We start from the raw sequence: 72,089 nt of genomic DNA, 5'->3' as shown, positions 1-72,089 counted from the left end.
TTAATAGACTCAAAAAACAACGGAACGTTTCCCAAAATTGGCTTTGTGTTTTGCACAAATGAGTTAGTGGAATCAATACTTATTACTTCATTGTTTAGCGTAATAATTGATGAATTTATTTCAACAATAGCAGATTTTAAATCCATGTTTTGTTTTCTTCAAAAAATATCATAAACTTTACACTAAGTTATCTAAGATAAGTAATGTAAACAACGAAACTTCACTAGAATGTTATCACTGAAACAAAAACACATAGTTTTCGTTTCAGTGACTGATTCTACTACACAAAGTTGAACAAATTATACACAACACAAAATACAATTTAAGAAATAACACGTAGTTTTTGAATCTTTGTCAGACTATTCAAAATCAATCATTAAATCGGCGCTGATGTGAACCCCAAATGTACTGAAACATGATCTCTCGGATGCCTCTCTCCCACTTGACATGCGCGTTACGTGATCATAACGGCAGGAGAGGGGGCACTATTCTAAACGAAGAGGCAGGGTGTAACAGTTTTAACTCACCTTCCACGGTATTATTTTCCTAGTCTGGCCAACAAGATATTAAACCTTATTGGACTGTGAGATATTGTAATAACTCATTGTAATGTTGAAAGGTGATTACAGTTGATATATTGCGTGACTTCGTCCGACTATAATAGTGTGTGCAACAATTTGCAGTCCTCAGGTATGTATCAGTTTCTTTTGTTTCGCTAAATTAATTGTATGAAGCTGTTAATGCATTAGGCGATATGCGTAAATAATGCTTTAAAATAAAAGATCCGCGAAAATTTCCGAATTTCATTGATTATGCAACCTTTGTGAAGTTGTCTATCATGTTACGCCCTCATCGATAATAGTTCCGCATAAGACCCGATGCATTATATATCTAGCGTAATTAGCAAAATAAATGAAATTAGCATATGATTCTGTTAAAAACAACAGGAAATATTATATCATATTGCATATTCCTGATAAAACTATTATGTAATTGTCCACCATTTTGTTCCCTATATTATATGTCCACCATCTTGTAATTACGTCATTACTTATTACAAAAGGAACTAAGCGAATAATAGGCCAGCTGCTAAACAAGTTTATAATCCATTTGAATTGAAATAGCGAATTATTGTTGGTCATTTTGCGATTGATGAAAATAAAGCTTGCCTTGCGAAAGGGGGCCCTTTACAAAAGCCTTTTGTGATTTTTTAATCCGCATGTCATCTCGTACTGTAATCTTTTATAGAGGTCAATCCATTTTAATTGAAAAACTTGTTTCCCATTGATAGCCCAATAATGGTAACTTGGTGAATATATTGCAGACAAAGATTGGACAGCTTCAATGACGAGACTATTCATTGCCCTCAATAACAAAGGAATTGGTACTTGACCAAATGTTTTGTACTGAAATTATCCTGTGGGGTCACCAGTTATTCAAATGAAGGACCTTACAAAATATAACGACAAAGCGCAATGGGGTTCGTATTCTTACATTAAAAAGAATATCAATTAAACATATAATGGCCCACCATTATTAACCAAACCCCCAGGTGTTTAGTTATTTTTATCATTACTCAATTTACAGGGCCGGTGCATGCCTGATTGGGGCAGCAACTGCAATACATAAGCAGAAACTGATCATCATTTCACTCAACTAGCAACAATATATCACCAGTCCTTTTTGGTTAGTATGCACCTACTCTTATGCAACTGTGAAATAATATTTTGTGAGAATTTTGTGATAAAGAACGGACGGTTGGGTCAAAGAAGTTAAATAGTTCAGAATAACAAGAGGAAACGCATACTAATCATTGTTATTATTACAATGATTATAGATATTTATAAAGAAAAATGATTTTAAATTTCTGTTTTTCGATTCCAGATTAAGAGAGAATCATGCAGAAATTGCAGAGAGGAATAGTTGGCAGGTCGTAAAGTGCCGCTGGAGTTTGCAGGTATGTAATGTTTTACCACCATTATACATTATAATTTCCTTCCACAATGGCCTTGTGAACACGACTGCAAAAAAGTATGTTTTGGTTCGATACCGGAATCAGAAAACAGTGGTCACGACTTCATCGAATAAGAAATACTCTGATTAAATCAAGCATCAGAATAAGACCAGACAAAATATATAGGCCACGCCCTTACCATACTTGAGTCTACGATTTGATGAATACCTTAGTTTTTATAAAGTCAGTAAAGTTGTACGAGGTAAATTATAATTAAACCATTATGTAATGTGGAGTTATAAAACAGACCGTTCCAAAAATTGTTTGGACAAAAGTTTATACAAATATGAAATGTTTCTTGCGGCCTTTTTCCTGAAAAGTTTGTAAATCTTTGTTTACATAATATGAAGTATACAATCCAAAACAGCCGGTATAATGCCTAATGTATTAGACAAATAATGGAATAAGGCAGTAAACTAATTTTCGCCTTGGAAGTTTACTTTCTGAATGGAATTACATAACATCTATCAATCCTAATACTGAACTCGGAACGATAGACCCTAAAAACCTTACTTCAGTAATTCATATTTTTATGGAATACCTTATTTCAAATACTAATGGCAAATGAGTAAAAGAATCATCGGATGCTAGATAATAATCGGTGCCGCTCCTACAACACCAAACAACTTACAAGTGCATAGATGGGCTGTTACTCGTAACTGTGTCCACTGATCCGCATCGTACGGACTGCATTATCAGCAATGCCTACATGCGATGCGTACTGTTGACGTCATATGAAACGCAAACGTTGCGTGGGATGCGTACGATGCGGGCCTGTGGACGCTAACCTTTAGAGATATTGGGATTAGTAGATTGAGAATTGCATTTGAAGCAATGTTAAAATTCAGTTGTTTTCATGTTTATACCACTTATACACAGTGACAGAAGAGTAATAGGATAACCATAAAAAAGTTTTTATGTGATGTAGGAAATTCATTTAGTGACACTTCGCAATTATCAAGTGAAAGACTAGGGGGAAGACCTTTGTTTAGCAGTGAACGTGTTCCGGCTGATGATGATGATAAATCTTTGCATCCTGGGTGGAGTGAGAGAGTGAGCCAGACTGTTACTGACTAAAAACCACTCAGTTCCAACTCCTGCCTTATGCCAGGACTACATTATAATGGCTAAATGGCTAGTCTCGTTCGCTACGATCGTGAGGAAATCTGGACTCATAATTTCAAATTAAAGTAATTTTAAATTAAAATTAGCATTTCCTAAATAGGAGTGATGTGTAATGTTTATTCTTTGGAAGGCGTTCGCCCAGTATTGAGGACAATTTCTTTATTGATGACGATAACGACGTGGTAAAAGTCCAAAGCAAAAATAAAAACAAGAACTGGAAGTTACTCACGCATAAAAAAAGTTCATTAAAAATGGAAAGAAAGAAAAGAAGAAAAAATATCAGTTTATTGTTTATTATTTAAGAATAGGAATCGCAGTGTGAAACATGTCAACCGTTGTTACCAAAAATAACTAAAAAAATGTTAATTTGAATATAATAAAGATTATACGACAAATGTATCTGTTTTTTTTTTATTTTACCTTACCTTTTAAAATACCTACCCTTAAATGAATTAATTGATAATTAATATACAAGTAATCTTTTGATTGTCCTGAGGTAGATAAAAGTAATAGTGAATCATCCACTTACAATACTGAATGGGACATCCTTTAGTAATAATATTTAATACTGGACAAGAATCCCTTTTTAAATATAAGATTCCACTAAGTGATCGTGAACTACTTGAGTTCTGAGCAGGTGTTCAATTTAAAAGATTGTCGTAGAGGGTAAAAGGGTTAAAGTAACTTTTTTTGTTCACTTGATATACCTCTCATCCATACTTTTTCAAGGTAAGTAATTAACATTTTAACTAACTGTTCTTCCCGCAGACATCGTAAACGTTGACTAAGAACACAGGCAGCAGCTGATTAACCTGATCCTTTTAAAGTGCGATCTTCAAATTCTCTTGTATAGGAGGCTCGTGGACCATCAACTCTAAGGGGCTGTTGATAATAAACATTTTTTTTTATAAATGAATGAGGAATGAGTCTTATACATATAAATTTAATGGCGAAATTTAAAAATATATATTTTACTTTTTTATTAATAAGCTTGGATAATATTTTACCAAGCAAACCGTTTTTTGTAATGTTTAATGAACTAAATTACCTATCGAGTAGTTTTACGAGTATCCATAAATCAGTTCTGTGAAGCTCGATGTTATATCATATCCTCTACAATTAAATCAAACGTATGTAATCTGTACCTGTTTTTATTGTTTAATTATACATGGCAACAAACTTAAGTCTTTATTTTTTACAGTGAGTAAATTTCGATAACTGCCTTTTCTTAACAGCCAGAAAAAAGCTGTGGCAGCAAATCGTTCGCTGAAGTAGGTCATGGTAAATGAATATTTTAATAAATGCGACGTGAAACTAATAGTGACGATCATTCACCTCGTGCTACATACTTAACCTTCTTTAACCGACTTCCCATAAAAATGGTGTTTCTTATATCCATCTTCCATTCGTACAATTATTAAACGGGTTTTTTGAGCGTGGAAAATCATCCAATAGCTTTTCCCGTCTGGGGTGAGGCGAGAGGGAGTGTCAGACTCTTATTGACTAAAACCAGTTCCTGCTCCTGCTCTACGCTTTTTTTTTTTTTTGAGTGGTAAAATCATCCCATGGTTTCTCCCGCCTTGGGTGAGGCGGGAGGGAGTGTCAGACTCTTACTGACTAAAAACCACCCCGTTCCTTCTCCTGCTTTGAGCCGGAGCCCCGGTAACCTTTTACGTTGTCCGCAGCTCCGGATCGGGCATCAGCCCTACTGGGGCCCATCTGTGGTGGTCTGGCTCTTTGAGGCGCGCGCGGAACGCGATGCGCCGTACGCATGGGTCTGGGTCTGTTCGGGCGGCGAGCTACCCTTGCTCGTCGTCCGCAGACCCGCACTTACGGTGGCCGGAGATCGTCACGCGATCCCCGACGCCCGGAGTGTCTTCTGCGGCGGCTGGGGCGTGAGGAGGATCGTTCCCTCACGCGCTCCGCCTCCTCCTTAGCTAGCATGACTGCTTCGCAGAAGGAGGAGACAGCGTCCCATTCCCCCTCGCTCTGCACCACGGCCTGAACCAGGGCCGGACGCGAGAGGTCACCGTCGCCAATCACATCCATCATAAGGACACGGCGGTGCTCAGCCCGTGCAGGGCACACCGCTACTGTATGCTCCACCGTGTCCTCCGGGTGGTCCTCGCAATGACGTCACCCGGGCGTTTCCTCCCGCCGAATCCGAAACAGGTACCTACCGAAACTTCCGTGCCCGGTAAGCACCTGCGTCAGGCGGTAGGTGAGGACGCCGTGACGCCTCTCTAGCCACTCCTCAAAGACGAGCCTGAGCCCTGGAAATACTTTGCAGTTATGTTGACCTGCTAACAAAAAGTAAATTTCATTAATGTTTAGGTTCTGGCTCTGCGTGGAAAAATTAGATTTAAATCACATACTTAAACAGATCATGCATCACATACTCACTGCTCAAAAAATTTCACTGTTCAAGAATCAAATTGCTATCTCTCTGAAACTTTTATAAATAAAATAAAATAAAGAAAAAAACCATTATGCGCATTTAAAAGAACAATTATGTGATCAACCTGTTAAACAAGAGTATGTTTAAAGTAGGCGGTAGATAGTAGCGATTCTCAGACCTACTGTTAACGCATATAGAATTTGGTAAAAATCGGTAAAGCCGTTTCGAAGGAGTACGATAACTAACATTGTGACAGGGAAATTGTATAGTAGTGTATAATGTACCTATAAGTGATGAACCATGGTATTTTGAGCTATATAAGTTCCGTTAGTAATAAACATTCAAGCAACAGTATATAAGCAACAGTCTATTATCTCTACACATCGGCAGTGATCTGACATTGTCCTAGTAGTTCAATGGTTGTTGTTTACAGATATTTTAAATCTGAACACAGCCCTTGGATTAGTAGGCTGGTGCCACATCGACTACAACATGAAGACACCGAAGTATATAATATATATTAAGTAATATTTTATATTTAAGTATTTATGGTACGCTTTTTTATTATGAAGTAAGATAATATTTTTGTATGTTATAAATTTAAAATCTATTTTTATCTGTATAACCTTTTGGGGAAATTTCCATTAAAATATTATTAGTACATATTGTTCTATATATGTATATTACCTATATTTTTTAATGTGACATTTATCTCTGTGGTTTCTAGCCGCAGTTTCTACGAAAGCTTGGCATTGCCTTTTATTGGTTATCTTTATCCATTGTACATTTATGTCAGTATTATAACCTGGAGGTCTACTCCAATTTGACGAAAAACGAAGTTTGGTCCGAAACTTCGCATGTTTCCTATTACAATTCTATTTTTTTGCGAAACTTCGTGAGAACGAACGAAGTTTGAGGCATTTTCACATAAACCCTCGTAGATGATGTTGAGGTATGAAAATCAAAAATAAAATTAGTCCGTCAGTTAGGTAATGAAAAAATATCAGACACGTATTTTTTTAATTTGTCATATGAAATAAAAAAAAACTGAAATAAAACGATCAAATGTGTGAGTGTGAGCAAATACGTCATTTTTACACTGTATAAAAGGTACCTAGAAGTGACGTCACGCGATATTTCAAATAACAGTGTCCTAGCTCTATACACCGGCAGCGACCTGACACTGTCCTAGTAGGTCAAGTTAGTGTTGTTGTTTCCAGATAGTCTAAATCTGAACACAACCCTTGGACTAGTAGGCTGGTGCTATATCAACTGCGACAGGAAGACTTCGAAGTAAATAATATATATTAAGTACTATTTTATATTTAAGTATTTATGGTACGCTTTTTTATTATGAAGTAACATAATATTTTTGTATGTTATAAATTTAAAATCTATTTTTATCTGTATAACCTTTTGGGGAAATTTCCATTAAAATATTATTAGTACATATTGTTCTATACAATGTGATAGGGTTGAGACTTCTAACCCGTTAAGGCTGAGTACTACATCTAATTTTATCGACAAAAGTCGGGGGTCGAAAGGGTCGAATCCCCTCCCCCTAAAAGTTATGGCTATTTTAATATTTTCTTTACTTTTTTTGATATCAAAGGTTGTATGCGTCGTAGAAACAAAAAAAAAACGACAAACGGTAGGTAATAACCTTGGCTAACTAACTCATTACTTTTTTCATATGTTTGATAATGTTTTGGTGAGAAAAAAAATCATTTGTGAATTATTTTTACCGAAAAAATCACTATTTTTCAATATTTTCAATTAGGGGTTCAACCCCCCATATTATTATTTTTATCGATAAAATTAGATGTAGTACTCAGCCTTAACGGGTTAGAAGTCTCAACCCTATCACATTGTATATGTATATTAGCTATATTTTTAATATGACATTTATCTCTGTGGTTTCTAGCCGCAGTTTCTACGAAAGCTTGGCATTGCCTTTTATTGGTTATCTTTAGTCCGTCAGTTAGGTAATGAAAAAATATCAAACACGTATTTTTTTAATCCATACTAATATTATAAAGCTGAAGAGTTTGTTTGTTTGTTTGTTTGAACGCGCTAATCTCCAGAACTACTGGTCCGATTTGAATAATTATTTTTGTGTTAAATAGTGCATTTATCGTGGAAGGCTATAGGCTATAATACATCACGCTATGACCAATAGGAGCCAAGCAGAGCGGGTGAAACCGCGCGGAAGTAGCTAGTTTGTCATATGAGATAACAAAACTGAAATAAAACGATCAAATTCTTGGAGTGTGAGCAAATACGTCATTTTACACTGTATAAAACGTACCTAGAAGTGACGTCACGCGATATTTCAACTCGAAATATATCTTCGAAAGTATTTGTTTTCGTAAGAACATAATTAAAATAATCTACAAAACGGACATTAGAATAAAAATAAGTCATTTCCCCTATTCTATTAAAAATAAACATTAAAATAACAGTGTACTAGCTCTATACACCGGCAGCGACCTGACACTGTCCTAGTAGGTCAAGTGTTGTTGTTTCCAGATAGTCTAAATCTGAACACAACCCTTGGACTAGTAGGCTAGTGCTATATCGACTACGACAGGAAGACTTCGAAGTATATAATATATATTAAGTACTATTTTATATTTAAGTATTTATGGTACGCTTATGGAGTAACATAATATATTGTGTATGTTATAAATTTAAAATCTATTTTTATCTGTATAACCTTTTGGTAAAATTTCCATTAAAATATTATTAGTACATATTGTTCTATATATGTATATTAGCTATATTTTTTAATGTGACATTTATCTCTGTGATTTCTAGCTGCAGTTTCTACGAAAGCTTGGCATTGCCTTTTATTGGTTATCTTTATCCATTGTACATTTATGTCAGTATTATAACCTGGAGGTCTACTCCAATTTGACGAAAAACGAAGTTTGGTCCGAAACTTCGCATGTTTCCTATTACAATTCTATTTTTTGCGAAACTTCGTCCGAACGAACGAAGTTTGAGGCATTTTCACATAAACCCTCGTAGATGATGTTGAGGTATGAAAATCAAAAATAAAATTAGTCCGTCAGTTAGGTAATGAAAAAATATCAGACACGTATTTTTTTAATTTGTCATATGAGATAAAAAAAAACTGAAATAAAACGATCAAATGTGTGAGTGTGAGCAAATACGTCATTTTTACACTGTATAAAAGGTACCTAGAAGTGACGTCACGCGATATTTCAAATAACAGTGTCCTAGCTCTATACACCGGCAGCGACCTGACACTGTCCTAGTAGGTCAAGTGTTGTTGTTTCCAGATAGTCTAAATCTGAACACAACCCTTGGACTAGTAGGCTGGTGCTATATCAACTGCGACAGGAAGACTTCGAAGTAAATAATATATATTAAGTACTATTTTATATTTAAGTATTTATGGTACGCTTTTTTATTATGAAGTAACATAATATTTTTGTATGTTATAAATTTAAAATCTATTTTATCTGTATAACCTTTTGGGGAAATTTCCATTAAAATATTATTAGTACATATTGTTCTATACAATGTGATAGGGTTGAGACTTCTAACCCGTTAAGGCTGAGTACTACATCTAATTTTATCGACAAAAGTCGGGGGTCGAAAGGGTCGAATCCCCTCCCCCTAAAAGTTATGGCTATTTTAATATTTTCTTTACTTTTTTTGATATCAAAGGTTGTATGCGTCGTAGAAACAAAAAAAAACGACAAACGGTAGGTAATAACCTTGGCTAACTAACTCATTACTTTTTTCATATGTTTGATAATGTTTTGGTGAGAAAAAAATCATTTGTGAATTATTTTTACCGAAAAAATCACTATTTTTCAATATTTTCAATTAGGGGTTCAACCCCCCATATTATTATTTTTATCGATAAAATTAGATGTAGTACTCAGCCTTAACGGGTTAGAAGTCTCAACCCTATCACATTGTATATGTATATTAGCTATATTTTTAATATGACATTTATCTCTGTGGTTTCTAGCCGCAGTTTCTACGAAAGCTTGGCATTGCCTTTTATTGGTTATCTTTAGTCCGTCAGTTAGGTAATGAAAAAATATCAAACACGTATTTTTTTAATCCATACTAATATTATAAAGCTGAAGAGTTTGTTTGTTTGTTTGTTTGAACGCGCTAATCTCCAGAACTACTGGTCCGATTTGAATAATTCTTTTTGTGTTAAATAGTGCATTTATCGTGGAAGGCTATAGGCTATAATACATCACGCTATGACCAATAGGAGCCAAGCAGAGCGGGTGAAACCGCGCGGAAGTAGCTAGTTTGTCATATGAGATAACAAAACTGAAATAAAACGATCAAATTCTTGGAGTGTGAGCAAATACGTCATTTTACACTGTATAAAACGTACCTAGAAGTGACGTCACGCGATATTTCAACTCGAAATATATCTTCGAAAGTATTTGTTTTCGTAAGAACATAATTAAAATAATCTACAAAACGGACATTAGAATAAAAATAAGTCATTTCCCCTATTCTATTAAAAATAAACATTAAAATAACAGTGTACTAGCTCTATACACCGGCAGCGACCTGACACTGTCCTAGTAGGTCAAGTGTTGTTGTTTCCAGATAGTCTAAATCTGAACACAACCCTTGGACTAGTAGGCTAGTGCTATATCGACTACGACAGGAAGACTTCGAAGTATATAATATATATTAAGTACTATTTTATATTTAAGTATTTATGGTACGCTTATGGAGTAACATAATATATTGTGTATGTTATAAATTTAAAATCTATTTTTATCTGTATAACCTTTTGGTAAAATTTCCATTAAAATATTATTAGTACATATTGTTCTATATATGTATATTAGCTATATTTTTTAATGTGACATTTATCTCTGTGATTTCTAGCTGCAGTTTCTACGAAAGCTTGGCATTGCCTTTTATTGGTTATCTTTATCCATTGTACATTTATGTCAGTATTATAACCTGGAGGTCTACTCCAATTTGACGAAAAACGAAGTTTGGTCCGAAACTTCGCATGTTTCCTATTACAATTCTATTTTTTTGCGAAACTTCGTCCGAACGAACGAAGTTTGAGGCATTTTCACATAAACCCTCGTAGATGATGTTGAGGTATGAAAATCAAAAATAAAATTAGTCCGTCAGTTAGGTAATGAAAAAATATTACACATGTATTTTTTTAATATGTCATATGAGATAACAAAACTGAAATAAAACGATCAAAATCTTGGAGTGTGATCAAATACGTCATTTTTACACTGTATAAAACGTACCTAGAAGTGACGTCACGCGATATTTCAACTCGAAATATATCTTCGAAAGTATTTGTTTCTGTAAGAACATAATTAAAATAATCTACAAGACGGACATTAGAATAAAAATTAGTCATTTCCCCTATTCTATTAAAAATAAACATTAAAATAACAGTGTACTAGCTCTATACACCGGCAGCGGCCTGACACTGTCCTAGTAGGTCAAGTGTTGTTGTTTCCAGATAGTCTAAATCTGAACACAACCCTTGGACTAGTAGGCTAGTGCTATATCAACTGCGACAGGAAGACTTCGAAGTAAATAATATATATTAAGTACTATTTTATATTTAAGTATTTATGGTACGCTTATGGAGTAACATAATATATTGTGTATGTTATAAATTTAAAATCTATTTTTATCTGTATAACCTTTTGGTAAAAATTCCATTAAAATATTATTAGTACATATTATTCTATATATGTATATTAGCTATATTTTTTAATGTGACATTTATCTCTGTGGTTTCTAGCCGCAGTTTCTACGAAAGCTTGGCATTGCCTTTTATAGGTTATCTTTAGTCCGTCAGTTAGGTAATGAAAAAATAATAGACACGTATTTTTTTTAATTTGTCATATGAGATAAAAAAACTGAAATAAAACGATCAAAATATTGGAGTTCGAGCAAATACGTCATTTTTACACTGTATAAAACGTAGGTACCTAGAAGTGACGGCACGCGATATTTCAAATCGAAATATATCTTCGAAAGTATTTGTTTCCGTAAGAACATAATTAAAATAATCTACAAGACGGACATTAGAATAAAAATTAGTAATTTCCCCTATTCTATTAAAAATAAACATTAAAATAACAGTGTACTAGCTCTATACACCGGCAGCGACCTGACACTGTCCTAGTAGGTCAAGTGTTGTTGTTTCCAGATAGTCTAAATCTGAACACAGCCCTTGGACTAGTAGGCTGGTGCTATATCAACTGCGACAGGAAGACTTCGAAGTAAATAATATATATTAAGTACTATTTTATATTTAAGTATTTATGGTACGCTTTTTTATTATGGAGTAGCATAATATTTTTGTATGTTATAAATTTAAAATCTATTTTATCTGTATAACCTTTTGGTAAAATTTCCATTAAAATATTATTAGTACATATTGTTCTATATATGTATATTAGCTATATTTTTTAATGTGACATTTATCTCTGTGGTTTCTAGCTGCAGTTTCTACGAAAGCTTGGCATTGCCTTTTATTGGTTATCTTTAGTCCGTCAGTTAGGTAATGAAAAAATAATAGACACGTATTTTTTTTAATTTGTCATATGAGATAAAAAAACTGAAATAAAACGATCAAATTCTTGGAGTGTGAGCAAATACGTCATTTTTACACTGTATAAAACGTACCTAGAAGTGACGTCACACGATATTTCAACTCGAAATATATCTTTCGAAAGTATTTGTTTCCGTAAGAATATAGTTAAAATAATTTATAAGACGGACATTAGAATAAAAATTAGTCATTTCCCCTATTCTATTAACAATAAACATTAAAATAACAGTGTACTAGCTCTATACACCGGCAGCGACCTGACACTGTCCTAGTAGGTCAAGTGTTGTTGTTTCCAGATAGTCTAAATCTGAACACAGCCCTTGGACTAGTAGGCTGGTGCTATATCAACTGCGACAGGAAGACTTCGAAGTAAATAATATATATTAAGTACTATTTTATATTTAAGTATTTATGGTACGCTTTTTTATTATGGAGTAACATAATATTTTTGTATGTTATAAATTTAAAATCTATTTTTATCTGTATAACCTTTTGGTAAAATTTCTATTAAAATTTTATTAGTACATATTGTTCTATATATGTATATTAGCTATATTTTTTAATGTGACATTTATCTCTGTGGTTTCTAGTCGCAGTTTCTACGAAAGCTTGGCATTGCCTTTTATTGGTTATCTTTAGTCCGTCAGTTAGGTAATGAAAAAATATCAGACACGTATTTTTTTAATTTGTCATATGAGATAACAAAACTGAAATAAAACGATCAAATTCTTGGAGTGTGAGCAAATACGTCATTTTTACACTGTATAAAACGTACCTAGAAGTGACGTCACACGATATTTCAACTCGAAATATATCTTTCGAAAGTATTTGTTTCCGTAAGAATATAGTTAAAATAATTTATAAGACGGACATTAGAATAAAAATTAGTCATTTCCCCTATTCTATTAACAATAAACATTAAAATAACAGTGTACTAGCTCTATACACCGGCAGCGACCTGACACTGTCCTAGTAGGTCAAGTGTTGTTGTTTCCAGATAGTCTAAATCTGAACACAGCCCTTGGACTAGTAGGCTGGTGCTATATCAAACGCGACAGGAAGACTTCGAAGAAAATTAATATAAATATTAAATATAATCTTATTTTTAGTTTAAGTATAGGGTGTCCCAAAATTAACGCAAGATTTGAATTAAATAGAAAACGCCGTTTTTAGTCTTTTGATAGTTATATTTTTATTGACTCGTAAAGTACATAGGATAGGGTTATGTATGGGATAACACATCGGACAAATGGCCTCACAGCTTTGCGTGTACATGCGCACTCTTTGTTGAAATTTTCCATGACCATTCTGCATAAATGTGGCTGAATTTCGTTGATGCAGCGTTGAATCTCCTCCTTTAATGCACGGGTGGTTGTGGGCTTATTGACATAGACTTGTGATTTCAAATAACCCCATAAAAAGAAGTCTAATGGTGTTAAATCACTCGATCTAGGAGGCCAATTTTGATCACCGAAACGAGAGAGTACACGACCTGGAAATGTCTTTGAAATATTCTTTAATAATGAAGACACGTTGATCTATCGTGTAACGCTCCATTTTTAATAACCCTATACTATTAGCTATCAAATTGCTTTTTTTCAGGGTTGCCAACACTTCACTGCACAAATGGCGGCAAATTCAAATCTTGCGTTAATTTTGGGACACCCATTATATTTGATACTGTAATAACATAATATTATTGTAGTTTTTAAATAATTACATCATTTATTATTGATATTCGACTTATTGCCTTTTCCAAGGTCCATTATACAAATATCTCAAATGTTATTAGAAATTCTCGTGTATTTAACTATCGTTATTCCGAATTTCACACAAATAAGTGCAGTACCGTAAAACATGGCAACTTTACCATATTTTGGAACAAAAATCGAAATATATTTTTAACCATAAGACGCATAGAAACCAAAACTATATATTTAGAATTGTAGTCTATCTGGCTCACTTTACCGTAATCGTCATTATATACAAACGCTTACTTTAGCCGTAGTAAAGAAAAAACAACATGGGTAAAGATACCAAATTTTTGGCAACTTTACCTACGCGCCGTATTCATCGTGTATTGCATATTAAAGAGTTGTTGAGGTACAGAGGGCTTCATCTAGGACTACTTCGTATTAAAATGCAAACAGTATGAGGAAATCTATAAAGATAACGGCTACACAGACATTAGGTAAAGTTGCCACGGGTTTCATCGTAATTTACATACAAATAATTTTTTACGCTCGGGGTTGTCAAAAAATGAGAATTTTTTTTATGACATGTATATTTAAAAAAAAAAATAAACCTTAAACCTAAAGTAAAAAAAAGCATAAATATCTGACATAAATATTGTTCCCTTTTAAACTAAATTAAGTTCTAAAATTTTAAGTATTTATGTTTAAAATTGTAAAAAAAGGCTACAAAATAATGTTTAATCTTTTGACTTTTTAATTTTTTGACTTCACTATCTCTATAGCTAATTTTAACATTACATTCGTATACTTTTTATATTGTCTAGCTCCGAGTTTTCTGCGGTTTTATTTCATGTGAGCCATTTTGGCTCTAAAACAAAAGGTATTACTAAATACATTATAACTTATCATCCAGGATATTGACTATTATGCTGGGAAATTTAGGTATTCGAAAATGGTTACATACACACAAACAAGAAAAAAACATTTATTGCCAACCCTAACTGTAGGTAAAGTTGCCACAAAGCAGGCCGTGGCAACTTTACCTAACCTGTGTCAACATTACCGAAGCGATTATTTATCAATAAATTAAAGAAAAAGCAATTGCTGACATTACAACAGTAATCCCAACTATACCTATACATACTATACATACAAGATCAAAATTTCACTCATCTGTGACAAATAATAATTAAGACTCTGTGAGCACAATTTAGGAACTACTAACTTTTAGCACATTTTCACGCACACACTGTGACGGCCATTACTGGCATAATAGCAGTCTTGCGTCTACGCAAAATATAGTAAATATTTCCTTTTAATGTCTAAAAAATACTACTATTACAAAACAGAATTCTAGTGGGTAGATTTTTAGATAAATGAGTTTATACCGAATACCTATAGTATGGTAAAGTTGCCAAGGGTCCGGTAAAGTTGTGATAGTTTACCGGTAGTTTAAAAGATGGAGACCTCCAAGGTCTCTTTTCAGTAGAACAAGTCCGCTACAATAAAAACTATGATACGTCCTTTCCCGGGTATCAAACTATCGTTATATATACATACATAACCTCACGCCTGTCTCTCAAGGGGGTTGGCAGAGACAATGGAATGCCAATTACTACGAATTTTACATAGCTCCTTCGCTTTACATATCGTTATACTTCACTCAACTAGGTTTAATGGCTAAAATGATAAAAAGGTGATATCTGGTACCCGTGGAATTTTCGTGATAAAAGCTCTTTTTTTTCTCTTTTTTAAAAAAACGTTGCCCCACTCTAGGATTTTCTCCTGTGTCGTGGGTGCGTTTACAAACATACAAGTTCACATACACATGACACCCAGACCCGAAACAACAATTTGTGGATCACACAAAGAGTTGCTCTGTGCGGGAATCGAACCCGCTACCCGTTGCCCAGCCACCGCACTAACCGTGCAGTCGAAAGCGAAAAGCTATTTTGCGACTTATCTCTGCGGTATACGCGTGAAGAAAAAACAAACAGAGTTACTTTCGTATTTATAATACAAGTATGAATTAGTAAAAATGTTTATGGTATTAAAACTCTAAGTCTTTGAACTGGTATAGTAAGATGTAAAATTTATATAAATATGTTATTTTATCCAATGTATGTGTATGTATGCAGCGTGTGCCTTAACCCTTTGACCGCCACGTCAATAAAGAATAAAAATGTTCCTTGCGCCACGTTACAAATACTATCTTTAATACAAACAACTATAAATCTGTTGTTTTGTATGTTTATTATTTATTGTAAAATAGTTATATTTTTGTCGACATTTGCCGAAGAAAGCGTCGTGAGCACGTTCTGATTTGTCGAGTATAGCCGACCGTGGCGGTCGAAGGGTTTAATTTTAAAATAATATGTTTAATATGCATGTATTGTATGTTTTGATATTACTAATCTATTGCAGAGATAATGAGTATATTACTTTGTATCTGCGATCTGCAATAATTTAGTACGCCTAGTTGTGAAATATGGTCAACAACATCGGCATGAACTTCGCTCAAAGATAAAATGATATTGTGTCATTGACGCTTTAGGTGATAACGTACTTGTTCTTCATCACTAAAACCGTCAACGTTCACAATATTGTTTTTCCTACAACACACATCGTCAAGATGGAATGCAGTTTATACAACCAATATTCTTATTCTACAAATTCAACAGCAAGTCTATATATATACTGTCGCGCAATAAAATGCACATGAAAGTAATACCGCTGAGCAAACCGCAGAATTTTTTGTCACTAAATCTGCGAGATAGTTAAAATGAATTTGTTCAATATTGGCTTTGTTATATAAACAAAAAATCATTCGTTGGAACAAAAGAAGATAACTGTTCAGCATTAGTCTCTGATCGGGTTTGTAACATGTACCAAACCACGTTACAACAATCGATTCGGGACTAAGGCAGTGCAGTACAGTCAACCTGAAGAAAGAAGTTTGCAGCGAAATATAGCAACAACAAATTATTAAATAGGTTTAGGCCAAGCTTGTAGGTGTTAATATTTTTATTTTACCAATCAAGTTTTGAACCATCTGAATACGTGTAATTTGTAGGAGCACTGAGCATAGAACTTAATATCTACATATTTCTTGTCAACGTACAGCGAGCAACGCGGTCGTGTTTTGATATTTTTGTAAGGACAATCATGTATCTGATATATGTATGTATAATACAAAAACATGAATCATATGTCAGTTCTATCAAGTGGTGGTATATACTCACCCACTGTAAATATATATGCAAATATATTTAATTTAATTAGGGTATAAATGGATGAGAGAAGACATAGTATACACCGTTAATCCTTGTTTCAACATTCATGGAATGGCGATGTTATACTAAGTTATCTTTCAGACATCAACCAGGACGATGTTTCTTATATACAATGTGATAGGGGTGGGACTTCTAACCCGTTAAGGCTGAGTACTACATCTAATTTTATCGACAAATAAATAATATGGGGGGTTGAACCCCTAATTGAAAATATTGAAAAATAGTGATTTTTTCGGTACAAATAATTCACAAATGATTTTTTTTCTCACCAAAACATTATCAAACATATGAAAAAAGTAATGAATTAGTTAGCCAAGGTTATTAGCTACCGTTTTTTTTGTTTCTACGACGCATACAACCTTTGATATCAAAAAAAGTAAAAAAAATATTAAAATAGCCATAACTTTTAGGGGGAGGGGATTCGACCACTTCGACTCCCGACTTTTGTCGATAAAATTAGGTGTAGAACTCAGCCTTAACGGGTTAGAAGTCTCGCCCCTATCACATTGTATACTACTTAACCTATAGTTTTAATTTTTGAATTATAAATATTTTGGTCTTTATTTTTATTATTATTTAGTCTATGTATTAAAGTTTATGTTATATATATTATAGTGTGTACAAAGTAAAATAAAAATACGTTTGTTTTTGTCAACAAAAAAATCCAGGGCGATTTAAAACTAAGTCCAAAAATACAAACGAAGAAGAAAAAATGTTATCATTATAAGGTACTTTATTATTATTTTAAATATTGTAAGTGCTGGTTCCAGTAGTTATATCAAAGTTAGATAAAAAAATTGGGTAATGCAAAATCGGATAATAAAATGTAATATGTATTTTATTATGGCAAATCTGGATACATGTATTTATTTTGAGGTTGTGGTCCAACGCCATAACATAAATTTCGGGATTGTACAGTTTAATGTTACAACAGACACACAATTCCATTTTACGTTTTACCTCAAGTGGATCTGACAGTAATCTTTCATTCTTTCGACACCTGATAGATCATGTGAAACATCATGATCAACCAGTACAGACATGAAAAGCAATACTTGTGTCAAATGATTGCTAAAAAAAATGCCCTTCTGTTTACATCTGTGTTCGAGGACGCTGGGTAAGTTTGTTAATTTTTTTTAATTAGTTAATGTATTTATTAATTCTAGACGATTAAAATCCAAGTAAATACTTTTGTCGATATAGTAAGTAGACCCGCTTTGTGTCAGTTAAAAATGGAGTAATTGTAATTGTACATTTTACTTTCAGATAATTACGCCAATTCTTAAATTGAATTTACAGACCCGATACAGCGCACACATTGGAAGAAAGAAGACAAAAGGGGAGACTGAATTATGGCGGACAGAAAACATGTTTTTTCATCCATGTTTTCTCTGTCCACCACATTTCAATCTCACCTAGATTCATCATCAAGTTGTTGCTCTCATAATATCCTGCCTGTAGTAATAACAAGATGGCGGTAAATTGGCGGAGAATGAACATGGTTAACAATGTCAAATCATGTGTGAAGACGATGTTTCGATGTTGTATACCATGTTCATTCTCAACCATAATTGCCCAGCAGCGTGACGAAGAATGAAAAAAAACATTTTTGAAGAATGAAGAAATAATTTTTAATAGTGGCCGCTGTAATATGACGTGTAAAAGTTGTATATAAGCCTGTTGTGTCTGCTTACAGTCCAACACCAATCACAATTTCTGCCAACTTATCCTTTACGTTTACGAAAGAAGTCGTCAAAGTTGAGTATTATTGGGCTAGATAACACACACACACACACACACGGATACACACACCCGTCCTTGTATACTGTTTGGCACAATAACAAAAACTTTAATTTCACTTGACATAATGTTTATATGACATAACGTAACGTAACGTCATGACTTAGGCCGAGGTGCACATTAAGGCACATAAAGCCCGTGTACACCCACATTTCACAATTTTATATTGTAAGTCCCATGTAATAAGTGGTGAGCCTATTGCCATATACCGGGCACATTTCCGGCCTCCGTGCTACCACTGAGAAATTTTCGAAAAACCGAAAAAAGCCCAGTGACACTTCGCCCGACCCGTTAATCGAATCCGAGACCCCTTGCCCGGCAGTCGCACTTACAACCACTCGGCCAACGAGGCAGTTTATAATAATATGACGTAATTTAAAAAAAAACCCTAATTTCGTATGACCTAATGTTTCATATTATATGTATAATGTTCATTTATTAAATAAGATTTAGTGAAACGATCAGTTGATCTAATTTGAACCAGTAAAACGCTGTTAAATAATAAATTAAATAATGGCTTATTATTTCAATTCACAGCTCATGCTAACTGTACGTAATGGTACGGTACATAATGATGTGACTTTGGTTTGGTTGTAACTGTCAATGACTGTCTGACGGGTCAATCTAGCAGCAGCTAACTGCATAGCAATAATAATGACTAAATAATTATTTGCTTTTAAAATTTACAGTTCGTATAAGTATGAGTTGGTGGTCCACGAACTCTGTATGATGATGTGTGAGACTGTCAGCCAATGCAGCACTGAATATCAAGTGGCCAATTGCACGCATGTCATGTTTAATGAAAGTTTCTTTTTCGACAAAATGAAATGCCAATATTATTATTTTCAATATGTGTATGTAGGTTTGCACAAAAAACTATTATAATTATCTTTTACACTTTTTACTATGAACAAGTCTGCCAAGGGATCGGTGGGAGTGAAGTTGGTCCCTGTAACCAAACTATGTTTTAGCATCCATACTTTGGTACCACGGACCAAGTTTAATCTCAGCCATATTCATCTTGTCACCGTTGGATTTCTGCTTACTGTCTGCTTGCCTGGTACTGTATAATGACAGAGTCTGGACATGACAACACAAAAACTGTTAGTTTGAGTTTTAATATTGTTAGTAGTCATTGTCATATATCGATTTCCAACGTACATCCAGAAAACTCGACAGCAACAGAAACAAGTCCCCTTACTGTTTGGCCTTTCTCCTACTTAATAACTGTCTTACGAGTAGCTACAATGTTATGTAACAGATATTCAGTGGAATACAGGCAGAGCAGTGCAGTCAACGGAGAAGAAAGAAGACTTGAGTGGAACATATGTCTTTCGAATACAGTTTTTACATATAATAATAGTTTTTATTTTAGGCATTTATTGAACTATTCATAATACCGTGAGTAACAAACACATATGACTTAATTAAAATCACATATTTATTATTATTTTGGTTGACAATATACGAAAAATGAGCGAAATAAGCTCTGTGATTAAGCCAAAATGTACATTTTTTAATTGAGCTTTTAACTCCTTACATATACTGTAATGCAATAGCCGTGCCGCATGTCCGTAACATTTCTAGACAACCTACAATTACAGCTCATGTCAAGGTACATGGAGCTGTTCACAAAGAATTTAATACTTGATTCCTTATTTTTTTATTATTATTATATATATTTTAAGTTTTCTTGAAAATATTTAGTTGAATGTTTCTGTGGACAAGTACTATTTGTAATTTAAATCGTATCAGTGATCTCCATACCATAAATGTGTTAAATAATGTATTTTTGCTATATGACATTTCTAGGTTATTGTATACACCTACACCAGGTAAACTTGGATGCAAGAGAAACTAGGCGCCATACTATTCGGCCTTTGGCCATTTACGTAACTTTGTCCTACAAGTATAATGTTATGTAAAAGTTATGTATTTGGATATGGCAGGGCAGTACAGTCAACGGAGAAGAATGAAGACTTGAGTGGAATATAAGCATTCCACATCCAGTTTTACATTTATAATAATGATTCTTATTTTAGGCACTTGTGAACTATCCATAATATGTATAAACACTTGACCTAAGCTACATAATATATAAACTTTCAGATTTTTCACCAATGGTAAAATTATACGTAAACGCACTCACGACAGAGCAAAAAAAATCCTAATGTCTTAAAAATAAAAATAAATAAAGAAATTCATGTCTGTGTATTCTATTCTGTAAAAAATATATTATCTGCAATTATCCTTTAGTTAAACAAGTTCATGTATGTAACATAATGTAATTTAAAATTTTAGTTAAGTATCTAAGTTTCGATATCCATGTACATATGAGGTAAACTTTCGCTCGAAACGCTCGCAGATTAATTAAGTCAGACAAAATAATGTCAAGCGAGAAGCAAACTGACGGTAAATTGGAAGAAAGAAGATAAAAGGGGAGGTTGAATAAGGCGGACTGAATCCAATCATGATTTTACTTCCATGCTTGGTTTTCGTCTACCCATCTTAATCTCATTCACATGCATCATCAAGTCTGTCTGTGGAGATTTGTTGTAATTCACCAATGTTGAACGGAAACCTCTAAGGAAGCAAATATTGGCGTCGATGATCACTTTATTTAATCTTATTCTTTAACTCTTATTGTTAAAAAAATCAATGAAACATTTGACATCCACCGGCATGAAACATCGTTTATTCTCATCCTAATATTGAATTGGTATTTATTAATTAAAGTTACATTTTCAGCCATGTTATCCAATATCAACAAACTGGAATGTTATTCACGAAGGAACTCATAATGGTAGATCCATATTGTACTGGATTTCACACAATAACATAATAAAGTGAGTATACCAATAATGTTTTTCTTAAGAATTAAACATGACATTCAAGCAAAATCATTTCGTATTTCAGGTACGGTACAATCCTGCTAGTGTCGCGGGCGCAATATCATGGCTTCAGTATTTAAAGCAAGAATAGGAATGGGTTGGTGTTTAGTCAGCGAGAGGCTCAAACTCTGTCTCAGCCTGTTGTTGTTCAGGGTGGGAAGAGCTATTTGATGATTTTCATTCCTTACAAAAAAGGTAGGTACAACACATTATTATTAATTCGATAATTTGGGGTCTACCTTTATTAGTAGATTTTTTTGGTCATAATTTTATTTTGCATAGCAGAAACTTCATTTCGCAGAAAATCATTTGGTATACCATCATTTGTAATATACTAAAATCGCATAATTTTGTAAGTCAGAATCATCTTTAGGCATAAATTGATACCTATAATAATCGAAAGGTAGAACCATCATATTGCAGAAAGTTCACAGTTAGAATCGTCTTTTGGCATACTTTTCATATCCATAATAATTGAAAGACTCTTCTATCACGCAAGCATGCAGCATGCAAGCAAGCATGCAGCGTGCAGCAAGCACTCAAACAAGCATGCAGCGTGCAAGCAAGCATGCAGCATGCAAGCAAGCATGGTTTCTGTCACGGCTTCGGCGCTGCGAGGCTCCGGCGGTCCCACGCGCGCTAATCGACGCAGACAGCTTTCGAAACCCGATAATTTGGCCTTACTTATGTGAACGGTTTTGGCTGAAAATAATTAATGTAGTCTTAAAAAACTGATTAATATTTTGCCAAAACATTTTTAAATAATAATCTAAAGGGCATGGCTAAACCGAAGTGTGGACGTCTGATCCTGCACAAATAAATAATATGGTACCTAGCAATAAATAATGCTGTAAAATTAAAAATTGATATTTTGTAATTAAGAAGGTTCAGACACTTGTAATATCTGCACAATCCTGAAATAAAGTCGCGTAACTCCTATAACGTTACAAAAACTTCGAACTATGACTAGGCAGTTTATGCATCGCATGTTGCAATTCAAGTCCGTGTCGAGTTGCGAGGAGGCAGTAGGTAGGCGGGCAAACAAAGTCCAGTAAACGAGCGAGGGTCAATAAAAATCTCAAATCCAAAAAAGAAAAGCACAACGAAGATCGAAGTAAACAGCAGACCGTTCAAAAGAAGTGATTTCAAAAAGTACCTTTAAAAAGATTTTACATAGTGTTTGTATGAACGACAAAGTTATATTTGCGTTTTTTGAAAATGTATTATTTCTTATAAACTTTCTCCTACTTCGTAAGTTTCGGGGTACTGATGTATTCGAAATTAACTCCAGTACTTCCACATCAGACTCTGATGAACTGCTGGTATTACTGATGCTAATATATTGTTAAAATATTTAGTTTTCACTGATAGTAGTTTTAAATAATATGTATAAACAAAAAAGTTTATGTAGCTTATGTCACAGAATGAAACGTCAAATAAAGTTATGGAACCGATAAACGGCGCGCATTGGTCAGTTAAGTTAATCGAAGTTTATTCGGAGTTTAACTGACACTACGTTGTTCAGAAACGCAATTTCGTAGGTTATCGAACCAATAGCAGAAACTGGGCATAATATTTCATGAGTGAATATTTAAATGGTACGGGTTAGAGTGAAATTCGTATTCGTGTTAATTATGCCTGGGTCAGCCATTCAGTAATCTCCTTTATAAATATATATATGTTTGTAAATAAATAAAATAATCATATATATCAAAATAATTTGGTTTGAATACGCTAATCACCGAAACTTGTTGTTCAAATTGACCAATTATTTTCATGTCAATAGAAAACGAGCTGTGTAGCAAGTAATATTATATTGGTTTTTTTTTATGATGCAAATACTATAATTATTTACTTTTACTATTTACAGTTGGTGAAAGTATGAGTTTGTGGATCACGAAATCGGTATGACGATGTGTGACTCAGTGAGTGAGACTGTCAGCCAATGTAGCAGTGGCTTACAATGAATGTCACGTGTCTGGCAATAGGCCACGTTTGGACGAGGATTCTTTCTCGACAAGGTAAGATGCCACCAAATTATTTTGATATGTATGGATATGTAGTTTTGTGCATCTCATGAGCTCTTCTAATTATTTTCAAGTACCACCTTTCTTAAATTATAAATGCAAAAGTTTGTGAGTTTGTAAATCTGTGTATGTTTGTTATTTCATCACTGCACGGTTGGCGCGGGTTCGATTCCCGCACGAAGCAACTCTTTGTGTGATCCACAAATTGTTGTTTTGGGTCTAGGTGTCATGTGTTTGTGAACTTGTATGTTTATAAACGCACCCACGACACAGGAGAAAATCCTAATATGGGGTAACGTTTATTTATAAAAAAAATCACGTCAAAACGGCTGAAGGGATTGGGATGAGAGTCTGATTTGGAACAAGCGTATATTATGATCTGGAATAACACAGGCTACGAGCTACGCTATTTTTTTTTCTCACTGGAACGCGGGTAAAGCCGCTGGCACAAGCTAGTAGAAGAATAAAGAAAAGCGAAGTGTATACCATTCTCCATGAACAATTAATCTGCGACGGATCGGTGGGAGTGAAGTTGGTCCCTGCAACCAAACTATGTTTTAGTTTCCATACTTTGGTACCACGGACCAAGTTTAATCTCAGCCATATTCATCTTGTCACCGTTGGATTTCTGCTTACTGTCTGCTTGCATGGTAAAATGGAACTGTAAAATGGAAGAGTCTGAAAATGACAAACAATATCAAAATTGTGTTATTAATACTGTTTGGCTCACGTTTAGTCTCAACCAGAATTATTGGATTGGGGCGAACATCGAATATTATAATTTAATAATAGGATAATAAAGTTATTTCGTTGTTATGTTTTGTTGTTACATTATTTTAAAAATATATATGTTTTTTGTATAAACTAAAGCTTTTTTTTACATTTAATGGGTCGACGTTTGGCCACTATCTCACCTGATAGTAAGTGATGATGCGGCCTACGATGGGGCACGTCTGCCCATAAGCAACCTATTCACTCGAGCTTTGAAGACACCCAGGTTATACCCATCAGGAAACACAGACTCCGGCAAGGAGTTCCACTCCCTAGCAGTTCGCACAAGGAAGCTTGAAGCAATTCGTGCGAGTGGGTGGGATATCTACCATGAAACGGTGACGCCTCGCCGAGTGTCTTGTGGTTTGGTGATGGAAAGGACTAAGGGGAATCAAGTTGTGCAATTCCCCCACACATTCTTCATTTTATATAAATAATTTTACTAGTTTAAGTTTATATTCTTTTTGCCACTTTTATTCTACAATTTCAATGTATGATACAATGTAAATGATGATAGACCTATCGGCCAGTGGCTTAATCCCTAAAAGCATCGACATTCATCTTAGAACGCTGGCGTTAGGAGGATGAATCAAAGGCCTGATATATAAGACACTTCCTAAGAAGTCCGGTTTCAGATAGAAATGAGAGCTTCAGAGCATGGTCCAAGATAATGTAGGAGCCGACCAGTGGCTTGGACCATGCTCATGCTTAGATGTAGTATTTAAACTGTAATTTTATAGGATTTCGACTAGATATATGGAACATCACCCATATTTTTTTATATATACACAAGATAGCTTTTGCCCGCGACTTCGTCCGCGTGGTTGTGTTAGTGGTTGGTGGTCAAAATGCCGTATGTCAAGGAAAATGTGAATTACTAGGGAATATGTTACTGTTAGCATTTTTAAAGATGTGTATACTATACAGACCACGATCACCGATTCATCATTTTATAATTAAAATTAATAAATATTAAAACCCGTCCAACCTTTTTATTCGCTATAAAAAGTAGAATGTTCTTTCGTTCCTCATTAAGTGTCTAAATACAACATTTTACTGTTACAGCTTTACTGAACATTCATCAGGGGATGAATGTTCGTATGCAAAAATTGGGAGAGTGGGTAAATATAGGGATATTTACCCACTCTCCCCTATTTGTTTGCAATAAAAAGTAGCCAATGTTGTTCTCTTAGGGTCTATTCTATCTCTGTAGCAAATTTCATCAAAATCGGTTAACTTAACAGACAGATAGACATAGTTACTTTCGCATTTATAATATTAATAGGGATACTGTGCTCCAATGCACACTGCTTTGATGTTAGGAACACACCTCCATTGTTGACAACAGTGAACTTTATCCAATAGCAATAAAGCTCAAATTGACTCTATGTATTAGTTAGAAAAAGTTTGTACGTATATATGTATATTTGATATTTTCTCACCGTAAAAACCATCCTTGAACTTCGACGAATATTAAAAAAAAAACAATTGGCCAAAGGACATCGGGCGTTTTTTACCCGATTTTTTAAAAGTCGCGAACATAAACCAAAACATTTTTAAATGAAAGTGTTTGCAATCATATTTAATATTGTGTAGTTATTTTGATTCACAATAATGGGAAAATGGAAATAATTAGTAAAATGAAAATGATATTTTAAGTTGACTATTTTTCCTAATTACTAAACGACCGCTCAGTAAGTTAAAATATCACTCCGTGGTATTTTTGTAAACCCAATCAGACTAAATCCGTCAAGTTGATGTGCATGTTTCGTTCTCACTCTCGCCCATAGTCCTAAAACTGGTATACATATGTTGCGCTCGCGCAGGTAGCTAGCTTATCTTACTACATCGCAGTCCTTCGTCATCATCATCGCAGTCCTTCGCCAAAAGTTAAGAGAAAAATATGTTGTTTTAATTATTTTTGATTCCCTTTTTCCTCTTCAATTATTGCCCAAAAACATTTATAAATATTTTTTAAATGTCCAATTTCTCCTTATTGCCACGACCCACAGATATGGGAACTATACCATTGTGAACTAGATTTAATTGCCTATCCACCGTACCTAATTTTATTTTTGTTCGCCGTAGGTAAGTGTCCCATACAAAAATGCCCGATGTTCTTTGTCCAGGCGTTCTTAAGTTATGCGCTTAACAACACATTTAGCGATTCATTTTTATATTATAAGAAGATTTACATCCAAGAAACTTTGCTGCGTCAGAAACAAATCCCCTTACTGTTCGGCTTTTCTCCAACTGCTTAACTGTATCTAGTACAATACTTTGAAACAGTCATCCAGTTCGAGAAAAAGGCAGTGCAGTACAGTCAACTGAGAAGAAAGAAGACTTGAGTGGAATATGAGACATCCAGCTTTAGATTCAACGATAGTTATAATAAAACTGTAGAAGTGCTACTTCTATACATTGAAAATAATATACTTACTTTTCGTGATAAAAAGAACCCAGCGATATGATAAAAACAGGGATTTGGCCAAATCTCTAAGGGATTTGATCAAACCATGGAGGATGTCAAAATAACAACACGATTTTATCATTTCCCTTGGTTCAGGTTAATGAATAAAATAACTTTTCTGTGGTATTTTTTTAAAGGTTTATTTTTCCAAACAAGCATGCAGCATGCAAGCAAGCATGCAACATGCAGCAGGCACGGTTTCTGTCACGTATAGGATAGTGTAACATAATATTTTAGTATGTTTTAAGTAATTAGGAGGCTGTGTCACCCTCGTCCGTAGGAGAGTATCCATAAAAATGCTACCCTACACGTGGCCTCAGGGTGGTGCTAACCAGGTGATACTCTGGTGGTAGGCTTCGGCCGTCGGCATTATGTCGGCATTGTGACCACCCACCGAGCAAAACCGTGTCGCCAAGCAGCCTAGCCGTGTTCCGCCACGATGCTCGGTGACACCGTATGAGAGGATGGGTCGAGATGTTTGTTCCACTATGGGCAGACCGGTCTGGCGCGCGTTGGTTTGGCTTCATCGGATGGCCAGCCGCGGAGGGTAGCGGGATCCGAGGCACGGTGCACCGCTGGCCGACCGCAGATAGTTGGGGGCCCAATAAGCGTGCTAGCCACACGTGAAAGGCTGCCCCGCCATCTAGCGAAAAATCGCATGGATACGCCGTCGTGCCGGTTGGCGACCGGAAGAGAGGGCCCTCTCTCGGTCAACCCCGCACTCTCCAGGCTGGCCTCCCAGGCGGGTCGCCTGTGTGGGGGAACATTTCACTGCCATCCTCTACTCCATCATGAAAACAAGAGCAAAAAAAATGCGTTTCTTTAAAATACATATTATGAAAATGAAAAAACCTGTTTTAGGGTTTATTCATTTTCATAATATAAAGAAACGCATTGGGGTTTTTTAGATTTTTAAATTACCTATTTTTATTTCAATTACCTTTTTTATTTTATTTTCTTTTTTTATATTTTGATATATCTAGTGTCACTCTCACAGTAAATACAAATTAAACGACCCCTATCAAGCTGAAATCCATCGAGTCGTTCAGGCTAGAGAGTGAGGAATATTCGAATTTGGCGCCAAAAACCCGCCATTTTGTTTTTTTATTATTTTGATATATCTAGTGTCACTCTCACAGTGAATACGAATCTAACGACACATCTCAAGCCAAAATCCATCAAGCCGCTTAGGCTGCAGAGTGTGCCAAACAATTATACATACATACATACTCTCGAAAAACATAACCTGGCGCAGTCGGGTAAAAAAGGGTTCAACAGCGGCTGCACTCCCTCTCCCTCAAAGTGCACCTCTCTAACATTCGAGGCTTGTACTCTAATCTCAATGCGGTCCATCATCACCTTGAGATCGAGAACCCTACGCTCTTGTTTTTCTCGGAGACCCAGATCAGATGTCCGTCGGACGTATCATACCTGAACTACCCAGGATTTTCTTTAGAGCACAATTTCGTTCCCCGTGCAGGCATATGGCATGTGGCGCTGTTACCGGCGTCTCCGAGACTTTGAGGACCCTAGTTAATACAGGACCCTAACTGATACCTTGTGGATATAGGTGGACACAGGCATGGAGAAAATTCTCTATGCCTGTGTCTACCGGTCGCACAGCGGAGATTTGGAGACGACCAGATTAGCGCAACACCTGGTGGAGGCGGATACCCTTTGGCCCAGTTGGTGGTACTGGGGGACTTTAACGCACATCACCAGGAGTGACTGTTCCCATACCAGTGCACTGACCATGCTGGAAGGGAGATGCGTAAGCTTGCGCTAACACTTGGCCTGACCTAGCTGGTCCAGGTGGCTGATCTTTCGGCAGAATTGACAGTCAGTGTATACTGGTTTATCATAGCATGATGTGTAGCTACGGGTACATACACTTTAGTGTGTGACATTGACATTGACATTTAAATATTTAATCTAAACCAATATTGATAGCGCAAATTTATTTTAAGTAGTAAAACATTTTTCGTTTTTACAACAAAAAACTTTTATTACGACACAATTAATTATTAAATTTTTCACATATTTCACAGCATATGCCAGTTTGAAATAGTAGTCAGCAGCTTACACTGATCTAATGATATTAAGGATTATTTTCAAAAAGGTAAGATTTCACTATTAGGTATTTAGGAATAGACAAATTACGAGCTGTTATAAAATTTATTTTCAAGAACCACAGAAGAAGAAATAAACGGGAAGCACCTGCGCAGCTCTCTATCAACACATCTGCCAAGATATTGGTGGGAGTGAAGGTGGTCCCTTTTATCAAATTGTGTTTTAACATCCATAGTTTGGTACTATGGACCAACTTTAACCTCAATCGAGTTCATCTTGGTTTGTCATCGGTGGATTTGTGTAAAAATTGAAGATTTCATAATTTTTTACTCACGTATAGCCTCAAGCAGATTTATCGTGACTGAATGAATTTTGAATCAGACTTTGTGCTACATTAATTTTGTTGGTTAAGATTTACCTTTATTCACATAAATAAATTATTTACGTAAAATAAAAAGGTAAAAAAATCACGAGCATTACTGAAAAAACTGTGTTTTTAGAGTTCTGTAGCCAAAAGGCGCAAAAAACTGAACCCTGGTCAGTTTTTTGCCTTTTGGCTACGGTTTAGATTCGTCATGTCTGTCTGTCCGTCCGTCCGTATGTCATAGCCATTTATTTCCAAAACTGTTCGGCCTACAATCCTACATAGTTGAAACTTTGTAGGTTGATGTATTTTGGTAACCGCTATTCGAATAACAATTTAAAAAGACTTCCATTCTGTTTCAAAATGTTGGTACCTGTTATTTTAAAATAAAAGCCACAGTTCGCACTTGTAGTATCCATTAAAAACTATGTTACATTAATATGCGATTTTAGCGATAGTTATATACTTATAAGTGGTATAAGTATATAACTATACTATACTACTATACGTATAACTTAATCCGCAATCAAAATAAAACACTCAATTTATACTGTAACACGCCGCCTTTTTGTAAGTGGCATTGTACCTACACGGTGAGCAGGAGAGCCACCGCTCGCCCGCGGTCCTAGCGCGCATGCGCAGCGCACGCGCAACTGATCACCTAGGGATGCGGATGTGAACGACACGACAGTCCGCCTCCGCTCGCCATCTCGTGATACACAAATGGCTATCTCTCATGACCTTTTTTTTCTGAAGGCGGAAAATCATCCTATGACTTCTCCCGCCTTGGGCGAGGCGAGAGGGAGTGTCAGACTCTTACTGACAAAAACCACCCCGTTCCTTCTCCAGCTTTTCGAGCCGGAGCCCCGGTAAACCCGCTAGGTAGTCCTCAGCTCCGGATCAAGCATCAGCCCTACTGGGCCCCATCTGTGGTGGTCTGTGGCTCAGCCCACGCGGGGCACACCGCCACCGTATGTTCTACCGTGTCCTCCGGGCGGTCCTCAAAGTGATGACACCCGGGCGTTTCCTCCCGCCTAATAAGGAACAGCAACGTACCGAAACTTCCGTAAGTACCTGCGTCAGGCGGTAGGTGAGGACGCCGTGGCGCCTCTCTAGCCACTCCTCAAAGAGGGGACTTACCGCTGCGATGACAGCGAGCTCAATCTCTCATAACCCTGTGTTCTAAATGTTCTAATGTACCTATTGTGTTTAGTGTAACTTTATTATGTATTCATGAATAGACATTTATACTTAAAGACTTGGATTTTATTTAGTTCGCCCCACAACAAACTCGTAACTAAGTGTTTACAATACTAAATTTTCTTTATTTGGAACATATTTAATTCGATGAAAATAAATAAAAAGTATTTTTCAGACAACTTGTCCTGTAAAAACAAAGAGATGCCATGACCGAAGCATTCCATCAAGCTTAAACGATATTAGACTGGATTTAACACAGTGACAGCTTAAAGTAAGTATACTACTGACGTATTACTTTAGGGTTAACAGTATAAGTATAATGCGAGCAAAATTTTTTTGAATTCCAGGTCGAAGGTAGTCTGAGGTGGGAGTAACTGTCATCCAATGTAGCAGCAGCTAACACTATTTATTACGTAGTCAACAGCGCGATGTGGCACGTTTAACGGAGGCACCGAAATATTTTTCACAACAAGGTATAAGATGTTACTAAATTATTTTTAAAATGTGTATATACCAAGCATGAGTTTACAGATCTTGTATATAAGAAGATACAAAGTTGCGGAATCCTCTCTATGAAAAAATCTGTTAAAATATGTCACAGTATGTTTTAACATCCATACTTCGGTTCCACAGGCCAAGTTTAATTCTACCTGAATTCACGTAGGTTTGTCACCGATGGACTCCCTGCCTGCCTTTTACTTTAAATGAATGAGATTGATAATGTTCAATAGATATTTTAGGTAAACACGAGGAGAAACAATGGTACGGAATCGCCTTTATGCAAAAAACTATCAAGATATTGGTGAGATTGAAGTTGGTCTTTGAAGCCACAGTATGTTTTAACATCCATACTTCGGTTCCACAGGCCAAGTTTAATTCCACCTGAATTCACGTAGGTTTGTCACCGATGGACTCCCTGCCTGCCTTTTACTTTAAATGAATGAGATTGATAATGTTCAATAGATATTTTAGGTAAACACGAGGAGAAACAATGGTACGGAATCGCCTTTATGCAAAAAACTATCAAGATATTGGTGAGATTGAAGTTGGTCTTTGAAGCCACAGTATGTTTTAACATCCATACTTCGGTTCCATAGGCTAAGTTTTATTCCACCTGAATTCACGTAGGTTTGTCACCGATGGACTCCCTGCCTGCCTTTTACTTTAAATGAATGAGATTGATAATGTTCAATAGATATTTTAGATACACACAAGGAGAAACAATGGTACGGAATCGCCTCTATGCAAAAAACTATCAAGATATTGGTGAGAGTGAAGTTGGTCTCTGAAGCCACAGTATGTTTTAACATCCATACTTTGGTTCCACAGGCCAAGTTTAATCCCACCTGAGTTCACAAAGGTTTCTCACCGATGGAATCCCTGCCTGCCTTATCCTTTAAATGAATGAGATTGATAATGTTCCATAGATCTTTCAGTAACATACGAGGTGAAACAATCAAACGGAATCATCTCTATGAAAAAATCTGTCAAGATATTGGTGAGAGTGGAGTTGGTCCCTGAAACCAGAATATGTTTTAACATCCATACTTTGGTAACGCGGGCCAAGTTTAATCTCAACCGAATTTATCTCGTGTCGTCATCGCTGAAGTCTGTCTACCTTTCTTATACTTTAAAATGGGGACAATTGAAAATGTTTTACAGATCTTCCAGTAGCATACAAGAAGAAACAAAACGCGCAGTCTTTATGACAAAAACTGTCAAGATCTTGGTGTGATTGAAGTTGGTCCATGTAACCAAAGTGTGTTTTGACATCCATACTTTGGTGCCACGGGCCTAGTTTAATCTCAACCGATTTCATCTGGGTTTGTCACCGATGGACTTTCTGCCTGCCTTATACTTTAAAATGGGTGAGATCAAAATGGGTGCTTTAAAATGGGTGAGATCAATAATGTTCAATAATGTTCCACTGTAGACTGTATATTTTTAAACATAATATGAATTGATTTTTAACATAGCTAAAATGTTATTCTGTGTCTATTTTTGTAAATTGTATGCGCAATTCACATCTAGTACGCCACACCTAAAATGTTTTTTTGTAGTTTATTTTCCTAAATTGAGTGTACAATAAATCGTTAATTTTAATCATTTTTATTCTGTTATTATCGAACTAAATAATAAAATTTCATATTGACATATGAACGTTAAAGTAGGTGACCATTTGAAAATTTCGGTAACAGAACGATCTTATGAAAGTTTCAAAAATTACTTGAGTCAAATATTTACTTAATTTTACGTTATTATTTCAGGAGGCATGGCAGTACAACATACGGCTGCGAAAAAAATTCCGGCCCGGCGAAATAAATTGAAAGGCCTTTGTGACTTCTCAATCAATGTTTCAACTGATGTAAGTATTTGAGTAATAATGCATATTAATATATATTATTCTAAATCCTTATAAGCATAATAAAGATAGTATAGTTACGTACAACTAACCTATTTCAGTAAAGTAATTACATTATTAACCAACGATTGACTCTCCAGTATTGCGTCTAGCGCAATTTTTTATTTTTGATGTAAACAGAGACTTAAATATATTATCTTTTGCAGGATAGACAACGGACTTCTGGCTTCGGATATTTAGGGTGCGTCAGAAGAGTATAATTAATAGAAAGTCAGTGAGTGTCATTTTCGTAAGCAGGTGAAAAGTGCTCCGAATACTTATTGACTTAATTAGTAAGAATAATCCGGTCAATTTAGACCTGAAAATGATAAGGAAAGAACAAATTTCCGACAGAGCTAAATTTTGGCAAAGACTTTATTTAACAATAAGAAATAAAAATTTAAAATTCCCCAGATATCCTATGATTGCTTCAAAAGTTATTCAGGGACAAAGGTCAAAATTTCAAGATTTTTGAGTTTTTCTCAAAAACCGTAAGTTTTATCGAAAAATACATTAGACGTAATTTGTAGATCTCAAAATTTTCTACAAAAATGGTTCCATAATTTTGCTGTAAGTATCACTGTTCCTGAGATATAGCGATTTTAAAAGTCACGTTCTATGTCACATTAGCCAGGTATGTACACACTTACAGCAAAAATTATGGAACCATTTCTTCTTCTTCCAAGTCGATCTATTTGTTTAAAACGTTAAATATCTATACATATAATAAAATCGTAGAAAAGTGCTGTCTGTACATTGAAAATAAAAATAAAAAAAATAGCAGGGGTTATTGTTATGTCGATGTCGAACCCAAAAATGCAATTAACTTTTTTTTTGTCTGTTTGTCTGTTTGTCTGTTTGTCTGTTTGTCTGTTTGTCTGTTTGTCTGTTTGTCTGTTCGTCTGTGCGCGCTAATCTCAGAAACGGCTGATCCGAGTTGGATGCGGTTTTCACGAATATATTGTGGGATGCTTAAATTTACATTTAGTGTTTGTTTCATGTCAATCGGTTCATAAATAAAAAAGTTATGTCAAATTAAAGAATCACGTCGAACATTCTATGCTTATACCATTAATCTCCGCAACTATTTGACGGATTTGGTTGAAATTTGGTACAGATATAGTTTAGAACCTTTGAAAGGACATAGGATAGTTTTTATTTGTTTTCTATCGTTTTTATTATTAGTATTTGTTGGGTATCGGCCGAGCGCTTCGGTACTGTTGTGGAAATAGTGTGCTATAAGTCGTATGATTATTTATTTGTCTGCAGTGGTCTTGCTGTTTCGTATATTCTAAATTGGTTTCGTTGTATTTTTCTATTAAAAAGTTTATTTGTTGGGTTTTCCTGGTTAAATTATTTAACGTAGGTTAAGTTTGATATCGATTATTAGTAGTTTCTGTAGTTAGTTTGTTTAATAAAATTGTAAGTCTATAATTTATAAATTAATTAGATTTAAGTCGTTTCTTTTAAATTATTTAGTTTAAGCTTGGTTTGGCTTGGTATTATAGCATTGAGGATAGGTTGTAATATAATTTCTTTTTTAATTGTTATAAATTCGTAATTCGTAGCTTTCTTTAATTCTTTAGTTTTAAGTTACTTTTCATCTTAAGTTCGGAAAGATTATAATATTTCGTTAGTTTAAGTCCGTTTTTAAACTATTTTTTCAATGCCCTAAGGGAGTATACATCTATTAAATTCAAACGCAGAGCTCATTATGTTGATTTTTGAGGAGTTCCCTAGAATATCTTCCACATCTCATTTTTGAAGAGATCCCGCGAAATCGGGAACTGTGTGGTTAAAACCAAAATTTGCCGGAAGTCACTATTCCACACGAACGAAGTCGCGGGCTATAATAAATCTGTAGAAGGGTCAATTCTGTTCATTGAAAATATAGAAAAAATAAATAGCAGGGTGTTACTGGATCGATACCAAACCCAAATATGTGATTATTATTTTTTGTCTGTCTGTCTATATATGTTCAGGCATCACGTGAAAACTAACGGTTTGATTTCGATGAAACTTGGTATAATTAACTTATTATCCTGGACATAAAATAGGTTACTTTTTATCCTGGAAAAATACGTAAAAAAAAATCTTTATTTTTCAGTTTTATTCTGCTCAACAGCAGTAGCTCAATAGAGGGATCTCCTTAATTATTATGGGCCTTGCCGTATTTGGGTCCAATAGATATTTAAAAGATGTAATTTTCACAGTTACTCAAAATGGAGAAATAAAACTTCCACGCGAAGACCGACATCCGCGCGGACGGAGTCGCGGGCAGAAGCTAGTTTTTAATATTGGCATGATAATAACTTATGTAATAACTTAAGACAGAAGGTCCTTCAAGTAGACACTAAATAGATTAACCGACTTGGTATTACATGGATCTCACAACTTTTGACGGTAGAAAGACTGAGCTGCGAGACTTGGGTTTTTTACAGGATGTTTTTGATGGGATTTAACCTTATTTGACTGGACTAATTCAATATTGTGTTGATCTATTAATTCCAATCATACAAAATGTATGTTAGCTGAAGTATTTTTGACTGGTAACTTGTAATATTTTATTTATAATCTTAATAAAACAATCAGAAAAACTTCGTAGCACTGTTATGTAAATTTTAACACGTCGTAGCGGAGCGCTACGCTGTAGCTATAATATCGGAGCACTGTGCTACGTCGAAACCATTAATATGTTACATAATAATGTTGCATAACTATGTAGCTAATTAAATAAAATTAATAACATTAGCGCCAGTTTTACCAAGCTGTCCTAAATTTTAAGGAAAGTTAAACCTAGATAAATGACCAATCTACATATAAATGTCACGTAACATTACCAAGTAACAAGGAAGGGGTCAGTTTAGGTGGTACTTCACACTTATTAACTTTTAGGTAAGAGGTGATAGGCAAAACCAACTATAAATACAAATTATTGCGTAAATTAAATTACAAAATTAACCATATCACTAATTTATTATCTGTACTTATAAAGACATATTTTCTAATTTGTTTAATTATACTAAACAATAAAATCACATGCATTTGCATTTGATTATAATTTTGTAAATATTTTAAATATTAAAGTGTGTATTGAAAAATCATTGGGTTTTTTTTTAAATAATAACTAACAGAACTGGAATAAACCTTATTTTAATGCGATAGAAATGAATCATGCACAAAATGTTGAGTTTCAAATGCAAATTAGAACGTTCCAGTTTGTATCTACTACACACTACACAGAAATAATTATTTTTTAGAAAAGTATAGACGCTTTACTTAGTTGTAACCAACCAGAATGTTGTTGTCTATGTACATTTTATTACTTATAAAGAATTGAGTATTATTTTATTTATATTATCTATTATCTATTATCTTTATCTATATATATAAAAATCAATTGCTGTTCGTTAGTCTCGCTAAAACTCGATAACGGCTGGACCGATTTAGCTAATTTTGGTCTTAAATTATATGTAGAAGTCCAGGGAAGGTTTAAAAGGTGAGAAAATAATGTTTGCGGCGGTACAAAGTTTGCCGGGTCAGCTAGTCATCCTATAAAATAAAATAATTTTATCTTCAAAATACCTATATTTTATTACAATAATTTGATTACGGCAATTTTCAATTTCATGCCAAAACTTTCAGCCGTGACTCAGATAGAACTGAAACAAAAATCTATAATTAGTAGAACAAGGAGAAAATATTCGACTATTTTTTGAGAAATAATGTGTCTAGATTAGAACCGTAATAAGTAATGGACTTTTGATTGCTTTATTGTGAGATGATCATGGTATGATTGATAGAGATTATGAGACGGTACGGCGAGCTTGGCCACTCCGGCCGAGCTCACTGAGCCGTCTGAATTGCGGACGCAGTTCGCATATCAAGGGAGCCACAGTCCACGGGCGTAGTGGGGGAACGATTCTTCAGAAGATCTCGTATCATCCGATTGTTAAGTGCCTAAGAAACGAATATCTTGAACAAACATTTAAATAGATAATTTTTCTTTTTATTTCATACTTTCTATATTGTCCATCGAAATTGTAGATATTGCGATAAATGTAATTATTATCTATTATTTTGGTAAAAAAAATTCTGGTTCAATAACAGTATAACTCTTTTCTTTATTATAACTATAATTAATACAGAACAGAAAATTATTATAAAAGATGTGATACGCTATAGTTGGAAACTGCTATTAAAATTAGGTTATTGTGTCTTTAGAACAACAAGGTTATGAGTCCTATATTCGTATTAGGTTCTTCGACTGTATACACAGTGTGTGACTCACAACACGACATGTTTAAAAGTGGGTTTATAAATTGTATACAATGCATGTATTATTATTTTGTTATACGTTATTTATCTTTTAACTTTAAGAATGATGGCATGTTTTATGTTTACAGAATATTCCATAGAATAAAAACAAACTTTACACTAAATACTTTTAACTTTCGAGGACTAAGGAAGATGGTTGTGTAATTTTGCGAGGATATTAAAAAATATGACAAAATAACCGATGTTTTTTATTTATACCAAAAATAAATATCTGGCGTTTAAATAAATAAATATAATTATCCCAGTGACTTTTTTATGGATTACAGATTTATGAAATCAAGATCAGCAAAAGTGTGATCTTTTTTTTTTGAACAAAGATTTATAATTAATTAAATGACTAACGATAGAAAGGTCAAGTAAAGAAACCATATTATTGGTCTTGTACCAATTACCATTTATTTTAGGGGATTTTATTCTTAGAACAAGCCAGCCCCTTCTTCATCATGATAGTTTTTTTAAGTGTATAATGAATTGAACAAAACAAATGAACTATATACCTCTAAGTGTACTTTAGTCAAAAAGTGTGTTGTGTTACAATTCATTGTACATTGAATGTAATAAAATACTATGAAGTGATATATATTAATTTATTTGACGAGTTTTACACTTTTTTCTACTTACTACGACAACACATTTTTATACGTTCTACTACAACACATTATGTTTCTATTATAAGACATTTAATTCAATCGGTAATGAAGCCAAAAGACAATTACCAGTTTATTGAACTATTATCAAGATAATATCGACTGAAATTACAATTTTGTGACATTTTATATTTCAAAAAAAAAGTACATACAATTGATACTTGAAACTTAAACAATTAAAAATTAATAATAATTAATTTATACAATTACAAATAACAAAGACATTAGCGTTTTTTTCAGTGCAAATGAAAAATTCGCTAATGGCTTCGTTTCTTACTTCCTAAGTGTATATACTATAAAAGAAATAACACAATTTAAAACTTAAAATATAAGGTAAACGTAAACTTTACATAATTAATAGCTTATACATAACATAATTACATTAACAAATAATATCATCAATAACAACATTTAGTGCAGTTGACATCAATTTTTAATAGCTTCAGCAATAGAAAGTACTTCAAACAAGAACAATTAGAAAACAAAATATTTGTTAAAATTGCTATAGCCATTTTATTATATTTTGAACAGATATGTATTCAATAAATCCATTATGGACAAAATGCCATTACATATCATAATCAAGAATAAAATTAGTATCTTCCGGTAAATTTTATTTCTTGGTCTGATCAAGTATAGTAGGTTATTCCTAACGTGCTGTGTAAATTTTTGCACAAAACTAAAGACTCCCATATTTATGTTGGAAAGACTGAACGCTTGATAAGTTTATTTAAATAGGAGTTTTAGTTTACAACAACATAGCGACCAACGTTCTTATTCACTCTTATGTTTACATATTTCCCCAGGAAAAAGGTAATAAGATATAAAATTAATATGACAATAACCACTTTGATACTAAACTTCAGAAATCTTTGTAGTATAAGTCCTCTGTACCGCCTGATGTATGGACGCATTAGTTAAAGGGTTATGTTAGTGAGAAAATCTAACAATACCCGATTTTCGACCACTGCGTGCACGTCGTACTCAGGTGGACTCTGCTTCATAGACCCTCAAACATCACCAGCTCCTTCAACAAAGAAACAATATTTTATTCTTTGTTCCTAGGAAATCGATACTTCCGCCGCGGTGGCGTCAATTAACAATACCTGTTCAGGGATGTCCGGAATCCGGTTCTGTTTTATAATACAATGCAATTGTGGATAAAACGGCAACTGGTAACTTTAACACTGATATTATTCTTAATCTTCAAAAAAATTGTACGAAAATAACTTAACGTCACCAAAAGCCAGGCGTAGGCCCAACGATCAATAATATCTGTAACGAAAAGTTACCATAAAAAAAATCTTACTTCAAGTCTTCGCTGCAACTATGATTAAATAAGATAATTTTAACTACTTTTAATTTAATCTGCAATGTAATTGCGTTACAAAAATACTGCTTTTAAAACGAAATCATAAAAATACACCCTACGAAAACATATCATTAAATCACTGAAGTATTCACATTTAATCTAAAAATGTCTTCGTTATCAGGTAATACATGATCTCTCCGCTTTTACTGCCAAAATTTCAAAATTTTCCGTGCATATCTTTCAAAATATAGCACTAACTTGATTTTATCAAAACAAGCATTTAGTCGATTATGACAATATTTGAAATCGAACTTCACTTATTTCAACCATAGACGATGATTTATTGTAAATATACTGACAGCCAACCCTATGAATACAAATAAAAATACAACAACCAATAAAGGTCTTGAGATGGTTATACACTGAACCTAACTAACTAACTACTAACTGAAACAAGCAAAGACTTTTTAAGCTACATTTGTTTTTTTTTAGATTTGCTAAAATCATTAAATATTACATAAGAGCTATTTAATAAAAGATAACATATTTAATGGACCTACTGTTTGTAAAACTGTTACTATGTTACCATCAAGCGAACTATTTTGAAGTACGCTACGTAAAAAAATAATCGGTAAAATACAATATTTGTACTTATTGAGGAGAAGATGGAGACCCAGGAAGACCCGATTTTTTTTATTATTCACTAATGATTAATAAATATTTATTATTTTTATATCAACATCTGTTAATTTTTTAAATAATAAAATTACATATTCATAAAAATTAATACTTATCTTTTTATGCTTCATCCTTGTATCGTTTTAACACAAATGATCAAAGTTAAATCGTTTATGTTAAGAATGCTGCGTTATTGCGATCTCTGACCAGTCTATACGCATCTTAACATTACTTTATGTATGTGTGTCTTAACTGCACATGCGCGAAAAGCCAATCGATAAATCCTTTGGAAAACGCTGAAAGACCAACGCCAACTACAACTTATTACTTTAAACGAGATTTCCATCGAATTATCAGCCACAATTACGTGCAAAGATTATACTATGAACAAACTAAAACAAGGTCAGTACTTAGACTAAATTTCCATAGTTAGATAGCCGCGAACATGTGTTATAAACCTTGTGAGCAGCCGTTCTGGAGCGGTACATAGATACGTAGTATTTGGACTTATATATTTTTCCAGCTGCGCAATATGTGTGTCAATATGTCACGTCCATGGCGAATTATTATCATCTTGTTAAATGCGAGTACGCTTTGGCTTTGCTAAGTAAAGACTTGTAACAATTAATTCTCTCAGCCATTGACCCAATTATTATGTAACATCAATTTCTAAGTACTTTAGGGGTGGGCAAATAGGGCGGGAAACGAACAGACGTCTCACCTGATGGTAAGCAATCTGCGCCGACCTTGAACGCACGCAACACTGGAAGAGTTACAAATGCGTTGCCTGTCTTTTTGGGGTTAGGAGATTGAATATTTGGAAATTAGGAGAAGGGTAATACTATCCTTTTCTTGTAACATTACTCACTTTGCGAAGCACAACGATTCACACTGTTTCACACTGGTCTTCTGTGCGGTCATTGTATCATTCCGATCGAGCCGGCATATCTGTGCCAAAGCATGGCTCTTTCATGTAAGTCATCATTCTTTTCTTGCTCTCCAGATCCGGATGCTAAAGCAAAATTGAAAAAGAAGAAAAAGAAGAAAAATAACATAAACAAACATAAGAGGAACTGTGAGCCGGTAAACGTATCGGCCGACCTTGTGGCAGCCCTAACTGCTCTTCGTCTTGATGGGAAACCTAAGAAAAAGGTAAAGAGCAAGAAGAAATCAAAGAAAGTCAAGGCAAAACCTGTCGCACAGGAGCAAATAGCGGGTACATCCGACCAACCGACTCCGCAGCAAAAACCCGAACATTGTGCGTGGAATTTAGATTGTAGTCACATTACTACTACATACAATGGTCCTTCAATGTAATAATTCCGTTGTATCCCAATCTGCGTGTTACTTGTTCAATGTTATTATGGTTGGATTTACTTATTTTATGTGAATTTAATAGTAAATAAATTCAAGTAAATTCATGGTTGTTGTTAAGGTACCTAATAATTAATGTTGTCTGTTCGTAATTGTTGTGGTTACTAATAATTTCTTCATAGTTCATTCTTCATTTTCTATCTAGGAGTTGTTAGTGAAAATAAGTCGTCGCCCAGATAAAACATTATTTCTAAAGCCTCGTAACATATTAGGTATATAATACCCGTGACGATGATAATATTGTAATAAAAATCGACAGGCTAATAATTATAATATCCAGGTTCTTTAAAAAATATATACGTATTTTTTGCTGAAAATTTCATCACCATTCAGTCATCTCAGATTATATATTATTATTACTAATGGTAAATGTTGTTGTAATATTTCTTTTATTTTTTAATAATACTATGAAAATTTAATGGATATTTTTTGATATCTTTCCTACGAATTGCGACTATTGTGTTCAAATATGGAGACGGGGCCTCAGATAAACCTAAAAGCCTGATGGTGTTTATTTTTCTTAATTCTAGTCCTATATTGTGAAACTATGTGTACTATAATATTGTCTCTTCAATAAATAACAAAACATATTTCAGCTTTTTATTACAGATTTATTTTTTGTCACCCAGATTCTCTAAGATTATAATATCATTGTAGATTGATCCCAAACTTGTACTCCTTTCAATTCAAACTGAATTGACTGCTAGAAAGCTTTTTTGTTAATACGGTTTTTTTATTAATTAATTTTAACATCCAGTTACTTATTGCAAATAATTAATATTCACTTCAAATTTCATATCAGTAACCTTATTACCAATGCGCAACATTTGCAGGACATCACAGCATGCATTGAATTAAAGAACACGGCATCTATTAATTAATTAAAGTAAATTAAATCAATTAAGTTATTGGTCATAATTATCTCATTTCCACAGAAACATGTTTCGGATCCAATTTACATAACATCACGCCTTTATTCCCCCTAAGTGTAGGTAGAGCAGCCATTTATTTTTATTTATTTCCTACTTTTTATTGCATATGTTGCAAGTCTCATGTATTAGGATGACTAATAATTCCATTCTATGAATATGCTGAGAAACATTAGAAATATTAAAAAAAATCCTAATAACACTTTGCCCAAGCCAAAACGTCTTGCTTCTTGTTAGTTGCTCTTGCGACAATTTGATTAACAAAGTAGTCTTTGAAATTTGAATAGCCGCCGCGCTAACCGTACAGTAAATTTTATAATTAATGTACATTTGCTGTACTCACAATAAGAGTACAGTTAGTTTTTCATATTTGTCTTTATTTTTGTTACTAGGTGCATACCAGTATGTCTCCATACCCTCAGCAATCGCCTCGCAGGGAGTAAATGAGTCATTAATGTTTACTGCTGCGCAATTAATATAATTATGACATAAATAATATTTATGACATTATATATATAAATTATATATATGCATGTATGCGTACCTTAGAAATATTTGTAAAATAATATTTTTAGTTACGACAATTTAGTCTTTCCGAACGCAACAAGGGCCGGTCCACGTCTGAAAAACCTATGTTTTTACAAAAATGAACATTTGTAAATTCAGAAACAAAATACTCTAAAGCTACATTATTACACTGAAAACATTTGCTTTTAAAGATAATCGTAACAATATCAGTTTTTCGTATAAATAAGCAGACTATTCCCATTTTCACATGAAATTCTGTAAAAACCTGGAACGCAACATAACATTTCGCTTTGTTACCCCAACAAAATGACGAACAGAAGAATAAATATGGTAATAAAGTTATTACAATTCGCATCAAACAGAATTCTGTTTTTATTTGAATACATGATTATATTAAATCTTTTTAAATAAAGAGGCGACAACATCAGAAAGTGTACAAATCACAAAAATGTGAAAAAGAACAGTCAAAATATAATAAAATAATATGAGTAACGTAAGACTTCTCTTTTTTTTTTAAACATTAAAATTTTCATAGGTAACTTGTGATGCTGAAAATAACGAAGATACGGAGCGTTTGTGGTATCAGTCATAAGCACATAATTTCATAGTGAACTCTCTGGCCACTCGAATGAATATAGCTGCGAGTGTCAAGATTATTTTTTTCTTTACAACGTAAATACTTTAGCTATTCCTTTATAAACAAGTTTTCTAGTACCTTCAAATGACCGAAAATACGACGATTTGAAATATGATATAATTATTTGAAAAATAATTGATTGAAAACATAATAAATTACAATGAGAATTTGATTATAGTTTGGCGCCATCGCAGTCATAACCTATAAAATGTAGAAAGAAAAATATACTAACAAAACAGTGATTGCATTTTTCTTGATTTTTGCTATTAGTGTGCTTTAAATACTGAATTAATGCGAACATGAGGTAAGGTTATGTTAAGACCCAGAATACTAATACTTTTTTTTATCAAATACATATTCTGAATAACTTATTTAGATTTATACACTCTTTAGAATTACACATTCTTCATAAGCAGCTATAGTTTTTACGCAACAAACTTTAATTTGTTAAATGGTTTCAATGAAATACTTAAATATTCATGCATTTGTTCAGAGCATCGACTCGTAATATTGACAGAGTTTTATACGAGGGAAAAGGGGTGCTATTCCTGGCGTATATTCCATTCCACTTTCTAATCTGTTATGTGCTTCTATTTAATGAGCGAACTTATGATAATATGTTGCAGTTGCAGCTCCCGTTGGAGTACTTAGTTGGAGGGTTATCTGCAGTTTTGCTAATTACAACTAAGACAAAGTTTACTGTTGGTATGTTGGTGGTTACAAGAATAGCTTGTAGCTACAAAAGTGCAGTGGTGGCGTAGCTGTGGCGACGTGTACGCGAGCCCTCGGGTAAGTAGCTGATAATTATTACAAGTAATACGTGAGTAAGTTTACTCACGTTAAACCAAAAAAAAACCTATGCATAACATTAATCGAAGAAAAACGCCAACACAAGCATACAGGAACAACATGTTTTTAGACTTTGTACCTGATGATAAATGTATATCTCAGACCACGTGAATTAAAAACGCGATTGAGGTGTTTTCGCCTTTTGCATAATAATAAACAAAACCTAGATGGGATGGTACTTGTACTACTCCTATCATCTAAATGCAAATTGAATTATAGTTTATTTGAAGATAAAATTGTATATAAGATTTTTATATAGGAAATAATTACTGTTTTATTCAGAAGAAGAACATGTACCGTAAACGAGTTATACTGTATAATAATTTATTCCATATAATAAATACTGAAATAAATTGTTTTATGTTACAGATAATGGCTAAATCAATTATTACAAACCGAGCTTCACACTAAATGGCACTGGCGATAAATATTTAAATATTGATGTTTACGACAAGTATTACTACGGTGAGATTAACCGTTTTTCTGGAATTTATGCAACTGTAAAAAATCTTAAGATGTGATTTCAAGTGCGGTGAGCGCGCAACTCGAATCGCTAGTAGCAGCGCGACTATCGCCGCGTCGTCATGTGTCGCAAAATATTATTTTTCATTAATATTAGCCTCTAGCGTGGATTGAAACTAGTCGAGTTCCTCGTCAAATAATTACGTGAGTAAAAAACATAATAATTACTATTAAAATAATAACAAAACATACAGACACCTTTCTTAATACTTTTGTGGGTGAATCCTTTATGAAAACAGGTCAGCCTAATGGCACACACACTGCAAACAATTGCAGACTCCTTGTACTTGTATATATGCCCTTTTGTATGTATTGGTATAGTATACATATACGATAAATAATTATTTGTACGACAAGAGATTGAAACTGACATCTCTTTGTCGGCACTCAAGCTTATTCAATCAATGAGGACAATCCACTTAAAAGATTTATAAGAATTTATACATATTATATTTAGGATTACATTACATCACAATGTAAATAGAGCAGTTGGTTCGTGTAAGGGGAACAGAAATGTACTTTCGATAGCAAACATGTTATACAGCGAATACATAATGAGAGGTAAATAAAATTATCCTTATCTAAAATGTTATGAACTTGTATGTAAATCTACATCTGTTACTCTCTAAAGTAAACCAATCTGCATTGTCGTGACTTCAAAAGTAAGCTAGTGGTAGTATGTTTGTTCTGGCTAATTTCTAAAATGGCTGAACTGATTTTGATGATAACTAAAGCTACTTCTATTATAGAAAAAAAAAATCAACAACCCAATTTTTTTCAGAAGTAATTATTCTACACGGACAAAGTCGCGGACAACCGCTAGTAAATAATAAAACTGGTACCAAACAAAGATTATGTAGTGATAGAAGCCTTACGTTGAACCCTGTGTTATCAATAATAGACAAATATAAGTAAATTATTATTAATGTTTACTATTTCACGTTCCAGGTAGTAATCCAGAATTTCTCAAGCTGATTAAAGCGAATTAGTAATTACGAGAACGTAAGTACTTATAGACGTCATCTAAAAATTTTAATTATGATAATAAATTATATTAAGTTCTGTTGCCTACGTGGGAAAGCTAATGTATTGGGCTGTGTATATAAACTACATATATGAATACCCAAAAAACCGGTACATGTACGCCACGCTTTGAAGTTTTATGAAAACATGATGAATAAATTTTTAACAGGCTCCAAACTCTATTACTAAATACCATTAATTATTTTTCCTATTATTGTCTTCTATTTGACCGTAAACTAAATTATTGTTTTCTGAAAAACTATTTTAGTTAGTCTATACCCAAAGTATATTAATGTGCTTACTATTTCAAATTACAGATGGTATTCCTGAGTACACACGGACTGGTGTCCTTCCACGTGATACTCTTATAATGAGGGGATATGAAATGCAATTTATACATGTATGTAAGTTTATAATTATAAAAATACATAATAAAATATCATAAAGTTATGCTCACACAGACAAACGGCTTACTTAGTGAGTCGGTGAACGGTCTAGGTCTAGTAGCAAGTAGAAATGGTAAAAACTACTTACGTAGTTACCAGACGAATATTTTGCCTATATGATAAAATGCTACTGATAGCGGATTTTGTGAGTTAATAGCAGCGGGATTCCTTCTCCCATTTCATTTTACGACGCTAAACAAAAGTAACGCGAGCAAAGCCGCGGGCAAAAGCTAGTACTAGACAAATTACAAAAATCTAGACTCAGTGCTGTATCATTCAACTTACAGAAGTAGTAGAAGAGCAACACATAGATCGTATATAAATTAATTAAAAATAATATTCACTGAGAAAGAGTCTACTAGTTTCAAGTTACAGAGGGCCGTGAAGAGCGTGCGCAGAAAACGGCGACGCCGTAGGAGTCAAGCTAAGAGCATTAAATAGTCTGCTCTACGCAGAGATGAATTAGAGGACGCCAAATTGCCTAAATCTGTGCTTGTAAAGTTTGATGACCTATCTATGAGCCTGCGGTTAAATGCTGAAGACAGGTGTTTAACAATTTCAGACATTTCAAGCGCAAAGGAGATGTCCAATGCAGAATGCTACCATTTATTTTGAGCTAGGCCGTGACTGAAGACAAATTTCAAGGTATAATCCTTGATAAAATAGTGATAGACATAGATAAGATTTTTTTCAATCAAGCTTTTAAAACGACCGTATTAATCAAGCCAAAACGTAATGTAGATTAACATACTTAACCATTGAGGAGTTCCCTTAGCTATCATGCTGCATCATTATCAGGCCAATGATGTCGATCAAACCCCCTCTACGTGTGAAATACTCATCATTACAAATAATTCAAGCATGCGGTCATTGCTGCAAATCGTCGAGGAGTTCTCTGTCAACTGTCTCCCGATTCCATTATCAGTTCAACTATAAACCCCAAACCTAGACCAGACCAGCTAAGGCACTGGTTTAAAGAGCAGGAGAAAGAACGTGGTGCTTTTTAGTCAGTAAGAGATATTTTATCTCGTCTCACCCAAGGCGGAAGAAGTAATTAGGAAGTTCCCTATTTAAAAAAAATACCTATATCAAATTGTATTGGTTTAAAATACTTCCATAAAAATTTGCATTAGTCACCCCTACAATTCAAAAGTTCCTCTCGATTTCCCTGGGATAACCAGATGAAAATGGGACAGATTTGGGACTGTAATAAATTTTTTTTTTGTTTCGTTTCACATTTGGCGGAGTGTCCCGTAGCATGTATACAAAAACATATTGGCGACTTGATAACTTCCTGTTTTTATGAGGTCAATGAGAAATTTAAAGATTCTTGAGAGGGAAAAATATATTGTAATTTATTTGTAGGTATATTTTGCACCCACCCGAATTTTACCTAATTATCATTGAAGGCTTGACTTTTCAATTTACAGATAATGTTCCTGTCGCAGCATTTGAGAAAATACAGGAAAAATGAGAGAAATATTTGGTTGGTGGCGTAAAAGTATCGGGAGATGAGGAACTTGAAACATCGTTGTATATCCATAAAGTAAGTAAATATTATGTTGGGAGACTTGTGGAGAATAATTAATATATTTGCACGTAATAAAAATGACAATATTAAACTGAAAAATGAGAGATTAAGAGGTAACATACTACTCGTACGCCTAGTGGCATTTGCAAGACCAACGTAGGATCGAACGGTAGGTGGTAAGGCGGGGCAGGGGCAAATAATCGTGAATGTTATAAATTATATTGATATTTTCATGAATGAGAAAGTTATGCGCACGGACTACGGTTCTACAGAGGCAGGAACTAACCTCACTGCGTATCGTGAAAGGATGCTGTCGATGTTTCAGGTACTTGAACCATCAGTCAACGTCTCGGGCCAATAACTCTCGGATCAGATGCGGGTCATCCAACGCCATCGTAGATTGGACGAGGCTGCACTTGAAGCAAATGCGATTCGTGAGTTTAAGTTTGCTCCTTGTAATCTAAGACCAAAACTATCACGTTTCCCCATGTGTGGAAATATAGGGCAATGGTGACTGGTGAGCGCTCTGGATTCGCCACTTAAACTGCCGCCGTATAGTAAGAAAGTTTCTGCAAATAGATGAAAATGAAATCCCACCACTATTACCATCACTACCGATAAATAGTAATAGACCTTTGGCTGAATAAATACTTAATTTACAAAATACATTTACATATATATTATGTCCTTTACTTTGTTGACACCCGTAAAGGACAACACAAGAAACTGGCCATATAGTTGAGAAAGAGAACAATCAGCTCTTAAAATATAATAATCGTCGTCCACTCCTGTCACTAAAGTGACGGACGACAGGGTTGAACAAGTGAGTACTCAATGCAATGAATGACTGAGGAGTTCTTTAGAGGATGCGATTCTTGAGTATAGATTTGCTCCTAGCAATTTAAGACCAAAATTGCCACGTTTAACAAATGATCAACAATACCAGTCTGGCAATGCAGGAATGAGTTCAATCCTTACTTAACGGGTATTTATCGGCATACTATCCTGCTTCAGGGAGGGCAATACACGCCATAAAGTACCTAATGCGCTTTGTAAGACGCATACTTGTGGGGACTGGAACCAGTCTTCACGAGTACGTATTGCGTGTTACTGAGCGCATCGTCTTTCTGAAGCAGAAACTCTACGCATGGACGAAACGTATTAGGCGATATAAAAAACGAGTAGTTCGAAATCGCATTTCCAAAGATATCAGAGGTAGATATATAGAAATTGGGAACGATCCAACCAAGATGTGATTAGGGCGGCGCCCGGATGATGATGCCACTAACACATTTTGGCGCAACATCTGGGGAGGTGTGAAACTGTGCCAGAGATGGAGGAGGTGGTAATGAACTCCTTTGATGTAACCAGTTCAGCCTATGTGTCCCGAATTGAAAATCACCGTGACCAGACGGGCTGCACGATTTCAGGATTAAATGGTACAGCAGTTTACATACTCGCTTAACATCGCAGTTGTAGGTAGCTTTGGAGGCAGGATACCCATGTACGTGTCAAAAAGGGTTGCAGGCAATAAAAATTGTGCATCAGAACGACAAGCTATATTTGACAAATTTTATAGTCTGGCTGATCGCGAACATCAATGGTTATATATCGGAATATACCGGCTTTCAGAACTCGGCGTGGCAAAAGTCGTGGTTTCGATCTACGAACTGGGCTTAAAGATAGCGCCTCTAAAATTGAGGTGCTGTGGTTTCACAAGCTGTCAGGAACCAGAGTCGTCAGAACAGTACTCAGCAAGCGCGTTGTTAAAGCCATTCTGTCACACTTCGAAGCTTGGCTGACGAGAGAGGAGCGTGTCTTCTTCAGGCTCACTCAGGTGCTCACCGGACATGATTGTTTCAGTGATTACCTGCACCTAATAGGCCTAACAAAATGAACATTATGACAGAAGCCACTGTTAGAACATAATACATACAAACCCAAGAATATCTTTCAGAAAACTTGAATATTTAAAAAATGGCAACATAACGACAATACAAAACAGTTTTTAACTCCCCATATAACTACTCATTCAAAAAGACCAATGCTTTTCATGCTCTGTTTATGAACAAACAGACGACACTATTATATGAAGAGAAAAAAAAGTAAGAGCATTAAAAAAAGAATAAATAAAAACAGCTGGCAAAAGTAATGTGGCAGTAGCAATATTTGATTTGCAAAAAGTGTTAAATGTGCTTTAATCTGAAGAATGCGTATTTCATTATAAAAGAAAATATCCATGCACCAATCTTACAAAAAAACTTGAAAAATAAAATAAATTATAGCATTATTTTAAATTCAAAGATTACTGGTGAAAAATATCGTATAAAAGAAGTAGACCAGTCCGAAGTTTACGACTTAAAACCACTCGTAGAAGACAATATTGGCGGTGCTATAAAGACTGAAATTTATTCCGCTAGGCTGACATCATGAAAGTAAGCGTGATCGATTCACAATTAGTAAACAAGTTGTTTTGTAAATATAATTATATAAAGAACAAAATTATAATTTTGGCGGCACTTATTCAGATCTTTATATAAAGTACAATACAACAACAGCTACACGACGAAGAAGAAAACGTAATGATTAGTTCTTAAAATGTAATTGCATATATGAATAATGTGCAGTTGCAACGCGCATATCATCAACCTGTTCCAATAAGTAAAGCTTTGCATTCCTTTGAGTTGAGCTATTCTTCGGTGTTACCATTCCTTCTATCAATAATTCTTGTCCTGTTCTGAAGCTGAGGATGAGGATACTTCTAAAGAAGAATTAAGCTAGTGCTAGCGCATGGGAGGTCCCACTTAGCCGTGGCTAATTTAATGGCGAAAGTGGTTGCGGCGGTCTTTGCGAGAATCCGGCAAGAATCTGGCACTCCCTCTCGCCTCGCCCAAAGGGGGAAAAGGTATTGGATGATTTTCCGCCCTCAAAAAAATTTAATTTGCAGTATTTTACTTATATAAGTATAGCCGTTATTTTATTCAACCGTGTGAGATTATATTGACTATACAACGTGTAACAAAATACCCATATACATCAAGAAGCGCTGATGAATACAGGTTGAATAGAGTCTCTAAACGAAGTTTCAGCTCAAAATACGTTTAAAAAAAATTTTGTACCAAATACTTGGTATCGCATGGTTCTCGATTTTAAATCATACAAACATGTCACAACACTACAAGGATCACTTGCTAATATTAAGAAACATTTCTTCTGTCAATCTGATCGTCTAGTATCTGTCTACCTAATTTTGAATCACGCGGCGGCGCGATTTGAAAAATTCATAAATTGGCACCATGAAAACATGAGTTTAAAAAATTCTTACCGTATCGTTTGTTATGTTATCTAGAAGCCGTGCAATTGATATGTCTACCCCCTTTTTGTTTCACGTTGTATAACCCGTCAAGTTATTTAAATTATTTCAGATACCTTTTGATTGATTGCATCATACAAGTACAGCAACCGCCAGTGTGTCCGACGTATTAGGAAAAAAAAAATCTAGTTTGTGAAGACGGTGTAACTGAAAAGATTATAGTATTTGCAACAAGTTTAGCGAACAAAATAATAAACGTACTATTCCTGGATATTTACGAGGATCAAATACTGCACGACGCTGCATATTTTAAAACTGCAGAAATACTGTTACCCGAGATGTGCCATTATATGCCAGATTTACTACACACTTTATATGTACTCAATCTAGCATGGCTTTGTCAGCCACAAATAATGATAAATTATTTGGACATTATTGCAATAATTGATAATACGTTAAAACTCTAATAGTGCACACATGCTGGTAGACCTAATAAGTCTGTACAAATGGGGCCGTCGAAACCAAATTAACTTTGAAAATATTGAAGAATTTGATGATGACGAACTGCATTTATAACGAATTCCGTATCTTCGTGTGAGATCTGATTGCCCTGCCACCGCTTTAGGGGATTATTTGGTATTAATAATAACTGGCAAATCAGATGAGCACCTGACATCTAAATTCAACATGTCCAGAAGAACATTAGAAAGAATATCACAAATAGCTACACAATGCTTGACTGAAGATTTTATGCCCCTATATTTAGGCTTAGTTAATTTAACTAGAGATGGTGTAATAGCTAGAAATCTTTTGATACCAAGTCGTATTTTAGTGGTAATCAAAATGAAAATAGAATTTTCGTCATGGAAGTAACGTACTTATATGTCCAAAAAAGTTTGATATTTTTATTTAAAAAAAATACTTATAGTCTTCACGAGTTCAAAAACTTAGTGAAACCTTTTCTGGTGGTTTCCACTGATAGCTGTATAATAAACATGCTGGGGCCATATCCAGCGATAACGTCAGATGTCGATGAGATCCTACGTCATCTTTTAGCATTGGTTTTTAAGACCTGGTGATATTTTTATATTAGATCGTGGATTTCGAGATTCAATTCCTAGAAATGAAGAATGTGGCTATATTCCACATATGCGACCATTCAGAGAAAGAAAAGAACAATTGATGCCGCCAGATGCTAATAAGTCAAGGTTTATTACAATGTGTTGATGAATGAATCGAGGCCATAAATAACCGTTTTAAAAAACTGGGTAAAATTGGAACATTAGCGTCCGACGGAGACAAGGATACGTCGGCTGAGCGGCGTGTTGATCACTTCTCGTGCAGCAGCCGACCAATTCGATCGATTATGGAAACAACAACATATATAACAACTGCAAACAACATATTTGTACTTTGAAAGTAACTAAGACCTCTGAGTTTGTTTCAGCATTTCTTCACAGAGTAATCGATAGGAAATGCCAGCCCAATCAGTAGCTTAATTAAAGTAATAGTGCAATGTACAAATATAAACAATAGTTTTATATAGAATACTTTATTATTTTACTGTTACCACCGTCATATCGCCCACAAATGTTCCTGACATCAGAAGTCTAATTTCACCAACAAAAAGAAAGCGAGATATTTCCGACATGTAAAATGTATTTTTCCTGTATACGCCCAGAACCCACAAGAAAGCAACCCTTACCATGATAAACTAGTCACATTTTATTAATATATCCTCACAATTACATTATTTTATTTTATTTTTTTTATTGTTAAATGGGACGACGTTTGGCCGCTATCTCACCTATGAATTTTCCATTCCTTTGTCCTTTGTAGATAGTTTTTGCACCAACCCGATATTTACATAATTGTCATTGAAGGTTTGGTATTTCAATTTACAGATATTGTTCCTGTTGTAGCATGTGAGCAGATACAGGAAAATGAGTGGCATCTACATAACATCTGGTTGGTGGCGCCAAAATATCGTGAGATGAGGGTTAACAACTTGGAATATCTTTGTATTTCCATCAAGTAAGTAAAATACTATGCTGAAAATATTGTGGAGGATAATTAATTTATTTGCACGAAATAAAAATGTCAATATAGAACTAGAAAATGAAGAAATAACATACTACTAGTGGCGTTAATAGGACCAACGTAAGATTGAATGGAAGGCGACAGGGCCGGACCGGGGCTTCTGGAAAGGTTTCCCAGGGACAGTGAAGCGGACGAGTCCTTTACGTCTGATTGAGGGTATTTTTCTGTCTATTGTCGTCTATTGTTATAGTTTATGTTAAAGTATACATATTTACTTCTTAGTTTAGTGTCAATATTTTATTACTTCGACTTCATTAATATGATATGGTGAATAAATGTAAAATGATAAATTTTTATCTCTAAAATAATAAAGAAAAGAAAAGAACTTCGCAATCTGACTAGATTGTGGGTCCGGCTGGTCAAAGATAGAAAATAAGTATTTGGAACAGGTCCCTTCCTAAATACCCGTGTCCGGTGTCGAAGGTATCTTTGGACATTACCACGGATCCTGAACAGTGTACTCAGTCTCCATCAAGAGGACTTTTTTCTTCTGTTCATTATCATTGATTCTTTATACGAATATGTATAAATAAAGTTAAATCGCTTTATTTAACACATATTTAAAACACATTACAGGTATTGTCTTTTAATCGAGACCTCACAGTACTAATATGACGAAAAAGAGAGGGAGAGAATGAAAAAGCAAGATTGATCTGGAATGATAGAAAAACGTAAGTAAAGTTTCACCTGTATATCGGTGTACAAAGTTACGGTTCAGATAGGTTATATAAGATAAAACCTCTAATATTTTTTTTTAATTGACTCAGTGTGTGTCACTAAAGTATATTTTACTCGTATACCATAGAAGTTGTATATAAAAGACATGTTTTTGAGGGTGAAGATTAGAAAAGAGGATGCATTGAGTTTCCTCTGGAAGGACGATATCAATAACACTAATGCGCCTAACACGTATGCTATTTTTGGCGCTTGTTGTTCTTTTGTGGCAAAATATGTTCAAAATAAAAAAGGCCATGCAATTTAAAAAGGAAAAGCCTCGTGCTGTTAGGTGTATTGTGCGAAATCTGAATTGCGTCTGGAGAAAATAAGTTTTTTTAAGACGCACGATTATAATATTTAGTTGTGGAAAGCTACGGTGACTGTGGTAATACCATTAGAACCTCTTCTTCTGCCTGATCCGAAAAGATTTTCCTCTTGGATGCGATTACTTCGCGCTACAGCTACTTTCTTGGCTGCTGTTGAAAGATTTAAGAAGGGACAAGGAAAAGTCAACACTTCTCTGCTAAATAGAGCTGAAACTCTAATTTTAAAACCGGCTTAGTCAGAGACTTTTATAAAAGAGCTATGTTGTTTGTACGACCAAAGATCTTTACCGAAGAAGAGTAGAATTGTGTCTCTCTCACCGTACATAGATAACAACAGTATTAAGCGAGTATAAGGTCGTGTTGATGCTGCAGCAGATGTTTCTATAGAGGCCAAGAGACTGTAAACTGAGACTGAAAACTGTTATCAATGAGCTAAGACAACGGTTTTGGATAGTCCACCTACGGCCATCGGTGCGAAGTGTTGCATCAAAATGCCTCGTCTGTCGCATAAGAAAAGCGACACCTATAGCACCGAGACAAGGTGAATTACCTGCAGGTAGAGTAGCCCACCATTGTAGACCGTTCTCACATTGTGGTCTTGACCTTTTCGGACCGATAGATGTGACCGTTGGACGGAGACGTGAGAAAAGGTATGGCGTAATTTTTAGCTGTATGATAGTAAAGCTCACCACTGAATGGAGCCCACTCAAAGTCAGTATACGTCGCGGCAGGCCCAGAAGGAGATGGCGGGATGAACTCGATGCATATGAAAAGGATTGGCCAACGGAAAGCTCTGCATAGAGACAAGTGGAAGGAGGCCTTTGCCTTGCAGTGGGACGACTATGGCTGAAAATAAATAATAAACAATGATAGTAAGATAGTGAATTCGCCATCTTCTGATAGTTTATTGTTGGCCATACGTCATACGGTGGGCTGAAAATGGCTCTCAGTGGAAGTAGGGCAGCTATAAATGTACTATTTTTAAATTGAGTAAAAGTATTACAGTAATGTAAGGTCCACCAAAGGATAACATGAAACTAACTGATACCTCTGCGGAAATAAAGTTACAATCACTTCTAGACAAAACTACTAAAAGGATCTTGAAATTAGTTGGAATTGGAGAAGATGAAAAAGAAACTTGAATTAATTAGTAAATGGGGTTTTGATGGTGCCTCTATTCAGTCAAATTACAAGCAGACAAGTAAAGCAGATTCTGACGACTCAAGTGTTTTTATGGGAAGTCTAGTACCTATGAAACCCGTTAATGGTGACAGAATTTTATGGGAAAATCCAGCGCCAAACTCAACCTATTTTTGTCGTCCACTATTTTTCAAATTTATAAAACAAACCCATATTAATATTACCACTCAAATGCAGAGATTAGAATCCGAAAGAAGTACTTTAAAAGAAACTGAAATTCATGGAAAGTTCATTTGACACAAATTATTATTTTTTACTTCAGTATTAAGTGAAACCTCCACACAAAGCTGCGATGTTTGTAAAGTTTGGGGTGGCCAAAAGAAATGAACAACTTGGATCAAATTTTACAGAAAGAGCCTAATACTGAAATCTTCAAATTGAGCATATCTTCTCTCCATGCTTGGATTAAATTCATGGAATGCATTTTACATTATCATATAGGCTTGAATTTAAATCTTGGATAGCAAAAGGCGACAAAGTAAAATTAGAGAATAAGAAAAGAAATGTTCAACATGCGTTTAAAAATAAAAATCGGTTGCTAATTGATACAGTTAAACAAGGACACGGTACAACTAATGATGGTTTTTTGCAGATGTCGCCACAACTGCTATCACTGCTGTAGACGAAAATCTATTTAAGAAGACTTACTATTATTTTACAGCTATAACCTCAGGTATTTTAATAGACACAAACAAATTCAAGGAATTTGCTGATGGGACCTTTAGCTTTGTACATTCAAATATACGAATGGTATTACATGCTTGCAAGTGTGCACAAAATTCTAGTACATGGAAAAGATATAATCGACAATTTTGGTCTCATTCCACTGGGAAAATTATCTGAAGAGGCAGCCGAATCGCGAAATAAAGATTTCAGAAGGTACAGAGAACACCATTCTCGTAAATATTGTACATTAACCACAAACGAAAATATTTTTAACAATTAGTAAAAGGCCAAAATTTGTCAGGAAACGTAAAGTTTTATCAAAAGATGCATTAGATTTATTAATAGTGGATGAACAAGATATAGAGCAAAGCAAAGAAAATTTTGCTTTTGACTAAATATAATATTTTTTAGCTCTTGTGTCTCTCAACGACTCGCTGATATGTTTTGGGCGAGGTGGTTAAAAAAAGTTTTGCCAACAATATTACCACGTACTATGAGGCCCACCGGCAAAGACCAACTTAAGATTGGAGATGTGGTCCTGATGATCGATCCGGCTTCCGCAAGAAACTACTGGCCGCGTGGTGTAATAGAAGCCGTGTACCTTCGCACCGACGGCCGAGTATAAGTTGTTGACGTACAGATCAAGCGCGGCACGCTGCGCGGCACGCTGCGCCGACGCTCGGAATCGCGCCTGACACGCCTACTCTCATTCCGCGCGGTTTCACCTGCTCTGCTTGGCTCCCATTGGTCATAGCGTGATGTTTTATAGCCTATATAGTCCAGTCAATTTAGGAATTCACCTCGGAATTCGAGATACCCAGCTGTAATTTTGTATATACTTGTATATTGACACCAGTTTTTAAAAATTGATTAAAAGAATTGATAAAGAGGAAAATTAAGTGTGTTTTTTTTAAATGTATCAATTCTTAAAAACTAATTATGATATCTCGTTCAAACCAATTTTCGTTGAAAGTTTCCATTAAAATCTACAGCACATATTTTTTTTAGTTTTCTTACTCACTTATTTTAAAAGTTAGAGGGCAGGACACATTCTATAGACCTCATTTTTCCACTTTGGAAGCGTCTATCTTTCAAACGATTGATTTTGACGAAAAATGGTTTTAGGAACCATGACGTATTTTTTAATGTCCTATCCATAGACAACCATCACGTATAGGTTAGACGAAAAAAAATTTTTTGAAGAGATGCAGTGACCGCGCGCTCTCCGCCCTCTATCTCGAAAACGGTTCACCGTATAAAAAAAAGTTTAGACAAAAGTTATAGAAAATTTTGTATTTCACAATATTGCTATTGAATACAACTACCAAAAACCCATAGGAAATGAAATATTTCGAAAAAACCGAAAAAAACGTTTTTTGGGCCCTTTGACCCTGAATTTTAAGGGTTGCTTACACCCTACCATATGTAGGTTTTGAGACAATTTTGGGGGTCAATATACAAGTATATACAAAATTACAGCTGGGTATCTCGCATTCCGAGATTCTTACCTAATTTTGCCTTATTTAACTGGACTAATAGCCTTCCTCGATAAATGCACTATTCAACACAAAAAGAATTATTCAAGTCGGACCAGTAGTTCTGGAGATTAGCGCGTTCAAACAAACAAACTCTTCAGCTTTATAATATTAGTATAGTATAATTTTATTGTAAAATAGTTATGTACACGGTAGAGAATTATGCGAACATGCCACTATTTTATTAGGAGCGTAGGTGCTATATATAAAAAATACCAAATAAATTCCTGATAGACAAGAAAAAATATATATCTACCTGTCTATATTGATCTGCGAAGCACGACTAAAAGTGCGTACCTGTAAAAAAAAAACAGTCTTAAGTTACTTATATGGGCATTCATTTATGCAAAATCACATGCGAGAGAAATATTATAAAGGCATATCAGGTAAAACGAATTATATCTTAGTTTTATACAAAATTCCGCTAAAGAGTAATTGGATTTTTTGTGTCTTAAACGTGAAAATTGTAAAAAGGCTCATATAAATTCTGAGGATCACACCACCTCTGTATTTTTTGAATGGCAAAGCTTTTGGAATACGACTGGTAACAAAATGGGATATACAATGTGATAGGAATATTTACGATATACTAGTGGTCGCCTAGTGGCCGAAATTCCACCATATATGATTTAATTTACAATACCACTTAACGTACGTTGAAGGATAATTTTTATTTAATTCAAACTCTTTTATAAAACTCTTTTCATATGAGACGTGAGAATATCATCGCAATGTCTATCGATTTTGACGTTTTGTCAAATACGATCAGATACTATGCATGTGTGTGTAATGTTTTATTTATTGATTAAATGTACTTTATAAGCATTATTTTTGAAAAATATTAGCGCTATGCACTTCTCCTACACATAAACTATAAGTATACCAAATTTTATGCTCCTACGTCCGCGCAATTTTCGTAAAATGTGGTCCAAAGTTTTTGCATCACGTATTAATATATAGATATGATAGGAATTATTTTTATCGAAAAAATCACTATTTTTCAATATTTTCAATTAACTATAAAAAACAAAAAAATTAGGGGTTCAACCCCCCCAAAATATTATTTTTTTTGTCGATAAAATTATATGTAATACTCAGCCTTAACGGGTTAGAAGTCTCACCCCTATCACATTGTATACGAAAATTACAAACCAGTATAATAGGTAAGGTGATGATGCATTCGTTAATAGATTTTTTTATGTCCTTACAGGTGGTGGTTATGGGGCGTCAGTTGCTACGAATACCAAGAAATCATGAGGAACAAGACAGTTTGCAGCTTGAAAGCGTCTTACGTATCGTACATCTCATTCGAAACAGTTGGCTCTACCCTAATATTTCGGTAAATATCTCTAAAAGTTCTTTTTGTAGGTTTTTTGCTGACAATAACTAATACATCACATATTAAATTAGAGAAATCGGTCCAGCTTTTAACGCGTAATGACGTGATTCAACAAGAATTCATTTATATGCAGTTTTGATTCGAGTCTGATCTGTGAATCGATGTCGTTCTCATTATCTAAATATATATAACTCAAAGATGACTGACTAACATAGTGATCTATCAGCCCAAACCTCTATATGGATCGGGCTGAAATTTAACATGCAGAGTTATTGACAAAATTGTCTTTTCCGTAAAGGTCATTAAGTAAGAGTCAATGATTGAGTGTTATTGTTTACGACTTCGTTTGGAAAGAAGTTATTGTCTGAAATGGATATTACGCCGGTGAGTATCTTGAGATAACATCTTATATGAGCTATTTCTACAAAGTTGCACATTTTCCTTCGGTAAACCCTCATTCATGGATACTTATTTATATTACAGAAAACAAAGAAGGCTATGAGCAAGGATGAGGTTTCCCTACTCGTGGATTTAATACAAAGCCACTCAATAATAATAACTAAAGATACCAATGTTGCCACCAACAAACATAAGGAGGAATCGTCGATGTAGCTTAAATTAAAATGGGACAATTTAAAAAAAGCAGCTCGTAATAGAGCTGCTTATATAAGGATGAACAATTTAAAGGTAAGATTATATTATTATTAATTACTAGCTGTACCCTGCGGTTTACATCCATGAATCCCACTCTTATGTCTGTCTATCCAAATACACTAGGCCTGGTAGGCAGTCACTCCAGGTAAAACAACTGCTTCTGGTTAGTCTGGAAGCAGACTCCAACATAGTTGGGAAAAGGCTCGGCAGATCACGATCACTCAAATTAATAATAATATGTTTTCTTTTATTGCAGATAGGTGGTGGCAAACGCACCTACTAGCACGTACTCCATCACTACCAAATGGAACAGCAAACCCACTACATGTGGATCCCAAAACACTTGTCACTTTTTCTAGGATTTCATCAGGTGGAATGTAATATTTAATGTAATAATGTAAAATAAAACATAATTTACAAATTTGTTCTTTTTATTACTTTTCATTACATTTATCAGAGAACTAATACTTAGCAGTTTATTATTACTCCTACTCTTGATATCTTCATCTATTAGTGTAAACTAAAAAAATCAAGAAATTTTGAAAGTCCCATGATTCCTGAAATAACATCAATTTATTTAGGTTATGTTTACATTTTTAGAATAAGTATACAATACTTCCAAATGACCTATTACTCTTATATGCGGATGAATTTCAAGAAGTAACTGTTCAGTAAATTCTTTATCGAGTCGAAATCTCACTTTAAATTCGTTAGAATCCAGCAACGCTAAATAATTCAATTCACTCTTTCTTTATATACCGTAAAACATGGCAACTTTACCATATTTTGGAACAAAAATCGAAATATATTTTTAACCATAAGACGCATAGAAACCAAAACTATATATTTAAAATTGTAGTCTATCTGGCTCACTTTACTGTAATCGTCATTATAATACAAACGCTTACTTTAGCCGTAGTAAAGAAAAAACAACATGGGTAAAGATACCAAATTTTTGGCAACTTTACCTACGCGCCGTATTCATCGTGTATTGCATATTAAAGAGTTGTTGAGGTACAGAGGGCTTCATCTAGGACCTCTTCGTATTATAATGCAAACAATATGAGGAAATCTATAAAGATAACGGCTACACAGACAGTAGGTATAGTTGCCACGGGTTTCATCGTAATTTACATACAAATAATTTGTTACGCTCGGGGTTGTCAAAAAATGAGATTTTTTTTTATGACATGTATATTTAAAAAAAAAATTATAAACCTTAAACCTAAAGTAAAAAAAAAGCATAAATATCTGACAAAAATATTGTTCCCTTTTAAAATAAATTAAGTTCTAAAATTTTAAGTATTTATGTTTAAAATTGTAAAAAAAGGCTACAAAATAATGTTTAATCTTTTGACTTTTTAATTTTTTGACTTCACTATCTCCATAGCTAATTTTAACATTACTTTCGTATACTTTTTATATTGTCTAGCTCCGAGTTTTCTGCGGTTTTGTTTCATGTGAGCCATTTTGGCTCTAAAACAAAAGGCATTATTAAATACATTATAACTTATCATCCAGGATATTCACTATTATGCTGGGAAATTTAGGTATTCGAAAATGGTTACATACACACAAACAAGGAAAAAAACATTTATTGCCAACCCTAACTGTAGGTAAAGTTGCCACAAAGCAGGCTGTGGCAACTTTACCTAACCTGTGTCAACATTACCGAAGCGATTATTTATCAATAAATTAAAGAAAAAGCAATTGCTGACATTACAACAGTAATCCCAACTATATTATACATACAAGATCAAAATTTCACTCACCTGTGACAAATAATTTAGGCTCTGTGAGCACAATTTAGGAACTACTAACTTTTAGCACATTTTCACGCACTACACTGTAACGGCCATTACTGGCATAATAGCAGTCTTACGTCTACGCAAAATATAGTAAATATTTCCTTTTAAAGTCTAAAAAATACTACTATTACAAAACAGAATTCTAGTGGGTAGATTTTTAGATAAATGAGTTTATACCGAATACCTATAGTATGGTAAAGTTGCCAAGGGTCTGGTAAAGTTGCCATAGTTTACCGGTACTCTATCACGCCTTTTATCTTCTTCTGAATCACTATCATTGAAGTTTGATATAATATCAAACGCTTCTCTATCACTATCTAAACTCGACATTTTAAAATTTAAAAGCGAAAAGGGTGAAGTTACTTTCGAAATACTACTCTAGCCGACCGACATCGGCAGGTAACCAAGTGACATTACGAATAGTCTTGACAATCTACGGTCGTTTAAAATATTTATAGGAACGTCATTTTTTTTTTGACCGGGAAAATCATCCAATGACTTTACAAATATATTATGTAGTTGATGTTACTGATACTTCACTCTCTACCTCTTTTATATTAATTTGGTTATGTATACTGTTACTATGCAGATACACTCTTTCAAGTAGGCTGAAAAGGATTTTCCATTATAATTTTTACACATTTTTTTTTCGTTAGTTGCAGATGGCGCTTCGCTTGCAGCAATGAAGAGCTGCGAGTCCCTACTCATCATCATTAATAATCATCGGCCTTCTAACAGAACCTTTCTTGCAAATAATTCAATAATGTATGAAGGTATTCAAAAATTATCTGCCGCAGCTTAGTGGAGTGCCTAGAGCATTCAAAACCGTAAAACCTCGGATTAGAGTTACAGTGAATGAATTAATATGATCGATGTGGAATATTGTTTTTTAAACTAAAAATTGCAATGTTTACCCAAATTTTTTTTGTGCACTCCATTTTTTCATTGTTTAAACAAATTATTATAAAAAAATAATGTTTGACCATATATTTTCACTTTAAACAGTATTTTTATTTTATTTATATGTTAAATCTTACCTGAGTAGACATATAGGAACATTTTTCAAAGATACCTGTGTATAAAAATAGCAGTAGGGATCTCGAACAGATAGAAAAACGTGGAGGGGAGAGCGGAGCGACGGCTGCTATTATATGTACAATAGCATTTCTCGGCTAGTTTAGTTGCAAGTAACACGTGTTCTGTGAATATTGTGCTTCTATAACAGTAAAAATTTGGTTTTTTAGTGAAAAATTCTTGTATATTTTTGTACTGGAAGGTGTATTGAAGACGACATTATTGAAGAGTTCATTATTGAATTAATTAAATAATAAATAAATCGAAAATTAAAGATCAGTTTCAATAAACAAAATATATGATAATAATGAATCAAATACAAATAATTAATTATTAATTGTTTTTTATTAGATTTCGAACAATGGATCAACCAACGGCTAGCAGCATGGCTGATGAAAATAGCTGCATAGTAGTATGCATTGGTAGATAAAGATCGTGAAATATATATTCTAAAACCATCCCGAGGCAAAGTTCAACAGAAGATAATCTCATCGAAATGTTTAGAAAAATCATTACCAAATTGTAAAGAACATATTCTTTTTTTACATGCCTTTACGGGTTGTGACACTACTTCTGCGTTTTTCAATAAAGGAAAAATTAAGTTTGCCAAAAATTTTGAGAAACGGAGTGATTTACACGACTCAGTAAAAGTATTAAAAATATCAATGAAGACCCCAATAATATATTGCAAGCAGGTGTAGCATGTATTTTGAGCTTATATGGCGCTCCGTCTAAAACTCATGATTTAAATACATTGAGGTTCAATTCTTTTATAAAAGCAACAGCCAATAATACGAGTGTTCTTTTGTCATCACTGCCTCCAACAACTGATGCAGCGTTTGAGCACCTTAAAAGAGTGTACCTACAAATTCAGATATGGCTAGGAAATGACGTAGTTATTGAAAATTGGGGATGGAAGTATTCCAATAACATGTATATCCCAATAACAATGAATCAATTACCTGCTCCGGATAATTTATTGCAAATGTTATTTTGTAATTGAAAAAAGGGATGCGGAGCTGCGTGTGGATGCAGAAGAAGTAGTTTATACTGCAGTGTATCATGTTTACAGTGCAGCGGAAATAGTTGTTCCAATACTTCACCTATTATACAGATAGATGAAGTAGAAGAAAATATTTGATGTAGACAACAATGTAATATATTTAAATAAACAGATTTTGTACTAATATTTTTTTTCTTTTCATTAGTTATAATTAATTACCTTTTTTTTAATGTACACAATAGAGTGCGTTTCATTTATTATTAAACTGGCCAAGAAGTTCCATTGTACATAGCAGCTGTCGCTCCGCTCTCCCCTCCACGTTTTTCTACCTGTTCAAGATCCTTACTGCTATTTTTATACACAGGTATTTTTGAAAAATGTTCCTATATGTCTACTCAGGTAAGATTTAACATATAAATAAAAAAAAACTGTTGAAAGTGAAAATATATGGTCAAACATTAATTTTTTACAATAATTTGTTTAAACAATGAAAAAATGGAGTGCTCAAAAAATTTTTGGGTAAACATTGCAATTTATAGTTTAAAAAACAATATCCCACATCGATCATATTAATTCATTCACTATAACTCTAATCCGAGGTGAAAACCCCCAGGCGCTCCACTAGCTTTAATGGGAGGTAGCAGTGTGTTTGAGGATTACAATAGTATTTATAAATTACTGACAATGAGTAATTTTTGTCATACAAAAAAAAACTACGTACCGTAAAACGTGGCAACTTTACCATATTTTATATTGTTATAAAATTTGATTGATTTTTGTAAATCGAAATATATTTTTAAACATAAGACGCATAGAAACCAAAACTATTTGTTTATAATTGTAGTACATTTGGCTCACTTTACCATAATCGTCATTTTTATACAAACACTTATTTTAGCCTGTAGAATAGAATAAACAACATAGGTAAAGATACCAATTTTTTGGCAACTTTACCTACACGCCGTATTCATTATGTATTAAAGAGTTTTGACGTAAAGACGGCTTAATCTAGGAATTCCTACTTCTTATTAAAATGAAAAGAATTTGAAGTTTTGATACGTCAAAACTTTTGCTACACAGACGGTAGGTGAAGTTGCCACGGGTTTCATGGCAGTCTACATACAAATAATTTGTTACGTTCAGGGTTGTCAAAAAAGAAATATATATTTTAAAAAAATTAATAAACCTTAAACTTAAAGTGAAAAAAACGCACAAAATTTAAACATAAATGTTGTTCCCTTTTAAACTAAATTAAATTTTAAGTATTTATATTTAAAATTGTAAAAAAGCTACAAGATAATGTTTAATTTTTTGATTATTTAATTTTTTGACTTCACTATCTCCATAGCTAATTTTGACATCACTTCCATATATTTTTTATATTATCTAGCTCGGATTTTTCTGCGGTTTGTTTCATTTTATCATTCTTAAATACATTATAACCTATCATCCAGGATATTCACTATTTATGCTGTGAAATTTAGGTATTCGAAAATGGTTACATACACACACAAGAAACATGTAAGGTGGCGAGCCGCCCGCGACATGTACCAAACCTGATCGTTCCTGTTAAAAAGCATGTTTAAACACGAATATCAAAGGTGAGCGGCGGCGATCCTTTGTTCCGCGCCGCCGCTGTCTGGTTTAAACATGCTCCTGGGCTTGCACGAACTTGTCGGTAACGCGGCGACGCCCGCGACGTGCACCCAGGACAGGAACGATCTTGTTTGCGCGGCCCGCCTATATAAGGACGACTCCTTTCGAGACGTCCTCAGTGTGTCAATGAACGTCATTATGTAAGTGTCGTAATTATCCTTTTACGTAAAGTTAATGTATCGTCAGAGTGTGTTAATGTCGATTTAGTAGTCGCGTAAAGTCAATCCACTACGGTGTTAACATCATTAATGTAACCTATGGAATAAAGTATTGTTAATTCAGTACTAGAGTTATTTCTCTCCACCATCATCATACAGTCCACTTGCTCTCTGGACCACATCACGGGTACGTCGAGGAAACGATCCACAGCCTGATCCCTCCGACCCGCACATTCTGGTCCTTCAGAGCCAAATCAAGTTCCAGCAACATGGTGCTAACACGCAGCCGTAGTGGAGAGTCCAGAGGAGAACAGACCCAGCAAGAGCTTTCCGTGACCGCCGGACCGGGTGCCAGCACCCCGGCACCAGAATCGAGCTCGGCCCGAGTGACGGACACAGGAAGCGGGTCTACGACGACTACCAACATCGACGCCACACTCAAGGCCAGCGATACCAAGTCACGCCGTTCGACATACTCGAAAAGGAAGCGCCTCGCAGAGCTAGAGGCCATAGAACAGCTGGCTGAAATGGAAGTCAAGAAAGCGCAGGCTGAGCAAGAGCTGAAAGAAATACAGCTGCAGCGCCTCAGAGTCGAAGCTGAGTCGAGCGACGACGAAGAGCTGGAGGACGACCTCGCCTCCGTAAGGATAGGAACGTGGCTAGCGCGACCCGCGCCGCCACCCGGAGGTGAGACTCGCCCGCCGCCTCACGACGCCAGCGGCGGGAGGATCAGCAGAGACGCAGCCCACGCAGCGACAGCGACGTACACCGGCGCCCCGGCGGGCGCGCACCCGCTGCGAGACGACGACGGCTACGGCAAAGTGCGTGAAAGTGTGTGTGCGAAAACAAAGGGCAATATCGCGAGTGAAGTGTCACACGGTAATGTTAGTGATAAACTGATAGACGTAGGAACCCTCGCCGCGGCACTAGCGCAGGTCATGCGCAGTTCGAGAGAGCCCCCGAAGTACATGCAGCGGCTACCAGTCTTCGACGGAAAACCCGGTGAGTGGATAGCTTATAAGGCCGCGTATTGTGACTCACACACGTATTTTTCTAGCGTAGAAAATATTGCTAGGATTAGGTTAAGCCTCAGAGGCGCCGCAAAGGAAGCTGTAGAGTGTCTATTATTTAGTCAATCTGACCCTCAGGTCATTCTAGATGCACTAGAAAGACGTTTTGGTAGGCCTGAGGCTTTGATAATGACCGAATTAGATAAAGTAAAATTATTACCTAGATTAAAGGATGACCCTAGGGATATTTGTATATTTGCTAGCCGTATTGCAAACACAGTAGGTACAATAGAAGCACTAAATAGAATTCACTATTTACACAGCCCCGAAATGTCGCGATCTATAATAGATAAGTTAACGCCAATATTAAAACATAAATGGTACGATTACGCGGCAAATAAAAAGCTTGAAGATACTCCCGTATTAAAGCTCTTATCTATGTTCATGAATGAAGAGGCCGACAAGTGTAGCGCGTACGCATTGCCAGAGCGAGATAGGGATAACGCCATTGATGAACGACGACGGCGCAGAGTTGAGCGCACGTTTATGGTGAATACTCGTCAGAAAACATCAAGTGAGCGATGCCCGGCATGCAAGCAGCACGGCCACAAGTTACCAGACTGCAGTAAATATAAGCAGCTAGACATAGATAAGCGATGGAATATAGCGAAATCAAATAACATGTGTTTTAGATGTTTAAGAAGTAAACACAGAAGAAATATGTGCAGAGCGCCTACTTGTGACGTAAAGGAGTGCAACATGAAGCATCACAAACTGTTGCACAAAGAGCGTAATGTAAACACAGCGCCGCCCGCGCCGCCAGCGATGACGACACACGAATCCGTGACGTCAGCGCGGGAAACAACTTCGCCTCACAATCGCCGCGCGTATTTGAAGATAGTTCCTGTGACGTTGAGCGGACCACATGCTAGGCTACATACATACGCCTTGTTAGACGATGGGAGTACAGTCACCTTGATACCCGCGTCGGTAGCAGACATCCTAGGTGCAGATGGGCCAGAAAGTTCTATGTGCATACAAGGCTTAGGTACAGAGTTCAAGCACGAGCGAAGCCGTACCGTAAGCCTCCACATACAAGGCAAGTACCATAGCGCCCCACAGAAGATAGAGGCGGCGCGCACCGTAACTAGGTTGGAAGTCACGGCGCAGACTGTACATACCGAAGATATAAACAATTGTAGGCATTTAGATGACATACGAAGCACTCTTGTTTATGATCGCGCGCGACCAATGATTTTGATAGGTCAAGACAACTGGCATTTGTTAGTAGCCACGAAGACACGGACAGGTGCGCGCGACCAACCGGTAGCATCGTACACGAAACTCGGTTGGGTTTTACATGGATGTCAGTACACAGTAAATAAAGACACAAGTACATTCTGCGGCCACATTACAATTAAAGAAAATCCAGAACCATTTGAAGAAACCATAAGAAACTTCAAACCAGAACCAACATGTTTAGAACCTAGGATACCTAGAGAAGACCTACAACAGCAAACCTTAGGCATCCTAGAAAAGAAGAGCCGACGATTACCCGATAGAAACTTCAAGAAGAGGAAACAAGAAGCACCTACAATGCCGAAGTCTCATCTAGGCACCCTAAAACGCCTAGATAAGCTCATCTAGGCACCCTAACGCGCCTAGAAAGAAAAGTGATCGCCGCCACACAGGATAACAAAGCAACGCCGTGCGACAGTTCGTTATCAGTGCTAAGTACAAGCAGCGCTGGCGCACGTACTTTACGTTCGCGCGGGAAAATCAAAGCGGTACAAGAAACGTGAATAAAGTAATAATAAACCCTAAGCCTAAGAAGTTATGTACGTATTTACATGGAAGTTTTACGTAATAGCGGGAATACTACGTACCCGTACCCCCGTTTAGTCAATCAAGTACGGCCTCATGAATTAAATTATTATGGTCCTACAATGGTAGCTGTAGATAGGCACAAAGATAAAAGAAATAGAGCCTTATTTACTAGCTTAAAGTGTAAATCGTATAGGAATAGCTAGCTCATTTAGTGTAGTCTTAGCTAGCGCCCGCCCGTAGGCAGTCTATAGGTATAGGTTATAGGTTAGATATAGGTCTAGGTCTAGGTATAGGTTAACATATAGGTATTAGGTATAGGTTAGCTAATAAGTATAGGTATAGGCTAGTCTAGAATAGTATGTAGTGACAACGCTACCTAAGCGGCTGATAGGGACTTAGGTAAAAGCGCCTTAAGCGCTTTAGGTTAGGTTAGGTTTAGGTAGTGAGTCACATGCGTGGTCTATAAGCTGGAAGCTCGTACCACCGGTGTCGCCGATTTGGCGAAGATGGGAACGTGAGTGCCTGCCGCGCCTTGAAACCGGCGGGAGCCCTCGGCAGCAGCACCCCACCCAAGGTTGGAGACGTCGTCGTAACCTCCGACCCTGACCTTCCACGTAACACCTGGCCCAAAGGCAGAGTAACGCAGGTGCTACCAGACGCAGATGGAGAGGTACGAGTGACCAGAGGACTCGTACTCCGAAGACCAGCGGAGCGCATTGTCGTGCCCACCAAGGAGTCGCCTGATGGCGACGGCGGGAGAAATGTGCACGACAGCAATGTAAGGTGGCGAGCCGCCCGCGACATGTACCAAACCTGATCGTTCCTGTTAAAAAGCATGTTTAAACACGAATATCAAAGGTGAGCGGCGGCGATCCTTTGTTCCGCGCCGCCGCTGTCTGGTTTAAACATGCTCCTGGGCTTGCACGAACTTGTCGGTAACGCGGCGACGCCCGCGACGTGCACCCAGGACAGGAACGATCTTGTTTGCGCGGCCCGCCTATATAAGGACGACTCCTTTCGAGACGTCCTCAGTGTGTCAATGAACGTCATTATGTAAGTGTCGTAATTATCCTTTACGTAAAGTTAATGTATCGTCAGAGTGTGTTAATGTCGATTTAGTAGTCGCGTAAGTCAATCCACTACGGTGTTAACATCATTTGTGTAACCTATGGAATAAAGTATTGTTAATTCAGTACTAGAGTTATTTCTCTCCACCATCATCATACAGTCCACTGGCTCCCTGACCACATCACGGGTACGTCGAGGAAACGATCCACAGCCTGATCCCTCCGACCCTCATTTCATATCAGATGGTAATAAAAATCCAGAACACTGTGAAATCAAAACTAAAATACATAGAGTCTGAGATTCGACTGTAATTATATACAAAGAATATCATTTACTATATAGTACCTAAGGAAAAATACTCAACTGTGCACCTTTTACAAAAATAAAAGACGTAGTAAATATTTAATTGCAGAACGGGTCAAAAACTACCTCTATGCTCGATAGATGGTGTTGCTCGATTTAAAAGCGAGCTATCGTTTGCTTCACTCGGTTTGGTTAGGGTAGGCCGCGGCGCAGCGACACGTTACTCCTGTCAGTTTTATAAACTTACCTCCAAACAAAAAAGAGGTAAAATTTTTGTATAAGCCCATTCACGTGGGCTTAAGAATACCATAAAATTGTTTGATAAAAGTTGTACTATTTCCGTCGTGTCGAAAATGCACCACGTTTAATAATTCATGTTTTGTTGAGTTTTATGACCATCAGGATAGGTGATATTTATGAGAGTTGTACTAGAAATTTTTATTTAATAAAAAGAATACTTAAACTTAAGAATAATCGAACATGACAAGCTTGGTACAAATTTATACCAAGTAAAAAATCTTAAAAACTAATAGTTTTTATGATGAGATTGTAATATTTATTTACTAAAGTAATGTGCTCTGCTTATTACCAAATCGATGATTTAATAATATTTGTACGAAGAGAAAAGGGCTAAAATTTTGTTCTTGTCAGCTGTTCAAAAACTCGCATACTGTGCATAATTACAATATCGATAATCTGAAATACCAAGACAAAGAGATACGAGTATGTTTGGTGCAGCAAACGGTGTGCAAGACATTTGTTTAATTTTTAAGGTATTCTTAAGTCCATGTTAATGGACTGTACAAAAATTCACTCACTCAAAGAGTTGATGTGGTACGCGGAGGAAAAGTAGCCCCATGAAGAACATCGCGCGCCGGCTACCCTAATGAAATCGCGGTAACGAAACCATAGCTCGCTTTTAAATCGAGCAGCACCATCTATCGAGCTTATGGGTAGTTTTGGAGTGAATGGTTGTAATTCGTTTTTAATAGTGGATGGTAAATGAAATTTACGATTTTATAGCTTCCAAACGGTATTATATAAATTGAAATTATATAAAAATGTTGTTGATACTAAATTAAGCGTGCAATAACTTGTTCTTTGATGTAGCACAAAGTTGTAGACAAAAGGTGTATTTTGTATTAATTATACGGTTTCTGAAGATAGGAAAAATTATAGGTAATTATTTACTGTTTAAATAGAACTATACACTAAATATATGCCACTAATTTGCCGTCTTTACCAATACAGTAAAAAACTACCCATATGCTCGATAGATGGTGTTGCTCGATTTAAAAGCAAGCTATCGTTTGCTTCACTCGGTTTGGTTAGGGTAGGCCGCGGCACAGCTACAAGTTACTCCTGTCAGTTTTATTAACTTACCTCGAAACAAAAAAGAGGTGAATTTTTGTATAAGCCCATTCACGTGGGCTTAAGAATACCATAAAATCACCGAAGTTATGTTACTTCAGTTCATCAGACAATATAATTATAATTCATCGTATCTGTGCTGAAACAGGCCTCTTCCAATAAATCTCAAAACTACTGGTTGATGGTATTTACATGTATGTATATAATTTTAAATTGTATACTATTAGATACTACTCGTATAATCTCACTTATAAATATTAGTTGACTTTTTGCAATTATTAAACAATTAAAATAATTATATTTTATAATTATGATTAGTAAAAATCTTATAAATATGGTTACGTAATTAAAGAAACGAATACTACTTTACTTGAAACTAGTGAATGGGTTTAATGTATTCGTAATAACATTGTCTGGCGGACTAGTGGCGAGGTCGGTCATTATACGTCATTTCAATGGACCGCTTTTATTCACTAATAATACGTCTCTTTTATAGGGAACCCTTTCTGTACTCACGCACCTGGTGTCTACAGTTTCCAGTATTTTTATTCCCAGTTTTTATCAAGGCCATATTATGAATGAACTACCATTAATTAACTTCGCTTTCAAATTATTTTAAATGTGTTGTAAGTTCCATATAAAATTAAATACAAAAGAAAGGTCGTTTCTGTTTTATTTTCATATCATTAAAATAGTGTGACCACAAAATATCGTTCATACATGACAACATTCAGTATCACAACATAAGCACGTGTTTTTGACATTACCAATTACAACTTGTGACATTTACCATAGACCAAAGACATATAGGAGTGAATGAAATGGGTTACTGCCCATTCGACTACAGGCAGATCATAGATAGACATTCCCAAACCGATGTAATTATATAGATTGATTGAAAAGTTTCAACCTTTTAACTTAAAGAATAAAACAAATTAAAACACCTTTTTACCTAAGGGCCTGATGTAGTCTAATAATGACAGAAACATATGTACACTATAATATAGTATAACACCATA

The 72,089-nt window shown here is 35.1% G+C and overlaps 2 protein-coding genes and 2 long non-coding RNA genes across 4 annotated transcripts; 3 read left to right on the top strand and 1 right to left on the bottom strand.

Moving 5' to 3' along the window:
- Positions 1-38,039: 38,039 nt before the first annotated feature.
- LOC118275162 (uncharacterized) lies at positions 38,040-40,265 on the bottom strand. The gene is made up of 2 exons (XR_004783548.2): positions 39,220-40,265; positions 38,040-39,140 (listed from the first exon to the last, which is right to left on the bottom strand). It is a non-coding gene; the product is annotated as an uncharacterized LOC118275162 (long non-coding RNA).
- An 86-nt stretch (positions 40,266-40,351) lies between these two features.
- Positions 40,352-42,067, top strand: LOC126912328 (bromodomain-containing protein 4-like). Its single transcript, XM_050704020.1, has 2 exons — positions 40,352-40,505; positions 41,107-42,067. Exons 1-2 carry the CDS (start codon positions 40,487-40,489, stop codon positions 41,418-41,420), a joined length of 333 nt encoding a protein of 110 aa, XP_050559977.1. The 5' UTR covers positions 40,352-40,486; the 3' UTR covers positions 41,421-42,067.
- A 3,372-nt stretch (positions 42,068-45,439) lies between these two features.
- Positions 45,440-64,045, top strand: LOC118275068 (uncharacterized). Its single transcript, XR_007706974.1, has 9 exons — positions 45,440-45,944; positions 46,283-46,365; positions 46,974-47,056; positions 47,842-47,957; positions 48,268-48,376; positions 53,160-53,289; positions 53,932-54,026; positions 59,010-59,138; positions 62,257-64,045. It is a non-coding gene; the product is annotated as an uncharacterized LOC118275068 (long non-coding RNA).
- A 1,282-nt stretch (positions 64,046-65,327) lies between these two features.
- On the top strand, positions 65,328-68,148 carry LOC126912465 (uncharacterized). Its single transcript, XM_050704609.1, has 2 exons — positions 65,328-65,473; positions 65,616-68,148. Exons 1-2 carry the CDS (start codon positions 65,328-65,330, stop codon positions 68,146-68,148), a joined length of 2,679 nt encoding a protein of 892 aa, XP_050560566.1.
- The last annotated feature ends 3,941 nt before the right edge of the window (positions 68,149-72,089 follow it).

This window comes from Spodoptera frugiperda, chromosome 25 (genome assembly GCF_023101765.2).
Source record: "Spodoptera frugiperda isolate SF20-4 chromosome 25, AGI-APGP_CSIRO_Sfru_2.0, whole genome shotgun sequence".
Classification (NCBI taxonomy): domain Eukaryota; kingdom Metazoa; phylum Arthropoda; class Insecta; order Lepidoptera; family Noctuidae; genus Spodoptera; species Spodoptera frugiperda.
Note: the sequence above shows the minus strand (reverse complement) of the source record. Positions and strands in the feature narration are given on the sequence as shown.

Coding starts and splice junctions, on each gene's coding strand:
- LOC126912465 (XM_050704609.1), top strand. CDS start 65,328: ATGCTCCTGGGCTTGCACGAACTTGTCGGTAACGCGGCGACGCCCGCG. Junction 65,474..65,615: donor GTGTCAATGAACGTCATTAT/GTAAGTGTCGTA, acceptor TTGTTAATTCAG/TACTAGAGTTATTTCTCTCC.